General features: G+C 40.5%; 1 protein-coding gene across 2 annotated transcripts; it reads left to right on the top strand.

Annotated features, from left to right (window-relative positions):
- Positions 1-20,890: 20,890 nt before the first annotated feature.
- Positions 20,891-52,813, top strand: sema3e (sema domain, immunoglobulin domain (Ig), short basic domain, secreted, (semaphorin) 3E). Of its 2 annotated transcripts, none has more exons than XM_054777545.1 (17): positions 20,891-21,629; positions 39,287-39,447; positions 39,567-39,626; positions 39,931-40,050; positions 44,136-44,229; positions 44,422-44,538; positions 45,517-45,659; positions 45,758-45,872; positions 47,059-47,128; positions 47,210-47,354; positions 47,549-47,774; positions 47,990-48,081; positions 48,985-49,026; positions 49,175-49,341; positions 49,531-49,598; positions 49,757-49,890; positions 51,460-52,813. In XM_054777545.1, exons 1-17 carry the CDS (start codon positions 21,518-21,520, stop codon positions 51,949-51,951), a joined length of 2,358 nt encoding a protein of 785 aa, XP_054633520.1. In that variant the 5' UTR covers positions 20,891-21,517; the 3' UTR covers positions 51,952-52,813. The 2 variants fall into 2 exon arrangements, with proteins under 2 accessions (XP_054633520.1, XP_054633519.1); XM_054777544.1 differs by having other exon boundaries at positions 49,528-49,598.
- Positions 52,814-53,599: the final 786 nt, after the last annotated feature.

Below are 53,599 nucleotides of genomic sequence, written 5' to 3'. Positions count from 1 at the left end.
GTAACTGTAAAACTATGAAAACTGTTTTGTGTCAATGTTTTTCGTGTCCGTAATGGATTAGTTAGATTTTTCTTTTCTTTTATTTCTTATGGCAAAAATGTATTCGGTTAACGTATGTTTTGGTTTGCGTTGGATCTTCTGGAACAGATTAATGGTGCTAACCGAGGTTCCACTGTACAGAGTTACAGTATATATCTAAAAAGTGAATAATGTGCACAGTAGCACTTCTTGGAGTCACACTCTTTCAAATGCCAAATGCACTTTTAAAACTGTCTAAATTCCAGCATCAAGGCTATATTTTGGCCAACATACTTTCAATACGCTATTGAGGGTCCTCTGAGACTAATTCAAAGTTGATGAAAAATGTAAATATGATATGAATGATGAATTAATAGGATATGGAACTGTCTGCTAAAGACGAAGCACGACACCCCCAAATTGTGCAATACCGGCTCCCTCTAGTGTTTGTAATAGTGAAGTGACCATTGTGCGTAGGTTAACAAACACATATTAACAATTACATTTGATTAATTTTGAGGGGAATGGACAAAATTAAGAATGCAAAAGGGCTGTTTTCGTCCATGAAGCCAAATCCCTCATATCCTACCACAGTCTATAATCTACATTAGCAACCTCAGCATGCTTGTTCTCCTGTATAGAGCAAGACTTCCCTCTGGTGGCTGAAAGGACGATGCAACACTTCCACTTGATGGAAAATTGCAGTTCCCAGCCCACTAGGGAGTGAGCACGCCGCTCTGACTCTCACACAAAGGGCCAATACACCTCAGTGGAAAAAAATGACACGTGACTCACATACTGCAAATAGAGAGATTAGGGAGAGTATTCGTCTGTGTAGGCTCTCAGTCGTACAGGAGTTGTCCATCGAGGAAAAGGCTTCTTGAGACGTCATCTGTACTTCTGTGTAGAAGGTGTCGGACGTTTCGCTCCTCATCCGAAGAGCTTCGTCAGCAAACTAATAAGTGCTGGTAGCTTAGGCCTTAAATACAGTAAATACTTACCTTACCTTGGTTCGCATATATACCTTACCTTAAATACAGTAAGAGTGGGCGGAATTGGAGGAGGGTGTTGGCACACCAATTCCGCCCACTCTTACTGTATTTAAGGCCTAAGCTACCAGCACTTATTAGTTTGCTGACGAAGCTCTTCGGATGAGGAGCGAAACGTCCGACACCTTCTACACAGAAGTACAGATGACGTCTCAAGAAGCCTTTTCCTCGATAGGGAGAGTATTACTAATCGTTTTATTTATGTTTTATTGCTCTGAAACTCTTGTGGTAGAGTGTTTGTGTCAGAGTACTGGGTAACATCATAATAAAGGATTAAATAAATAAGCAACTTTATTAGACAGTATCATGTGTACTGTGCTAATGGAAAATATGAATAGTGACACAAAGAGAGAAAACGTAACGTGATTTTAGCAAACTGAAGACATGTACACGCATGCATTTTACTGGTGTGTTCCCGTCTGTCCGTTCCAGATCAACACACTGGCTTATCCTGCCAGGGGAAAAGATAAAGAACTGCTCAAGTTTTCCTAAGGTCAATCAAATACTTTTCTGACTGTATTATCGGCACTGACCGATTTACATTCATACAAATGGTATTTATTTTCCCCATGGTTTCAACCCAAAAGGATTAAAAAAAACATGTTTTCCATTATTCATAACCTCACAGACCATTTAGCGTGGTGCGGCTGAGAGGCATAGAGAGAGTAGCTCGGAGCCCGAGAACAGCCAAACACCTCCTAGACAGACAAAACATTTCTGACATTTGCTCTTAAAAACGACCCGTGACACCTCCAGTCCATTAGCTAGGTGAGAAATAACATGCATGAGCACAAGCCCCTCTCTCTGTGTTGAAGTAGATGGCGGTACCTCATAGTTCTCTGCTACCCCTGAAGCTCCAACTGGCACTCACTAAAATGTAATAGTTTTCTGCCAGGTTCCAGCATGGCTCCATTATGGAGGGTGTGTGGGTTCTTAAGGTAGGAATTTCAGAAACTTTTAACATTTAGTAATCCGGGTGTGAGGTTGTGTCATTGGGCCAAGCTTTAACGATCAGTCAGATTTGTACTTGTTTGTGCGTGCTGACCATCAGGCTCTGGCGGCTGTGTTATAGATTAGCTTGCACGCAGGAGCACATCCTTCGCCTGAGGCAAAAGTGAGCACATTTGTACAGCTGTGGCAGAATGGCAGCGGTCTTGCACCAGTCAGTCACAGAGGCTGAAACGCAGAGGCAGCCAATCGCATAAGCAGGAAATTTTGAGTCTTAAAACAACCAAACATATATGTTTTTGTGTTGGGGAAAGTCAAAAATGCCCTGAGTGAAGCACTCAAGCACAGGAAGCGAGCTTTACACAGAAAGGCCAGATCAGAGATAAAAACTGATCACTGTGCGGCAACAGCGCAGGGACTCTTCTCCTCAATAAAAGCTCATTTATGGATCATGAATAACCATATTGAATATGACACATTCTCCAAACCTGCTCATTTTTTGCAGTGTTCAATCACCACCAAATCACCACCAAAAAACATGTACAAATATAACTGTATGTTAAAGTTAATGAAAATTGGTGTTAAATGAAATCTTCCACGCACCAATACAATTGTGATGATTTGAACACCACAGGATTTTTAGATATCAGTACATAATTAACCAAAAAAAGCTTTTGTTTGGTGTGGCATTTGGCAGGGTGTGGTGAGTTTTCGCGGCTCGCGATGTAATCATCGATTCGGTGGCGGCAAATTAGCCAAAACGCGAGACACGCGCCCGTGTGTGCATGGCATTAGGTGGTCTAAGGCAAATAGCCCGAAAAGTGGTTGGATTTGTCGGACTGGATGGCCGGCCGACTGCCTGGGGTCCTGCTGAAGAACCATCAAGCTGCTCTTGCATCCAAAGTCTCCTTGAAGAAGGCACTTGAGCCAGTGATTTTGAAAAAGTAAGTAAGTAAGATGTGTTTTTATCAAAATTTGATGGTTCCCCTTTCATATCATGTAGCCCAGGGGTCACCAATGTGGTGCGCGTGGGCACCAGGTAGCCCCCCACGACCACATGAGGTGCCTGCAAGCGTGCTTTTCATTCAGGTTTTCGGTTAAGAATGTGAGAACACTAGAAAAAAATGCATTCTGAAATACAAAATGTGAGTTGTAGATACCAGCATTTTATTAATGGTCTGGTAAAACATGCATATTCGCTTTGTTTGGGTTGAAATAAGCTATGAAAATAAATGCTACAAAAATGAGCAGCTTAGCCGTTTTCATTTTGTAAAAGATGGTCTCACAAGAAAAAATGTTGGTGACCTTTAATATAGCCAATAGCACATTTACAAATGTACACTTAATCTATGTGATCGGTATCGGTATCGGGCGATTTCACTCGTGGATGATCGGTATCAGTATCGGCATCATAAAAACCTGATCGGAGCATCCCTTTTACAGAGAAATGAGCTGGAAGGTGCTTCTTGTCACTGAAGTCCTGCCACAGAGGAAAAGCCAGCCTATTTTTTTTTTCTTCTGCTAATCAAATGCAGTCAATATATTTTCATGCTCTGCTAAATGAATGAGTGAATTATATACCCAAACTCGACAGGAGTGTTATCAGACATTTACAACAAAGTATCAGAGCTTTTCCTGGAAATGAAAGACTGGATGTGCTTCATATACAAACAAAAGGCTTTTCAGTTAAAAAAAAAAAGGGTCTAAGAAATATCTGAAAAGATTTTGCAAACATTTTTAAACCAAAGCAAAATATTCTCCTCTTTTTTTGGTGAGCCTCTTAATGAGCAACATAAATTAACATAAAAATTAAAAAAAAACCTCCAAAGGAGTCAGTCCCTCACCAGCCATGAACCTCGCCGAACGTCACTGAAGGCAAGTATGTGCAAAATTCCACGTACAAGTGGTATTAGGGCTGAACTTGCTACATCAGTTGTGATGCAATTGTCATACCCAACTACTTGTTAATTTCGCAAGCAGTCATGACGTGCCATCACAACAATTCTGACATTTAGCAAGTCTAAACATAATTTCTGAGGATGGATTGCATTATCTAAGACGATTTTTAGAACACTGCAAGATCTTACAGACATGGTTAATTTGAAGGTATGTATTATATTAATTATGATCCCTGAAGGGATTTTTAATTGAATGTTGTTTTACATTTATTGTTGCACACCAGACCACACACATGCAGAAAGGCAAGAAGAGATGTCAGTGATGGGTTGCGCAAAAGGTCTAGCGAAGTAGACTAGCATCTCTCCGACAGCTAGTTAAAATACATTTTTGTCCATAGCAGGGCTGAAAGTGTGAGCCCGAGTCCTTATTTACTGAGCTACCGCAGCCCCAATCAAAAAACAACCCTTTGTGAAAACAACACATACAGTATGACTCATTGTGGTTGTACCCGTACACACAAACTGACCATTTTTTGTGTCACATCCCTTTGTTTACTTAGTGGCCAAGACATCCCAGGCCAGCAAACCAGGGCGTTTGCAGAGTCCTGTGAATAGATGGGTAATATCATGGGTTTCTTTAGAAAAACATGCCGCGACCAGTTCTTGATTCACACGTGAGGGCAACATGTAACAAATAATTTTAAAAGACAGTTGAAGACAAGACAATAGCCCATTACTGTATGTTTCATGTCAAATAATCTTGCCTGAGGCTGCTTCTTGAAAACAAAAACTCCTACAAGAAGAATTATGATGAGTTGATGAGGCAGTGAATAGGTCGAAGGTCACTGAAGCAAAGAAATGTGTCTCTGAAGCCTACTGTGAATTGGACACAAGCTGGGCTGTTTCAAGTTGGAGTTTCTGCTCAAGTGAGGTTTGGCTCGAGCTTCTGGAACATATCATCCAGTGAAAGGCTGAGCTCACTCTGGGTGGAAACTGGGCCCTGTGCAACTATATTAGCAGAACAAAAGGTCACAGGCTGATTCAAAACCAAAAAGTATAGATTTTTTATAATTATTATTATTATTTTTTTTATAGCGGACAGTTTTAGCTCATGGACCGACAACAACATGCAGAGTATCTCCATTTGTCACCAGAATTGTCACTCAAACAGTACTTAAAATTGTTTTGTAATAAAGTCACAACACTTTGAAGATTAAGCACCATTATTTTATTGTTATCAAGCAACTGCTTTTTGGTCTCTTTCGGTCTTAAAAGCTTCAGTTGGCTATGAAATGTCGATATAACCTAGCTCAGAAAGACAAGATTTGAATGGCTTCAAAGTACACAAATATACAGTAGGTGGAGCTTCGGAACTAAACATTTTATATGGTGTCTTTGCAGGTTGTAGTGTCGTCAGAAATCTAAAACTTTAAAAACAAGAATGTGAAGTTTAAGCATTTGTTTTGAATAAAAGCAAAGTTTTTAAGACCTTCCAAAATCATATGGAATTTTGAGACATTTTGAGATTTTAAGAGGTTAAGGCCTTAAATTCCACATTATTGGATGTGAGACTTTTAAAGCCTTTTTAAGACCCCAATGATTCTCGGTTATAATTTCTCGCACAGTGAGCACCCCTCAGAAAATGCCTATATTATGATTGGGGCTTCCCCTACTTGCAAAAAATTGCATTTTTTTTTTAGGATATTTTGTGTCATTTTCTGCTCACCCCACACTCTGCTTACCCTCACAACTAAAGATTAGGGTTGTCACGAGATCTCAAGATTCAAGAGTTTTATTGTCATATGCACAGTAAAACTGGTGGTTCTGCTATGCAATGAAATTCTTGTTCTGTTCATTCTCCCAAAAAAGAAAGAAAGAAAACACAGGAAAATGAATAATAACAGAAGAAACATTAATACCAATAAATTAAGTAACAACACAACAACAACATAAGACACATTAATACAAATAAATAAATAAATTAAGTGTTATGAGTGTGTGCGTGTGTTGCGTGCGGCGTGTATGAGTGCTTCGCCTGATGGCCTGTGGGTAAAAGCTGTTTGACAGCCTTGTGGTCCTGGACTTCAAACTCCTGTAGCGTCTGCCTGACGGTAGGAGTGTGAATAATGAGTGTTGTGGATGTGTGCTGTCCTTGATGAGGTTGTTCGTTCTGCGTAGGACTCTAGATTTATAAAAGTCTTGCAGTGAGGGGAGGGCTGCCCCAACAATGTTCTGTGAGGTCTTGATCAGCCGCTGGAGTGCCTTCCTATCACGTGTTGTACAGTTACCGCACCAAACAGTGATGGAGGCGGTAAGGACACTTTCGATAGTGCATCTGTAGAAGCAACTCAGGATTTTGGTGGACATGCCAAATTTCCTCAGTCTTCTCAGGAAGTACAGTCTCCTTTGGGACTTCTTGATGATTTGCTGGGTGTTGTGAGACCAGGTGAGGTCCTCGCTGATGTGTGTGCCAAGGAACTTGAAGGTTTTTCACCCTCTCCACCTCAGTCTCATCAATAAACAGGGGTTTATGCGGCTCCTTTTCCCTTGTTCTTGGGTCGATGATCACCTCTTTGGGCTTCTCTGTATTGAGAAGGAGATTGTTATCACGACACCAAGATATGAGGTCCGCCACCTCTCTTCTGTATGATGTTTCAACACCACCAGTGATCAGGCCGATGACTGTAGTGTCATCCGCAAATTTAATGATGCTGGTGTTGTTCCGGGAGGCCACGCAATCGTAGGTGAAGAGCGTGTAGAGGAGCGGACTCAGTACACACCCCTGTGGGGTCCCAGTGCTCACAATTCTTGAGCTGGATGTGCTCGTGTCACAACATCTTGCGAGATTAAAACATGACGAGATTTCTTATTTGGAGAAAAGCTGTCTTGTGAGAACAGAACAGCCAGAAGCCAATCAGACTGTGAGCTAAGGCATTGCTACTATTAATGATAATAAAGCAATATGGAAGGGGCAGTGTGCGAGGCATTGTTGGAACTGCACATTAAGTGCTCTACGCACACCTTGAAATCCAACCTACCTCGCTGTTACCAGCTTCAGCAAGTGACATACTGTATGACTGTTTCCTCAATCGGAGTTGAAAAGCCACATCCATGTTAATGTCCAAGTAGAAGCTGTAGTCATTCTACATTTGCTCAAACTTCTTTAAGATGTATTAGATCAAAACACACAGACGTTCGGACTTGTCTGCACACTAAATGTTTCTATTGGCTTTGGCTGAGTGGCAACTTAATAAGACACCATATACGTAGAAGAGATCTGTGTTGACAATTTAGCGACATGGTCGCTATTTTTAGAGAGTAGGAGTGTGCATTAAAAGTGAAAGCATTAAAGGTGAAGCATCTGCTGTGCAGGCGAGCTGAAGTGGAGCGCCACTTTTGGACTGTCGTGCAATGCGGGTGTGAAAGCTGCATAAACCCCTCCACATTGCAACCCAACCCCTAACCGGTGACAGGGCCAAGAAAGCAGAGCTTGGACACACTCCTCCATTGCCTGGCAACACCTCGCCTTGCTGGCGAAACATGCATTGGTGTCCAAAGTGGGGCGAAGGGGCCATCTGTGGAACATGGCTCATTGCAGAAATAAAATAAAAACAAAAACCCAGCAAAAGTGGAAAAATAGAGCAAAACGGCATAATGAAATTAGAAAAAGCTAAAATGTTGATACTAATAACTAATAAAATAATAAAGGCTTGTCTTTAAATATACTCTGTATTTTTTATTATAAATATCAAAGAACAGCTGGACAGACCTGAGGTAAATAGACAGACAAGTAGGTAAGACAAAAACATTGAGCTGGCATTGTTGAACTACAAGCTGAAAGTATTAATGCTGTCAGACCTATTGAAAACACAGCCCGTGAGAAAATACGCCAATTCTGCAACTTTACAGCGTAAAAGATAACACATTAAAAGGAAATATAACATTATTATGCTATATTAATATCCAGTCCAGGCTGTACCCCGCCTCTCGCCCGAAGTCAGCTGGGATAGGCTACAGCATACCCGCGACCCTAGTAAGGATAAGCGGCATAGAAGATGGATGGACGGAAATATTATCACAACAGTGGTTTATTTGGTCTCAAAAAATGTTGACAATAATGTCATTAGTGTCAATTTGTGCGACAATAAACATTTCAAAATGCACCCGCATTGTTTTGTGACATGGTTAAATAAAAAAGTTTTGTTTGTCCAGTCATATTTTTTCATTGTACTTTTCTTAAAATGAATGTTAAAGTCTTGTCTCGTATTATTCTCGTGGGCCCAGTCTTGTGCATCACCTTCTCTCGTGAGTTGGGTGTCTTGTGACACCCCTACTAAAGATAAATTCAATTTGCTTTCAACCTTATCTAAAGTTAGATTAGCTGGTTTGATTTGCTGCTGCACCTCCTCTGAGGAGCCTGCCTAACAATTTGAAAACAACTTTTTGTTTTTTGTACTCCTTATGTCAAACTGAATTTATGAGTGGGTCAAATTGTGGATGTTTCTTTATGGGAAAAGTATTTGTCGAATGAAAAGAGCTGTCAAATGTATTGACTTTCCAAACCTCAAAGATTTTTTTCCCAAAAAGCCACAATTCATCTTGGCATCTGGGGGGAATTGTTTGTCATTTTTCGCAGTCACCATGATGAGACAAAGAAAAGCACCACGAGACTACCAAACACTCAGTCTGCCCCCATTCTAGAATCATAAAGTATTATCGGCTTACCTGCTTTCACCATTTTATCATTGATCTAGACCTCAGCAGATGTCTTCAATTCTACGCATCATAAATCCATGCATTTGTTTAGGAATGGTGGAATATTTCCCATCAATATCCATCACAAGCATTGCGACATCAGCAAACACAGGATTTTCACACAGGTCACATATAACGCTATTTAAAGTGAGTCCGAGTGAGTTATTGAGCTTTAACAAGTGAACTGATTCCTCTGCCAGAAGGAAGACATCTGGAAGAAGCGTTTCACCTTAATTCTCCGCTTTCACCTCGCATTCTTGTTGAAAGTTGACAGTGACAAAGCATGCTTGACATACACACAGCTTTGAGGTGTGTGAGCAATGTGTGGTGGTGCTTGTCTTGCTAGCATGAACGGTTTGAGATAAGAAATGGCTGAGCTCAGACAGGGATTTGGTGTTGGACGTGAATCTCACAGGAGGCAGAAAGAAGTCTATCGTGTGATGTAGGGAAGGAAGGATACACCCATAGTGTTACTCAACACTTGATTCACTGATGTGGGCAACTTCTTGCAAGTTTTGCAATCTTTTAAAACATTTGTTCCCAATGGAACTCTATTTGTCTTTAGTTTGTGGTTTTTCTACAAACAGATGCTTGTTTGTAGAAATTATATGTATTGGGATTGGTTAAAAGAAGAAAATCAGGCTCTCTCGGGAAATGTACACTGTGCGAAGCTGATTTGTAGAAAATATTTTTTTGTAAATTTGCTGCAAATTATAGTTGTTTCGCAGCTAAATACACCATGTCACCATTTTTCACGGTTCGTGGCTGCAGGTGTTGTACATACCTCTCGGACATGAACAGTGATGCTCATATTTCCAAATTACTTCATCTGAACCTAATAGTCACATGAAAAAATTAGGAAACCCAATGGTGCAACTCTTTAACTCCTGAAATAAATACACAACATGGTGGCGCTGTTATTAAACCCTAAAGTTTGACAATTAAGTCGGACTGACTGATTTTGATTCAGGGGCCACATACAGCCTAAATGGATGTCAAGTGGACCGAACCAGTACAATAAAAAACATATTTACTAGGGATGCTTTAATCAATGCTACCGATTCCGATCATCCATGAGTGATATCAGCTGATATCAGCCGATCACATGGATTAACTGTACATTTTAAAATGTATTAATGATGAGTGGTGTTGGCCAGGTGTACTGTATGAGGGTGAAAGTTCCCAAATAGGTAACTATCAAAAAATAAACTTTTCTGACGATTGTCTTTTCTTTTGATTTCATTTTTTTTCATCTTTATTTGCGTGAAACAATTTTTGGAATATTTGACACAAACCTGAATTTAATTTGATGTATGTTTTGGAGTAATACAAATAAATGACAAATAAATTGTTAAATGTATTTCTTTGTTCAAGATAACAAAATGACAGAATAAAATGACAGAATAAAATAACAATATATAACAAAATATATAACAAAATAATAATAATAATAATTTAAAAAAAATCCTGCTTAACTTAAAACAGTACACAAAAAGTGTTTGCGGATTTCTTGTTTTTTTGCATGTTACTCACACTTCAATGTTTTATTAAGGGAGAAAAAAGTCCAAACCTACATAGCCCTGTGTGAAAGAGTGATTGTCTCCCCGTTAAAACACAACTTAACTGAGATTAATTGAGATCTATCCATCTGGAAAAGGTTATAAAGCGATTTCTAAAGCTTTGGGACGCCAGCGAAGCACAATGAGAGCCATTATCCACACATTTAATGCAAACATGAACAGTGGTGAACATTCCCAGAAGTGGCCGGCCAACCAAAATTACCCCAAGAGCGCAGTGACGACTCATCCAAAAGGTCACAAAAGACCCCACAACAACATCCAAAGAACTGCAGGCCTCACTTTCACTTTGAAAAACTGCATTTTGTGTTCAGTTGTGTTGTCATTGACTCATATTTAAATTTGTTTGATGATCTGAAACATTTAAGACTGACAAACATGCAAAAAAATAAGAAATCAGGAAGAGGGCAAACACTTTTTTGAGTTATTTTCCATTTAATTTTGTGCACTCATTCATTGTATCAACTTACACCAACCCTAACTTTGAAAAAAATGTTTTCCAGGTCAAATCCCAATGGCTTGTCTTTTTAGATGGAAAATATTTCACATTCCCCTCAAAGTTAGTCAAATACAACAATACATGTCCTTGAGCTTTGATGTTACAAGAAATGTGTCGTTCATTTTTGTGGGCATCAATCACCGAGCAGCCAGAGTAGAAAATGGGCCATAAGTACATGTTGGAGGCAGATGTTTAGTCTGCACTTGTCACCATATGATACATAATGGCGGAAGATTACAGGAAAAAAAAACTGTATAAATGAGTGCCCATGTTCATGGAGCATGGATTTTCAGTGAATAATTTGACGAACATTATTGTGATATAAATCATATAGACCTGAGAGTATCTTGACCTGATGTGTTGTGCAACACTTTACACCAACAGGCCTTATAAGGCCATGTCTTCTGGTAGCTCTTCAGCGTTCCAGAAAGTTTTACCTCCAGTAGGTGCTGTAGATGGAGTGTTTACAGTACTTACTGTTTCAATCCACATGTATTTCAATCCAACATACACTAAATATGTATGATGGCGTCAAACAAGATAAACGACAAAAACAGCAGGTGAAAGCCAGCTTGTAAGCACTCGGAAATTCTAAAACAGACATACATACACATGCCAACGCCTATAGATCATGTGACCGTTGCCATGATGATGGATGAGGACGCACAGGGGTCCAGATGGTGACTTCCATGTACCTGTCACCCCAGAGGCGTAAGACATTTCTCCTGGCTTCAGCTGGGTATCCTGTTACTGATTGATTCATATATAGGTAGGAAGGATGTCAAAAACTGCCCTGCGATTGGCTAGCGACCAGTCCAGGGTGTAACCGCCTCTCGCCCGAAGTCAGCTGGGGTAGGCTACAGCATACTTAACATGTGTTAAATAATATGGATAATATGGTTTGCTGTGGGACCCAAGATCATCCTCTAATGACACGCCGTGACACAAATTGTGGACATTTTTCTATTCATATCTAATTGTCATATCTTGGCTTTGGCATTGTGGCGGCGACCCCAGCATGCCAGAGATGAGACCCAATTGCAGGTAAACTGTATATTTATTAATAAAGATTGCAGCCGTGCAGCGCAGGATACAAACACAAGCATTCATATGACAATGCGCCGACAAACTGAGAGCACGCACCTGAATTAAATAGATGAGTGACAGAAACTAGTAGCAGGTGCGAAGCAGGAGAACACCGAACAGGGCAAGGCAGCAAGTGAATACAAAATAAGAGTATGCAAACAGGAACTAAGGCGTCACAAGGGAACAGAAACACACGTTCATGCGAGCTAATTCACAGACCGTGATACTGATAAAAACTGTGCAGTTTTAATTAAGGGATTGCAAAATAACATAGCGTTTCAAGTTTAATGAACATTTTAGGAGCAATAGGTTTTTTATTCACAAAAAAGGTCTCTAAAGGTTTTTAATACATGGTATATCTGAGGAGTCCAGTTACTCTGATTCAACTCTTCAGATGAAAAGTGCAATTCAAAAAGATTTAAATACACAAATTATACTTTTCTTCTGATTAGCTCAGTAAGCCATCACAACTACAAGTTTAACCACCACTGATAAGAACATTGACATCGTCACCTCAGGTCTGCCTCCTGCCGTAGCATTTCTGTCCCCCACTATTTTAGCTAAATGGCCGAGTCCGGGATGTCGTTGTTGCAGTCGTTGTCATGCTGCCGCAGGGAAAGTGGCGTGCAGGTTGAGGCTGACGTGGGCCGCCAAAAGATGCCTGGCTTCTTTAGTTCCCTGGCTTTTTCGGGGTTTAAAGTCCACAAAGGGCTAATGCCAATGTCTAAAAGCAACTTCTGACAGTACACGTCGTTTGTTGAATGCAAAACATGTAAACGCATCAGGAGTTAGAGGGGCCGCTGCTTCCAGTCACGTCGCCATCTTACCCCGTCAGAATAAAAGTGCAAGGTTATTTTCGTATTATTGCTTTGGCAAAGACCCACTGAACACAGGTCCCACCAGTGGATAATCACTGGTGCGATGCCCAACCCTAGTCCCGACTTGACACTTTGTAGCTTGTAGCATCATAGTTAGCAAAGTTACAATGTTTATCACACCGCTGCCACGCTACTCATGTGAGATGCGCACCCACAGAGGTTTTCACTTAAGGGATTGAGGCACACAGCATGAGATGTGTTGGGAAAAAATAGAGTGTAAAATAATATACACTGTACAGACGTCCCTCATTACATCATGGTTTGAACATCACTCACTCAATCTATTGCATTTTTTCAAAAATGTATTAATTCATTAATAATTGTTGTTTGACTATGGCCTATTATTAGTAAAAAAAATATTGAAAAACCGATCATGTGTAGTATTCTGGTCACCAGGAGTCAGTAATGTTCTACTGCTATGGCATTACATTACCTTAACACTGCATGCAGTCAGCCATGGCATGTCTGATATGACATACTGCAAAAAAAGTTCTCCTCTCATTCCGTGTGGAAGTGGTAATTTTTTGGATTCTTACTGTGTCTTTCTTCCCCACTCAGTTTGTCATCCTTTCTTAAGTTGAGAATAAATAAATTGGAGGCTAACTATTTAGCTCAGTAGCATACTATGCTTAACGCAGCGGCCATCTCTTATGTCTCTGCAGTGATCCCATAGCCTCTGCATAACAGTTGTGCAATTTGATGTAAACAAAGAATAATAGAGTATAAAGGTGACTATAGGGGTGTTATTTCTTGTCCACTGGTCTCTAATAATGGTAAAAAAAAACTGTATTTAGAAAGTCCTAATCAGATCTAACTACGAAAATATTCAATTTATTAACGTTGAATCCTACTTCACGAATATTCACTTATTGTGGTCGGGTCTGGAACCAATTATCCGTCATAAATGAGGGACGACTGTTCAACGTGCTTGAAGTATGTTGGCTCAGCCTGTCAATGTTCCAGTTTCTCTTCCTCTGCAATATTGCCTTCTCTTCTTGACAGCAACTCCTTCTGTGAAACATGAGCTGTTTGATAGAATCTGTAAGCTGCAGATGCACAGTAAGTAGGTTAAACACTTGTACGTCTGCTTATGTTGCCTACAGCTGTTTATATGCTCAAATAAAAGGCAAGAACAGAATTAAAACAAAAGGAATATTTCTGGTGTGGTTACAGTCACTATCTTTTGCACCCAACCAAAGCTAGTGCTCGGGTATCATAAGCAGTGTCAAGGCTGGGACACCACTGTCAACCACAAAAATAGAGCAGAGAAAAAGAGAGATTTTCTTCTCCACATTACAAGTCAATGTATGATCAATATGATTGTAAAAAAATGTTTTAATGTAGCCTCATGTCACTTTGAAACCTGAATGTGTTTTAGACAGTGCAACAATAATAGACCTGTCACGATAATCAATTCATCAATAATCACACCGTAAATAAAAACAAACTTGATAATTTTTGCGGGCCTCGATACATTGACATGTGCATGCGTGTTTGTTTTCGTCCTCTCTCTCTACCAAACAGGCTGGATGACAAGAAGGTTCACTCTGTACCTCTGTCTCAACACCTGGGCGTGTTGGTTGGTTGGTTGTATAGCGGAATGAACAGAGTGAGTAAACCCCCTTTGTCCCAGTGAGTGGAGGCGGGGCTGCTAGTGACTGCAAATGCAAATATGAATGAAGGAACGAAAGCAATGGTTTCTCAGCCGAACGCCACAGTCCCAGGGTGTGAACATTTCAGTTTTAAATTAAATTAACAATATGGGCCCATGAACACCAATGAGCCGATATGTCGCGTTTGTTGAAAAGTAATGGCAACGAAGAAGGGGAATAGGACCGACTTGCATGCGCATCTCAAACACAACCATCCTATTCGGTTATCTCAACTCGAGGTGCAGTGGAGCCTTTGTCCCGACAGTCAATGCCTACTGACACATTTGGTCGGCAAAGTAAATATAAACAAAACAGCGCTAAATGGTGCTTGCCTACAGATAGTGTCGATCACTGCGTGTTAAGCCTTCCTATTATTTACTGAAGTGCAACTTGATTCTCCATTTTACTTATTCATTTTTATTGTTGTGTGTGTTTTTTATTGGAGTCCCTTTTTTTCTTAACAAAGACAGGGTATGTTTTTTTTGTTGTTTTTGGTTATTTATTTAATTTTATTTAAGTGCACTTTTTGCTAAAAGTGACAGAGTCCAATTTATTTTTATTTTTAATTTTTTTGTCTTTTTGTGTTTTTTAATGTATTATCTTGTTTGTTTAATTTATTTTCCAATTACAAAGTTAAATACTCTTGAGACATGAAAATGTATTGCTTTTGATACGGTGTACTCGCATTATTATGCCATGTATTATCATTACATTAATGAAAAAATGGTCTCAAAATAATGTTGAATAATAATAATAATAATAATATTGTTTATCGGCTTATCGGATGTACTGTAGGGACGCAAACCTCCTCTGCCTTGCCCTTGCGACCTAGCTGCGTGCAAGGTTTTCCTGCGTGCACACAGAAAATAATTAGCATCCCAATTTTCTGCCTAGGCTTTGTGTGCTGTCTGCGGGTTTGAAAATCCTTGCGGGCCACGTGTCTGTCTCTTGTGATTTTTCCCATTTTTGCACGTAGCCAGCACATAGGAGCACGTACGTCTGGATGTGAGGCACACTTAAAGCTCACAATCCATATGATGGCCACCTGTGTAAACGCTTGGAGAGTCTACTACAGTATATCTGAAGTGAATGTTGCCTTTGCCATTGCCTCCACCAGAGACATTATTCGTTTTTAGCATAAGTCCTACAGGCTGTAAGTACATGTACACACACTCCATCTAGCTTTTTGTTCTTCTCCCCTTTGCATGGTTTCATCGAGGCGTGTAGCCCCATAAACATCACTTGCATTGACGGGGAGAGGTCCACATGTCTGTGTGTGTGTCAAGCAGGAAGACAGGAAGGCTTCTGTGGGGCAGGGTGGATATTGACACAGCATTAACGTGACGGAGAATATTTTTCTGTGTTCCGAGAGCATGAAAGGAATACCGCCTGGCATTTGAACATGACCTTTCCAAACAAACACCAGACTTCAGCACTTAATCAACTGCCTTTTCACACTCATTAAAGCTTCTTAAAACCCAAGGGTAACAGGCTCGAACTGTGATAACTGCCAGTCATACATGTTAACATGATGACGTGTTACTTGTGGAGCAAACACCCCTGAAGGTTCCAGTGAATGCATTGAAATAATCTCAGGGATGTTGTGTATGCAAAAGGAAATAATTTAAAGTGAATAATCTGCTCTATAGCTGCAGTGGGAGATCTGCGTGGGAGTGCTACATGGGAGTTCTGATGGTATAAGCGACTGCTAATGGAGGCACCAAGCACTGGAAGACCAACACAAATCAAGACGGGAGAGAAGTGGAAACAAGGCAAGGGAGGATTAAAAAGCAAAAGGTGGGAGACCTGCCTGTTGGAGTCTGTGGTCTGCAGCAGAATGCAGACTGATTAGATCTATTAGGGGCTCATTCAGAGGGGCCGACAAGAGTAAGTGGATACTGCACCCACTGGCCATGTGCATTAGCCTGCTTAAATACCTATTAATCTGAGGTAGTGGCTTAGGAGATCGGAAAAGAAAATCTTGTGGAGCACCTTTTATCAGGATGTAAGGCTAATGCATGCGCTCACACAAATACTTGGCTCCAGGCGAGGATATCGTGTGTCACAGTCAGTCAAAATTGTGTCTGCTCCGAGCAGGCTGACATTGAACAGCTGTCTTGCCCGTAACAACAGACGAGAATCTATAACTGCAACAAGGCAATGGAATAAGGGAGATTGCGTATGTCGCAAACCCACAAAGTCCTTCTGTTCTCTTGGGAACAGGTGCAACGTGGGAGTTAAAGCCGTCAGATCCCCACATTGGTGTGAGGGGCTGGGCGGGTGACGCTACAGCTGTTACAGCTAATGCGATCATTGCCAATTTCATGATCCTGTCTGTATCTTAATTTATACATTGCCATTTGATGCTGGGTGACACTTCACATGTTTTCCTTTCTTTGCCATTCAAACTAATGGTTAACTAATGACAGTGGAGCCCCACACATTTGGGATTCACCATCCACGGCCCTGCAAATTTGCGTATCAATCCTTTTTATTTATTTTTTTAATCCAAAAACGGACTTTTTCCACAGAAAACATCTCATTCACCCCAAGTCGGTAATAGTTTCTAAATACGTGATGACACATTGTACACAATGCACAAAATGTACAGTATATATGAACCATTGTTAAACAATTCCACAATTTTTACATTTGTCTTTATGCTTCACTGATTTTTCGACAAGCATCGTCCTTGAACGCACCACAGTTGCTGTGAGACACAAAAGTGAAACTTAAACATAATTAACTTCTACGGGGTAACTCCCATTCCACCATTCCATCCAACAATCATCTTACAATGTCATTTAGTGGTGAGCACCTGTACATTTTACACTTTAAAACAGTGGTCCCCAACACCCGGGCCGCGGCCCGGTACCGGGCCGTGGGTCATTTGGTACCGGGCCGCACAGAAAGAAAAAATAATTTCCATTATTTCATTTTTTTGTTTGTTTTATTTTGAAAAGTGGCCGGATTCTTTCTGTTACATCCGTCTCACTTGACGCATGTCCATTGAGCGTGTGCTAACTTTATCTCATGCCGCACAGATAGACTACTACTGTATTTTTACCATTTTTCTTTCACCTCATATTTGGTGTCAAATACTGATACTATGTGGGAATGCATAAAGGTAAGTTTTGATGACTTGTTGAGTGCTAATGTGCACATTTGTCTCAAGTTAATTCATGCTAGCACACTGCCTTTTACCACACACGTCAAACAGCGATGTAATAATCTCTCTGGAAAAACTTGGCTGGAACTTGAACTGGTGGATGGTGGGTCGGCATTCATTTTGTACTTTTAATTTGATGTTATTCATGTCTTAGTTTTACACAATACATAATAAATAAGATAAATTAGATCGCTATAGTGTACGACCCCTCCCCCAACAACCCAACAATTTATTAAAATGTGTTTAATAAATGTGTGAAGCATACTGAAGAATGACGGGGAGGGTTCTGGAGCTGAATCTACTCTAATCAATCACTTTTATTGCGAATGTTGATCTGAAATCGGAATGTGACTTTTTTTTTTTTACCACAATGACAAGCAATGAGGTTAGTTGAGAGCTTGTTTTTGTCCCATGAGAAAGCTTATCAGGTACGTGACAATTTATTTTTTTTAAGTGTTGTTTAACAACTAACTCTCGTTATCACCATAATAATTATCGGTATGTCTTGTCTTCAAAAGACTAGTTGTTTAAGTTTAAGTTGTTTCACATAAACACATAGTGTATCCATCTTTAAGATACTGACACTATCACAAGCGGCTCCAACAGGTAGCTTGTGAACGAGCAGTAGCTTGCCAGCTGATGTGGAGCACCTCACCACACAATATTTGGTTCAATTCTTAGAATTTTGGCATGGTGCCTGTATTTAATGACAAATGACCACAAAATAGCATAAAGGCAATGATCATACTGTTTGAGTGGTGATCTGCTTTGTAAACAAAGTGCAATTTAAGTGTTGCCAGTCACATAAAACACAAATAGCTCAACTCTCCTCTTTTGTCAAAGTAGTTGTAATAGTGCTGGAAGTTGGATCATAAACCTGGGCACTGAATTTATACTGGTGTATACTGTCCTATTTAAGAAGGACAGATTTCTCCAAGAAATATTAAAATTATCATTATATTTTGTTAATTGTGTTATTTTTAACTAAAACATATATTAGTGTTCCCTCGCTACATCGCGCTTCACCTTTTGTTGACTCGCTGTTTTGTGGAATTTTTTTTTTGTGCTTTTTTTTTTGTGTGTATGAACGTGCATTGTGTTCTGTGTCCTGATTGGCTAAGTGAGAACCCACGCCTTGTGTCTCCGTCCTGATTGGCTAATGGACTTTAGACCATTGTCAATAAATCTCTTTGTGCCTAAATGGCTGATCACTAGCAGTGTGACTCTGAAACGATGGAGGATTAGGGCTGCATGGAAAATAAAAAATCTGAGATTACGAGAATAAAGTCATAAATTTACGAGAATAAAGTCGTAAATTTACGAGAAAAAAAAAGACGTAATATTACCTTTGACAATGGCCGATAAGGCCCCCCTTTTCATAGCTGTCTCAGACAATGCCTGTAACATAAAGTTAGTTGTAAGGAGTGAAATATGCATGAGTCACTTAATAATTTCTTTCTTATAATTCAAGCGAAATGTGAACTTTGAGAGTGTTTAAACAGGAGAGAAATGGGAGAAAATGTGAATGCCTGTCTGAGAAAAGTCTACAAAGACTTTGGTGAGGAGTTTTACAGCCTTAAAACATATATAACAATTACAAAAAAAAAATTGTTACTTCGCGAATTTCACTTATTGCAGGCTATTTTGAGAACCTATCCCCCAATTTCCATGGTTTTCTTGATAATAACCAAAATCAAGTTCTTACATGAATAGCTGTAGCATTGTACTGCCAAAAAATATAACTCTTATGAGCTATTTTTGTTGTCATTGTTAAATTTGTCCAAACAAAGGTAACTTTAGTTGTATCAGGCATTAAAATGTACAAAAAACGGACCAAACAAAGGTGTTCTAATATTTTTTTTCATGACTTTAGATTTATTTATTGTTTGTTAAAAATACATAAAAAGAGGTCCTTGAAAAAATAATCACATATTAAATCGCAATATTGAGGGAAAAAAAACATAATAATTACATTATTTTCCAAAATTGCTCTGCCTTACTGTATAGCCTTTTTTCATGCTTGATTTGGTTCAGCATCAGACTGGAAATGCTCTGACAGACAAACCACAAAACTACACTGCAACATTATCCAGAAAGACTTGAGGGCCTTAATTGCTTTTCTTCTGAAGAAGAAATACTTTCATATCAGTAATTGATATATGATGTTGCTGTCACCACAAAGCTATAAGACATAACATGACCCACTTTACTGACTGCCTGGATTTTTGATTAACAGACAAAATATCACCCTTATTCTTGTTTTCTGTGTGTATGTGTATGTCTGTGTGTGTTCAATTATGTTATTAAGACCAAGATTGCATGTCAAGTGTGAGACAAACTGTCTTGTGTGCGTGTGGGTCCGTGTGCATGTGTGTGTGCGCACTGTACAAAAAATAAATTAAAATTGAAATAAAAAATAAAAAAACTGTTAGTGAACCCATAACTCAGATTTACTTGAAATTTCTCACACAGCTCAACGTGCTCTCCAAAACACCCACTATAACTTTAGGGTGTTTAGCTGAATAACAACCAAATGTGGGACACACCTAGGGGACTGACAAGCAGACGTATGTCAAATGTGGGCCACATTGGTTGAAACACATGGCTTCCATCACAAAACACACCTTTGCAGGGGCACAGGCAGGAGTTAAGTTAGTGTTAATTACATCTGTGCTATTTCAAGACACACCAACTTTGAATACAAGTCTGTTTTTTTCTAATTACAGTGCATTATTTTTGTGCTAAATCCTACCACTGCTCATTACAAAAAAAGCAGCCGAAGTAAACGAAAATGAAAAAACCTGACAGAGAGACGACAAACAGAAGGAGGATATATACAATTCCCATGAGACCACCTTCCACATGAAATTCCATGGCAACTGTGCTAATGACTTGTCTTTATGGCAGCAAACACAAAGAGGAAAACAAGGGCAAATGTGCAAAGTGACACAGTTGGCTCAAGCCTGTGTTGATGCAGCCAAAGCAGGAGTGTAAAGGAGGTGGTGAAAGAGGAGGGACAGCGGAGAGAAGAAACCGGGGGTGGTCTTCGCAGGAAGACTTGCGAGGCGGTGTTTCTCAAGAGGACAGACCCTGGTAGGGACACACGACATGCTTAGAAAAATCTTCCCTGGAGCAACAGAGGTCATCAAACAGTTCCCAGGGGGTAGCAAGCAGTTTATAAGCCTTTTAAAGTGCTGCAACCATGACGACCAACCACATGCACACATGCACCATGGCATGTGGCCTCTGCCCAGATCAGTAGCAGTGCTAGAAATCATCGTAACTGACTCACTTCAGAGGTGAGGTTTGGGATCCTCCCTTCCTGTGTGAGCGGGCAGTTCCAGCTTCACTTTCTTGCCTTCTACGCAGCAAGCGCACGCCAGGCACGAGGCTCCCTACTCCTCCCCTCTCCTACTCAAGCTTTTTGCTGGGCTCCCATCCAAAGATTGACTGACTCCAGAGGAGTAGACGCACTATAGCAGCTCTGACTCTGCTTGCCTGCCCTCCTGCCTGCTGGGACAGACAAACGCAATGAGATTTTATTGATCACCTGTGTGGGATTCCTTTTTCCCCCCTTCCTTTGAGATCAGAAAGAGTGCATCCGACTCAACAGACAGACAAACAGAAGGACTAACATATGGAGAGCAGTGGGCACTGCGGCGTGAAGGTAGCAACTGGACCTCTCTTCTCCCTAGTTACTAAGAGCAAGCAAGAATAATAGTCAGTGCGTTATCCTGTCTACCAAGCTTGTGGGTGGATGCTGCTTCCAACAGACTGCTATAAGGGAGAGCAGAGACTGCATGGAAGCAGCACAAGCTGTGATGATGATCCAAAAATGGACCTTCAAGTAGACTAATTTCGGAGGGTTTTCATTTAGAGCAACCCTCATTCATACTTTTATTCTGGGATAGAACGAAAAAAGTGAAACCAGTCTTTTTGTTGCTGCTCAGGCTTTCTTTGTTAATGAGTGCAGAGTGTTCTGAAAAGGATGGAAGACTACTTGAGGATTCGCTTTTTGGCACTGATGATGATGTATTTGGTTGAGAGCACAGTTAACACGGCAACCAGCGTTTATCCAAGAATACGGCTCTCACATAAAGGTAAGAAATGCATGGTGTGGTGTTTAATGTGTGTTCTTATTGTTTTATTATGACTTCCATAAGGAAGAATAGTTGCAGATAATATTCCTGAAAAAAGTCATTGCACTGCATGCGTTTAAACAAGCTTTGCATTGTATTTTTTACATTATATTCACATTCTGACAAAATAAAAACATGTAAATGTAAAAAAGTGATCTCTGTTTGCAGATTGCACAGTATACCAATTTTGAAACCATGCTTTTGTAATATAGGCACATTCTGAGGTTCCCACTGGGCTGTGAATTAACATTTCATACATCCTAAATTTAATGATTTGCTAAAATTTTGAAGAATTTTACTTTGCTGTGGGAGCAAGAACACAACAGAAGTTTTCTAGACGCGAGGTGCATAAACAAGGTTGGAAACCACTGTTGTTTTTGGGGATACATATTCAAAACAATAGAAATGTCTTAATTTGGACCAGTTTTCTACTCATCAAGTGCCCGTTAATATTTCTTATTAAATCAATGAAAAAAATGATTGATTAATGTTCTTGCTACAAGTTGAACACTTAGGGATTTGGGCCCGCATTGCACCTCTCCCAGTCCATCAGCCATTCCTCTAGTAATATTTCACTGCTGACAGACAAGCAAACAAGTAGGAAATGGTAACCGCCCGTCCTGGCCGTGGTGAGTCATGAGTCATAAGTAGAGAGGCGGCATCCTCTGTCATTGCGTAAAAGAAACTCTGCGTGGTCATCATGAAACATCTGTTGAAGATTTACGTCTAAGCCAACATGCAGACGTGAAGTATACCGATTTGTAGTTTTTCTCTCCAACCTGCGAGGAGCCAGCTCCTTGTTTGTTTTGGTTGTGCAGCCATGGTGGCTGAGAATCAACAATGTGGACAGCAATGGGGAGACAAGACAAGTGTATGAGTTTGTTATATGATCGGGACATATATTCTCTGGTTTCCATTGATGACAATGATAAGGATTTTATCTTTGCAGAGTAAACACTGTCATTTTCTCACACATTTCTTTGATCTCTATAGCAACAGAGTGGTGATTCCACATAAGCCTGTTAGTCACGGTTGGATATAGGTGAGGAATTTGAATGGTCAATAACTTAGAAACACACAGCGCTGTCAGAGTTTTTATGAGATTTTGTGGTTCATCAGATACATCTGTGAAGCAGGTTGGTGTTTATTGATTGATACCGCATGGCTTGCCTTTCCTTTTGCATACCTGTGCAGGTCAAATATTTTTAATAGAGCTGTAAAGTAAGGAACATATTTTAAATTTTATCCACAGTCTACACATTAAATGTACAGTACACTGTGTTCAAACCTCTTTGGTGAGCTACCGTGCACACAAAAATGTCTAAATACACTAAATGTGTTCCCGTAAAATGTCAAAAAGGGAAGCAGTTACGCCGATAATACTAGATTGCTGACCAGTACATGATTTTGATATACCACCCATCAAAAGCCTGTCGGCAAATTTGCAGCAGTGATTGACACACTAACTATTTCACTTTGGTCATGCATGTTCTGGCTAGCACAGACAGAGGTTGGTTGTCATCATTAAGGAATGAGAAACCTCCTAAGTCTTCACATACAAACACTTACATACATTTACTGGCCAAAATATTAGGTTCAGTACAGCTGCACAATCTAATGAGATCCAAGTGCTATTTTTTTTTTTTTGTCTTCACACTAGGGCTGCAAAGAACGATTACCGTAATTTCCGGACTATAGAGCCGCACCCACTAAATCTACAGAGAAAAATAGATTTGTACATATATAGGCCACACCTGTCAATAAGCTGCAGGTGTCTGTCATAACATGAGATGTTTAGTACCCAGAATGATTTTTTACTTTTTATTAAATAAAAGCATCACAATTGTCTCATAATTCTTTCATCACACACTTTGTCAGTCTATCTCTCTCTTTCGTTGTTGTGTCATCAGACAGTAGTCCAGCCTTTAAAAACCTGTTGGTGATAGTGGACGGTTGGCGATCCGAGTAGTCCAAACAGAAGCTGTAGTAATCCTACACTTGATCAAACTTACCTAAGACGTGTCAGAGTACGCTGCGTAAGACTTCAAAACGTGATATTAGCTTCCACTTCACTCATCCATATCACAACTTCCTGTAGCTGCACTCTAACGGGAAATGTAGTTTTTAGCCATAAATTAGCTGCATCACTGTACAAGCCGCGGGGTTCAAAGCATGAGAATAAAGTACTGGCTTATACACCAGAGATTGCGGTATTTTCTTAGTCGATTAAGCTGAACCTTGTTGTTTTGATTCATCGAGTAATCGGTTAGGCCCCCGACGGACAAAATCAATACAAACCAAACACAAACAGTGAGTGGTTTGGTTCGCAACATCCATCCATCCATCCATTTTGTATACCGCTTCCCCTCTTTAGGGTCGCGGGGGCATGCTGGGGCCTATCCCAGCTGACTTCGGGCGACAGGCGGGGTACACCCTGGACTGGTCGCCAGCCAATCGCAGTGGTCCGCAACAAGAAGTAAAAATGACGATCATTGTTTTCCAAAGTTAAAGCTGATTTGTGTGAAGATCCTGTTTTAACTAAAACACAAAAATAATAGGTCTGCTTTTACGGATGATTAAGGAAATTACAAAATATTCACATTTGAAATGCTGAAACCAGAGGATCTTGACATTTTTAAATAAAGAAACAACCCAATCGAAAACCAAAATAGTTGTTGATTAATTGGGAAATCAATTTGATTCATTGATTAATTGTTGCAGTTGTACTTCACACTGACTGCTGCTGTTCTGTGTGAACGGCACCAAAATTTACAATACAATTTTCCGGATTTAGCAGTAGTATCAGAGCTGTAACAGAAGTGGGGCTGCACCTGTGTGAAAGGGAATAGTGGAAAGCTGGGACATGGGTGTGAAGTTTAACACCCAACACTCGCTTGTTCTGTCCTTTTGTGATGAAAGCAATTGTCATTGTGTGAAATATTTTATGTCACACTAGACACTGGAGCTGACTTTGTCATGCATCTTATTGCAGGATTTCTTGTCGCATATGGTTATGGATATATACTGCTTGGCTCGGTTTTGTATAAAAGGCACAGGCAAATATTTGTGGGATTTCTCTTTAAAAGAGGCTTTAAATTCAAAGTCAATAATGGCTTTATTATTGGAACACAATTCCTTTGCTGCCCAACATTTATGGTGCATACATTTACAGTAGCATACACTATTTGTGGATACATAGTATGATACACTGTGGTTTTTGTAGTTGTGTGGAACTAAACTGCATCATACAGCCTTATGTTTGTAATATTTCATGCAACAGTGTAAATGTTTCACAAGATGGTAGCTTGGATGTAGTTCGGGGGGAGTGTGAGATGCATTTAAATGTCCTCACTTGGCATGGAGAAAAATATTACATCTGTCGAAACAATGTGGGAAAATTCTGGATCCACCTTCAGAGATAATGCTGATCGGGAGAAAATATTTGTAATACTGAAACCTTGTTTGTTTAACCTGCTTGGATCAATAAGACTCATATCAACTTTCTGCTGGTTTCTCCAAACGAATTCCTCGGGCAGGGCATATTTGCATATCTGTCTTGGATGACCTGCTAACCAAGCAAATATCTGCATGCCTGGATGTTCGCATTCACATTTTTGTTCAGGACTAGCAGGCGCTTAATGCACTGTAACCGCAAATGACATACATTCCAACTTTCTACTTAAATCATACGGTGTGGTAAGCAACAACCGTAAATTCCATGCTGTATTTAGAGCAGAAGCTGACCCTAATGTTTGACTATGCAGGTACCACACAAAGCAGATGGCTTTCCTGAACTCTCCTCTCGTTCAGTACTACAAAGAAAAATAGTGTATCAGATTTGAGATTGTGTCCAACCCCTTGAAGGTCGCCTTGGTTAGTGAGCCCAAATTGCACTCCCAAAAAAACTGTCATAAAGTGTGCAGTTAATGGTGTCAGAGCAACGGAAAGCTGCAAGTTAGGTGGTCAGGCTCTGGCTGCACCGCATGCCATCTAGCAGATTACACACTGGCTACAGCATACCTGTCAAGGTACCGTATTTTGCCCTTCTTTCCCGACACGCTCTCATTTTAATAGTTTCACGTATTTTTCACATATTTTATTCATGAAAAAAAAATCCTCTCCGGTACTGCCGGAGCAGCACAGCTTCTGGTCTACTCAGAACACATCCTGAAGTCTGTAATGTCAGGCTTTGAAAATAAAAGCACGCCAGTAAAATAACATGATGACACCACACGGGTCTTTACACCTCCCCCCGTAAACCTAAAGAAAATCTCTAAAACACCACTGCAAAAAATAACCACAATAATAACCTTATTGTTAAATGAATATGTTGCTTCATGTAGAAGTCATACAAAAAGACAAGACTATACTGCATGTAAAATGTGTCAACTCATACAATTGTGCGGAGGTGTGTATTCCTTGGGAGAGGGATGGTAATTGCTAAATGTGAGCACCGTTTATCTTTAGGGTTAAATGTTCAGTGTGCCATGGCATACACAGAGAAACACATCAAACTATACTGACTGAAAATAAGCTCTAGTGATTAGTGATTAGTCAGGCAGCAATTACTGTTGGAAACCCTCCCCACCACTGAGCTGTAATTTCAGACCTTCTTCTGCAGACAAGACAGAAGACACTTCATATATTTTGCACCTTTGAAAATGACAAGGCTTTCACTTGTCTCTGAGAAGGGGAATGCCAGTGGAGCCTGAACTTATGCCTTTCAGCAAATAAATGACAGATAGGAGTTTTTCCCTCCTGCTGCCTTAAGATGCAAAGTAAAGTAAGAAGTTTCATTAACTTGAATGCTACATGTTCAAAGACTACACTGGATGGCCACGGGGAAGTCATAGTTTCTCTATCCTGCTAACACATGGAAGGTTTGACATTGATTCGATAAATCACAGTTTCTAGGCCAGCAAAGAAAAATAGGTACCTTCGCAGCACACCCTATCTCCTCCATTGGACTCCGTTTTTCACCTCTCATTTTGTCTGTGTATATCTCTGAGTAGTTGCCCTCCCACTATGTATATGTGTTCATTAATCAGGTGTCAAGGGGGAAACAGCTGGTGAAGCTCCAAGGGTCTGTCTGACCTTCTCCCCATGAAAGAATGGAGGAGGACATAGGCTTGATTATTTGAGCCTTCACAGATTACATATGCTCTCAGAAAAAAATACCTTTTGGAGTATAATGGCTTGCTACACTGAAATGGTTTTATACACTTGTCATCTACAGTTTGGAAACATACCTGTACTTTTTTCTGGGGAAAAGGCACATTCACCGTGATTGTAACAATTAACTGTAGATTGTTTTTAGAGGGACTGCCTGTTCTAATTTCTATCCGTGTAGCAATGATAACAAGCATTGCCATCTATCCATCTTCTCTCGCTTATCCGAGGTCGGGTCACGGAGGCAGCAGCCTAAGCAGGGAAGCCCAGACTTCCCTCTTCCCAGCTATTTTGCCCAGCTCCTCCTGGCAGAGCCCGAGGTGTTCCCAGGCCATTTGAGAGGCATACAGTTGTCCCTTGCTATATCGCGGTTTGAATATTGCTCCCTCACAATATAAGTTTTTCCAAAAGTAATTAATAAATTGTTGCTGTTTTGTAGTTGACTATGGTCTATTATTAGTCAGACATTATTGAAAGAGATGTTAAATGTAGTATTCTGGTCACTAGGCATCAGTAATGTTATGAGACATGGAGAGCCATCAGAGCCGAGCCGACATGCCATGGCGAAGACAGACTTGCCATGGTTGAGATTGAGTGAAAAAAGGTTTGCTACTTATTCCGTGTGGAAGTGGTAAGTTTTTAGCTTCTTTGTCCTTCTTCCAACTCCGTTTGAAACACTCTCTTAAGTTTAGAATAAATTAATTGGAGAGGCTAACTAGTTAGCTCGATAGCTTGCTATGCTAGCGGCGGCCGTCTGTTATGTCTCTGCAGTGATCCCATGGCTTACGAAATGTGATGCAAACAAAGAATAATAGGAATGTAAAAGTGACTGTTGGGAAGTTATTTCATGTCTACAGGGCTCTAATAATGTTAAAACCCATATTTTGAATGTGATAAACAGGTTTTCTATGCTCTAACTATGAAAATATTCCGTTTTTCAATATTGAATATTACTTGGCAAAAATTCATTTATCACGGTTGGGTCTGAAACCAATTAATCATGTTAAACAAGGGACAACTGTAATCTCTCCAGGGAGGCGTCCAGGAGGCATCCTGACCAGATGCCTGAGCTACCTCCTCTGACTCCTCTCAATGCGGAGGAGCAGCGGTTCTACCCTGAGTTTCTCCCGAATGACAGTGCTTCTCACCTTATCTCTAAGGGAGAGTCCAGCCACCCTACAGAGGAACCTCATTTCGGCCATTTGTACCCGCCATCCTGTCCTTTCAGTCCTTACCTAAAGCTCATAACCATAGGTAAGGGTCGGAACGTAGATTGACCGGTAAATTGACAGCTTTGCGTTTTGGCTCAGATCCCTCTTCACCACAATGGACCGATGCAGCAACCGCATCACTGCAGTTGTGCCTGTCGATCTCGCATTCCATCCTTCCCTCACTTGTAAACAAGACCCCAAAGTACTTAAACTCCTCCATTTGGGACAGGATCTCACCCCCGACATGAAGATGACACTCCACCTTGAAGGTGCTGATTCTCATCCCAGCCCCTTCACACTTGGCTGCCTACCAATCCAGTGATAGCTGAAGATCACTGCTCGATGATGACCACATCATCTGCAAACAACAGAGACCCATTCCTGCAGTCACCAAACTGGATACCCTCAACGACCTCGCTGGGCCTACAAATTCTGTCCATAAAAGTAATGAGCAGAATCCTTGACAAAAGGCAGCCTTGGCGGAGTCCAACCCTCACTGTAAACAAGTCCGACTTATTGCCGGCAATGAGGACCAAACTCTGGTCACACTGCCTGAATTAGATGTTCCGGCACCCCTGTATTCTCGGAGTACTCCCCTTAGGATTCCTCGAGGAACACTGTCGAATGCATTCTCCAAGCCCACAAAACACCTGTAGACTGGCTGGGAAAATTCCCGTGCAACCTCAAAGCATTGCATTGTCCAATGTTTCCGAACTGTTAACTTCATGTGGAAGAACAGAACAGTCGTACAAAACATGCATAACAGTCAAAATGGTCTTATTGTAAACCATGCGCTGCCAACTTTCAATAATAAAACAATGATTTCAGGAGATTGGCAATAAAAAGCTATGTTTCATGACCCATGTCCAACTGATGTATGGAAGTAAAAAACAGGTTACTAAATTACCTATTGTAAATTATGCATTTTGCATAATGCCAGTGTCACAGCGAAGCATGACAGTACTCCCCCCTTCCATCATTGGACGCCACCTGGCGGACCTCCAAGCTTATTAGGGAACCTGCAATAAAATTCGGATGTAAGTGTCTTATCAATAATAAGTGACTGGGAAATCCGAGAACGGCCCTGGGGGCCGTAGCCCTCCCAGTCAATCAGAAACTGCACACCCCTGCCCTGCCTCCTGGCGTCCAAGATGGTCCTTACGGGGAATGCTCTTTGCCCTTTTTTCTGACATTGTGCTTCTTGGGGCGGCGCTATAAGACGTGCCACAGCTGCTCCTCATTGGAATCATCGTCTTAGGCACCACATGTGGTGAGTGGATGGTACTCGGCTATTCCACGTGCTGGAGACGGCAAGCCTTGTTTCTATTCTACCCCCACAAGTTATGCTAGTTTGCTGTTGGCTTCCAGAGTGCCATCCATTTCCGCTAGTTATAGCTCGCGCTGCACGTCAAGTAGCTTTGTTAGGCTGTTCGAATTAGTCCTCCTTTCGCCCATTTTTCCACGGTGCCGTTTAGTTCGCTCAGCTTGCACCATTGTTTTTTGTTCATGACATTTTGTACCTCTTTCCTCTGCATACTGGGATCCACAAGCCCGGTGTTCCACACCTGGTCGTCAATAGCAAGCTTATGTTTTTGTGGCATCATGAGCTTGGTGGAAGCATCATGTCTTGTGACCTAAACTATCTGATGCTAAAGCTGTCTGAAAAAACAGAAATGTGGCATACATGTTGCCAATAGACAGCAACGATATGGGGAATCCTATTGTGCTGTACTAGCTCTCTCACCCTTCGAATACACTCCATGTGGCATTAATTTTACATTTATCACCCCACCACCACACATCTAAACACAAGGGGGTTCTTGAGTGCAGGGTCGTCTGTCAATAATGGCAACACACCCCAGACCTCAATCTGCTAAACTGCCACCCCAGCACCACCCACACCGTTACGCTCAGGACTCAATGAGAGCTGACTCCCTCCACTTTATGTCATCTCTTTGTTTGTCCTATAGCTGACATCCACTATCCATTAAGCATAACCTCGCCTCATGTCTGTGCAAACACAAGTTTTAATTCTGGCATGAAATGTGAGCTTCCCAGTGGATTCAATTATGAGCAAAAGTTTGGGCTTCAGAGAAGAAGAGAAGTTTTTGTGATCTTCTGGTTTCTGTGACTTGAATCCCTGCGCCCTGGCTGCTTAAGAGATGAGCAAATGCAAAACTAGGTTGCTCATTGGCAAACACATTGTTGTCTCAGTGTTTCCGTGCACGGTAGAGATGTGAGTGTTTATTTGGATTGCAGCACTCCAAATCATCTTGGGTATCTTCTTTTACAGCGGATTAGATGAAAGTGTCTGCCTTGAGGGAATATTTTTGCGATGTGTTTTCCATTTGATGTGGGACAACATTGGGGCCGTGCGTCGCGGCCAACAGAGGAACACCCTCCTCCACCTCCTCTCACGTCTCTAGCTGATGGCAAAGAAAGTTTTGGCTGGCTTTGGAAGACAGGAAAGAAACTTTGAGAAGAGTGTGGAATGAGCTGCAGAAATCCCCCTTGTTGCCTTTTTATCAGTTCACGTCGTGGCTACAGCTGCACATAATAACAGAGGAGATGCTCGCAGCACACACCTGTTGTGTTTTATATCAACTGTGCAATCATGTTTAATCATAATCTTTAAGTAAACACATCATAAAACACTTCATTTTTTACTAAGCATTTTTATCCCTTATTTCCTTTAGCCCTTCCTTACTGTAGTCTCATTTCCTTCTTTTCTCTCTGTTTTCCATTCCTCATTTCCATCTTCCCTTATTCATTCACTACTTGGTTCCTTCCTTAACTTGCTTTCCAAGTTTTTGGCTTCATTTTTTTTTTTCATTCTTACTTTCTGTGCAGCTTTTTGTCCCTTTCGTCTTGTTTTTCTAGTTCAGTTTTTTATTCTTGTTGTTTTGTTCATTTCTTTCTTTATTGCTTCATTGTCTTGCTTGCCTTTGGTCTTATCTTCTTCATTTTCATTAGATTCCTTCTATATTTTTGTTCCTTTATACAGTGGATTCCTACACATTTGTCATTTATGTGCTGAATTTTACATGATTTTTCATGACTGGAATTAGAACAGGTAAACAGTGTGGATTATGTATACACGGCTTGGAGAAACGCGAGGCAGAACGACCCAGCAGCCTGCGGAGCAGCGGAGGCACGTACCATCACTATAGCCGCTTGAGAGGGAGATTGAGGCAGCCCGCGTTGTTGTAGCACTAGTCTGATGACCAGACTGAAGTCTAGACTGCGACTCTGATTTATCTTTAATTATCATTCGAGTTGCAAGTACCTGTACGTCTCATCATTTAAAATATGTTTAATAAGTGTGTGAAGCATATTTAGGGCTTTAACCTGGATTGTGTTTTTATGCACATACTCAGTTTGGTACCCGTAAATAGTCACACCCACACAGTGTTGCCAACTTGGCGACTTTGGCACCAAATCTGGCGACATTCCAAACACTCTTGGGGACATATTTTGTCAAAAGCAACTCGCAACAAATCTAGCGATTCTTTCTGGTTTTCTGTTATTTGGGGACTTAAAAGTGAAAGTACGTATTGTTCTGCAGTTTCTGTTCTCACTGAGCAGCAGCGGGTGCTGCTGAGAGGTCCGCCCTGCACCAAAGCAGTCACAAGCCATCAGTTCACAGTGAGCTTCCTCGGCACAATGAGAGCATAGTGGAGCTCTACGCATCCATGAATCACGCATGTGTGAGGTGCAATGCCACCGGGGTGTGCCCTGTTTTACAGAGTGGGATCTAAAAATGTAAATGTTTCTTAATCTTCATTGAATTACTACTCATTACACTCAAACCTCGTTCTGACTCGGCCAGACAGACTCATTCAGACACCTGTCAGTGTGTAAGAACATGTGATGGGAGAACATTGTGTGTTAAATTAAACACGTAGTCCTAACTACCAGATAAAAGGTGGAGGCTGGAAGTGAGTCCGGATGTAATTATTATGCTGTCTAGACTTTGAGAGCCGCTGGACGAGATAAAAGTATTTTATTTTGATGAAGTGATGGCCACTTTTAAATTAACAAAACCAAGAGTCAAGTTTATTTGTAGTTCTAATTAATGTTATTACTCACTTTTTGGCTCTCCAACGAGGCTTGTGCTTTTTTCCGACATCATATGCACGTCCTCTGACGACATCTAGGACAGCCAATAGCTACTTTTCTTACTGAGGAGTTGGCAACGGTGCGTCCACAGGGGAACGGATCACTAGATGGAAATGATGTAATACATAAGGCACACCAACATGTGGCACTATAAACAGACAGGCCCACGTGACACACCAAAACTATATAAGACGAAAGAACGCATGTGCATAAGGTCTGTCGTCTCTTGCTTGTCAGGCTTGTCTAGACTGAAGACGAAGTACAATTACTTCTGTCAGTCACTTTGGAGTATAAGAACAAAAAAATATCAGCAGGATGTCGACTGTGGGCAATGCCAGTCGAAATAATCAGATATTTAGGCTTTTCGGCAGCAGTACAACCGGTCAGTTCTGGTGACAGGGCGGCGACGTCATCGTTCTCAGGAAGTAGTTTTTGCTTATCCCTGTGACAAGGTGCCATTGTCAAATTTTCCCACTCTGCAAGTCGTTTCAAATACCGTTTCAGGGCACCCAGAGCGATGTTGCCATGTGGATGACAGGGTGAAACGATAAAATACTTTGCCGTTTCAACCTGAAAACGTTCCCCTGTGAACAATCCCTGAGAACAGTGATTCCCAACCGGGGGTACGTGTACACCTAATGGTATGTGAGCAGGGGATACGTGGAAGCATTTAATTTCCAAGATAATAAGTCAGTATTTCATATAAAGCCAGACAATAAAATGGAACATGTGTTCTACAACTAGTTTCTGCAGGGAGACAATAACCTGTGGCACAGCTGCACCAAAATCATTACAGTTGCGTTACATTCTACTTTTGAAGAATTATCAACACGTATGAGTGAGGGGGTACTGGTACATGGTATGGAAAAAAGGCTCTGGGCATACACAAGACAAAAAAGGTTGGGAAACACTGCCTTGGAACAATGACATTCGAAGAGAGACAGGGAGGGTTCTGGAGCTGAATCTAATCTAATAATTACACCAGTCACTTGCATAGCAAATGTTGATCAAAATTGGAGGAGAACGTCGACGTCACGCTCGTAGGAAGGTTTGGGAGGAAGGTTTTTTTCCATCAATGTCCTTCCTGTCTTTCATTTTTTCAGACTTTCTTTCTCTTCTCTGACATTCTCCGCATGCCGTCCGGTTTTGTTGCCTTCTTTCTTCACTTCTGCTTTTTTGTCCTTCCCTGTTTTTTTCTTCATGTTCTCATTTACTTCCAGGTTTTCCTTTTTCTATTATCATCACATTCTTTTATCCTTGCTTCCTGTGCGTGTCCAACCAGAGCAATCACATCTCAGCGTTATTGAAAGAGACAAGTGAGAAGCAGACGAGAAAAGGGTTTTTGCATTTACGAGATCACTTTAAATAGCCATCGACGTCTGTCATCTAAATAAGTGCTAGCAGATTTGACTCCACACAAAGAAAGGAGTTCCGTGTTTTGCAAGCCAGCCTGACACACAAACGTTGGAATGGAATGTTAGAACACTCCTTGATCCAAGTTCAGCCTAACTGAGAGGCAGCTATGAGGGGATAGACACTGCGTGTGTGTGGATTAGATAATTACAGGAAGCATGTCCGAGCCCTGGCAGAGCACCACTTGCCACACCTCTTCAGTCTCTAGTACCTAGCAGTTGCAGACCCAGTGCTACTCAAACAAACAGTTGCGTTTTTTGTACATTTATACCTTAATGGCAACAAAGTACTATATGCACTCACCCACTCTTCTGCGGATACCTAATCCTATTTTAAACAAAACCCTTCCATCGGTGTGCAGTTTCACTGTGAGTAACATGAAAATGGGATAAACGCTCCCTCCATCTACGTGAGTGATCAAGTTGCACTAAAAATATACAGGCGACAGGAAAACAAATCTGACAATTACCCCCTGTAACCTCAGCATCTAACGGGACTTCAAAACAAGGCTTTCCATTATTGTGGCTCACATGAGTCATAGATGAAGTCAAAGACTTGCCCTGAATAGAGGCCACCATTTTCAAATGATACTTTTAAAAACTCACACGTCATGATTTTCTGTCATATCCTGCAGCTGACTGGGGTAGCTTTGAATCTGTACATGTTGCATGTTGTCACACACATGCATGCTTGTCAAATTAAAGGGCAGTGAAACATTTTTATGATATTTTAAATCGATTTCAAACTAATCGTGGTCAATTTGTGTGTACTGTAAATAACGAGCTATATATGTATCTATATAGCATATATATCCATTCATACAAAATATGACTTAAAATTGTTCTCAAGGTTAAAAAGAAGGCGTGGTGGCTTTTATTTTGTAGTGGATCACCACCACGATCAATTACATGTAGCTATTCATTGCACAATGGTGTAAGGATTGGGCATTGCCAGTGCCTCAATCAAACCCTTTCTTAAATGTGGAAGCCTCTGAAAGGTTAACACACACCAGGTCACCCTTTTTCCTTTCACAAGGACACCTGGTTCAAGCCTTTGGTGCACAATGAACGCTTTTTTCTCAGTTCCAGCACTGTTGAGACTCACAGGAAACACACTAGACTCAGCACTTCATTTAAATCCTTCACCCTCAAGGTTGAGGGCGGAGGTGTTTCTGCTGATTTGCACCCTGCGCTCAAGGAGCACATAGAGAGTAGGTTTAGCGGAACAGCCTGTCAGGTTCAATCAGGCTGTTGCATGTTTGCGTGCGTCCACTTGTGTACATATTGAACTCATGAGCACTACTTGATGCAGTTTGAGTGTTCTAAACCAAGCAAACCAAGAAAAATGAACTTTTAGTGAAATCATCCCTCCCTTAGAAAACAAATAATTTTTTCTGTCTAATAAAACCGTGTCATAAAACTTTCATAAAACATCCATAAAAGTGTTGAAACGGCTCGTATTATTGGTGATAGCGATGCATGATATGACATACTTAGAGCAAGCCAAGGCAGAGTCACCACATGGGACGACACCATGATATTAAAAGATAACCTAGCTTGTTGGTCTTAGTCATTCTTTGGGGATATGGTGAATTTGAAACACGTACCGCAATATCTTTTGATATGACACAGACAACTGAATCAGTCATTCATATCAGAAGTAAAAAGTGGAACATTTTTCCACTAGCGAATAATATCCCACTGATGTGATATAGCTTTGTGGTTTTCCCAAACTGGTAACATGAATTTATAACTATAAATATAACATTTGGATATGATAAGATTGTGTGCCAGAGTGGAACTGCACGTGTTAGAGCATCATATAGTACATTATGAATACAAGACTGAGACATGGTGCGCATTTTAAACCTTACTGCCTTAATACTAATACTGATATTAAGAAATTAGATTACCCTCACTATTTCACGTTTGGAAATGTCAGACGACACTACTGCCTTTTGTTCTGGAGAAAGTACACAAGAGCTAATAAAAAAAAAGTCACAGATGAAATGACTATAATAAAAAGATGGTTTCATAAAAACAGACTAAGTAAAACTAAGATAATGCTCTTTGGTAATAGCAGAAAGGATGCTTATGCACAAATACTGATTGATGGAGTGGACATTATTAAATTAAATATTGGGGGGCCATAATAGGTGAAAAGATGAGCTGGAAATTTCACAATAAAAATATACAACAAAGTGGTGAGAAATACATCAATATTGAATACAGCAAAATTTGTCCTGGATCAAAAATCACTCCGTACTCTCTATTGCTCTCTGGTATTACCATATCTAACTTATTGTGCTGAGATATGGGGAAATAACTATAAAAGTACATTTCACTCGCTAAAGGTACTGCAAAAAAGATCAATCACAATAATCCATAATGCCGTGTATAAAGAACATACAAATCCCCTATTTCCTAGTTCATTTAAATGAAACAGCTAAAAGTATGAATAAAGCAAACAATAATCTGCTACCCAAAAATGTCATACAGTCCTTTCTCAACAAGAGAGGAGAAATATGACCTCAGAGAAAAATTATACATACGACACTTATACACAGGAGCAATGCTAAAAACCTTCAGCATTTCAGTATGTGGAATAAAATTATGGAACAGATTGAGCAAGGAACTAACAGGAGCAATTTCAAGAACAATACAAACAGTTGATGTTTGCAAAGTACAAGGATGAAGAGTCCTGAACCACTGTGCACAACAAACTCTTCATTCTTGTGAGCTCATTGTCTGTACGCACCCATTGTCCATTATCATATTACTGTGTTTTGTTTCAATTGTCAATGCTTCAGTATGTCTAATCACGACTACACTTATTACTAACTCTTCATTCTTGTGAGTTAATTGTCAGTGCTCACCCAGTATCCAACTATGCTTTGTTATGTCTATTTCATAAATCTTATTTATTATGATTGTCATATGAAGTAGGTACAGTAACAATAATTTTGACTACTATTTTACCACATTATTACATGACCTTATCATTTTCCTATGTATTTAACCAGCAAAGAGTGCATTTGGAACACAGGAAGTGGACACATGTATTGTAATTCATGTAAAACGGATGGGGGTTGGATTAAATAAGCTTTGCTTCCTACTCCTTTTGGACATGTGACACTATGAATATGAAAAAAATATGTAATGTATTCCAATGTAAACCATTTCCATAATAAATCCCCCAACAACATCATTAGAATAGCATTACAATTATAAAAAACATCTACAAGATGTAGTCATGTAATGTGCCACAATAAATGTAATTAAAGTGGAATAGAAACAACAACGAGGATAGATAAAGTGGTGTGAATAACTGTTTGCCCACTTCCTGATTTTTTTTTTTTTTTTGTTGCATGTTTGTCACATTTAAATGTTTCAGATCATCAAACTAATTTAAATATTAGTCAGTGACAACACAACTGGCCGCACGGTGGTCTAGTGGTTAGCATGTTGCCCACATGTTGACCTGGGTTCGAATCTTTGTTGGGCATTTCTGTGTGGAGTTTGGGGAAATATCCAAACCTACATGGCCAGGTGTGAAAAAGTGATTGCCCCTTCCCTTTTCCCCCCCAGAAAGAAAGTAATTTCCATTTGTAAAGATTTGGGACTCCAGCGAACCACAGTGAGAGCAATTATCCACAATTGAAAACGAAAACATGGAACAGCGGTGAACCTTCCCAGGAGTGGCCAGCCAACCAAAATTACCCCACGAGCGCAGCGACGACTCATCCAAGAGGTCACAAAGGACCCCACAACAACGTTAAAAGAACTGCAGGCCTCACTTGCCTCAGTGTTCATGACACTACCATAAGAAAGACACTGGGCAAAAACGGCCTGCATGGCAGAGTTCCAAGACCAAAACCACTGCTGAGCCAAAACAACATTAATCCTCGTCTCAATTTTGCCAGAAAACATCTTGATGATCCACAAGATGTTTGGGAATATGCTCTGTGGTCTGATGAGACAAAAGTTGAACTTTTTGGAAGGTCTGTGTCCCATTACATCTGACGTAAAACTAACATCATACCAACAGTAAAATATGGTGGTGGTAGTGTGTTGGTCTGGGGCTGTTTTGCTGCTTGAGGACCTGGAAGACCTGTAATAAATGGCGCCATGAATTCTGCTGTCTACCAAAAAATCCTGAAGGAGAATGTCTGGTCATCTGTTTGCCGAAACAAACTTGGGTTCTGCAGAAGGACACTGATCCAAAACACATCAGCAAGTCCACCTCTGAATGGCTAAAGAAAAACAAAATAAAGACTTTGGAGTGGCCTAGTCAAAGTCCGGACCTGAACCGGCTCAAGTTGCGGCACTAGCATTTTGTGACTGTGTTCCTTATTATTGTGCACATAAAAAAATTGTCCATAAAATGTGTAGTCAATTGACGACAGCTTGTCACATGCGAAGCCTATTTATGGCAGCGTGCGTGATTGCTCACGTCTAATTTGACTTTCTGGCATCTTTTACCCGTTTGCACTACCTCTCTGGCGGTAGCTAGCTAGATCACAGGCGAGCTAGAAGTGGCTATCACATCCATGCTAACTTACTTTTTAAAGTGTCACTTCACAATCTTGCTCTCTTGTTATCATTAGAAAACTTATGGCTTGTCTTCAAAACACTAAATGTGTGTCTGAGTTGTTCAACAAACACGTAGTGTGTCCAGCTTTAGACAGTCATGCTGTCACACTCCAACAGGTACTGTAGCTCATATGCTAGCGGTAGCTCACCAGCTGATGGAGAGTAGCTCACCGAAGAACTACTTTGCTTCACGTCTTAGTAGTTTTGTATATATAATATATTATTGAACAATTCATTTCCCTTGTTTTACTCTAAAACAGGCATCACATTAAATTTAGGTTCGTGTCAAATAGTACAAAATTTTATACTTTTGTACTAATAGTCACGTAGTACTATTGACTAAATAGGTCATGTGACAAGAGGCTCAGCATTTTAAACTCCCACTTAAGTGCTCTCAGCAACTTTGCCATTACATTAACAATGTTCTCGGTTCATGTTCTGTTGGTTGTTGAAAACGCCATAGAAAGACGTGTACAGGGAATGATGTCTGGTGAATGATGTGGACAGAGAATTGGGCCATCCCCTGCCAATCAACAACTCTGGAAATATTTCATTTAGGAACCCGATGTGAATAAAAACTTTAACCACCATTGAGTACATACAGCAAATTAGAATAATTTATCTCTGAGCAATTGCTTTTGGAATATGTTTTTGTTATTGGAAAGAGACACCCCTGGAGATGTGCTATGACTATCCAATCAAATGGCATTAAAATGACGTTCCTGCATACGTTCTAATTGACCTGTCAACTCAAAATTTGCTTGTTAAATAATCTGTTGAAGTCAAGATGAACTGTGTTTGGTTGAAATGGCTAAAAAATACTGGAAGATATGTAAGTAGTATTCATGAAAAGTAAAAAAAAGAAAAGAAAACTCAATATAATGTTGAAATAATAATAACGATTTCTGAAAGCCCAGCAATAATTATTATACAATATATGAATAAATAATATATCATGATTACAAATTCCAGGCTACATGGCTGTTGAGAGGATAGAGAAATGAACTTTTGCACTATTTGACGCACTGAGCAGCAATCTAAACAGCTGCAATGCTGTTGTTACAATCCTTTTGTTCATTTTCTATGTCTTATGTCGATGTTATCTCTGCTGCAGAGCTTTGGCAGCTGAACAGGACCTGGGTGTTTCAGGGCCAGGGAGTGCCTCTTCAACCCCAGACCATGCTGCTGGATGAGGGCCATGAGAGGCTTTATGTTGGGGCCAAGAATACTTTGTTCTCCCTCAGGCTGGACCAGGTTAACACACACTACAAAGAGGTAAGAATGCAGACTTATGAACTCATTGTGAATCAATTAGTTCAATAAAGACTGACCAACTTGTGGTATACAATCAATTCATTGTTTCTTCTCTTTTTAAATGAATCGTTGTCTTGCAGATCCACTGGGCCAGTACTGAACCTCAAATAGAAGAATGCTTGATGAAGGGAAGGGAAAAAGTAAGTATTTGACTGGGTGACTTGTTATTTATAAATGTATTTCATTTTTAGAATATGCAGAGGGCCAATCAAAAGTAAGGGCCACACTTTGGACACTCCTGGCATAGAGTAAATGAAAACACATGTCATGTATTTTGGCCATTTCAGGTTCCACGTGTCTTACAGTGCTGACTGACCTTTCTTTAACCTGACCTATTGACATTATTGACAATGCAGTAAAAGTCTGGCATTTTTCCATTGCGCGTTTCCCTCCCCACATGCGATGTCATCAACCAGTGATTCATTTGTTTAACTCTTCCAACAGATGGAATGCGCAAACTACATCAAGGTCTTGCAGCAGTACAACCAGACCCATCTATTGGTCTGTGGAACAGGGGCTTTTAACCCCGTCTGTGCGTTGGTACAAGTGGGAAACACAGGGAAGGTAAGGAGTTTTCAGGTAATATTTCTTGTACGATGGTTCCTAGGCATGCCATACCGACTGCCGGGACACATTGGTCAAGTAAATAGCTAATAGTGGCAACATAAACACAAATGTTGCTGTGTCTTAGCTCTGGATACTGCTGTATCACACTCCACAGTCCCCACTTTGATGCGGGGCCCCCCAGTCTCCTCTTGGATGAAATTGTTCTCCTTACCGCAGAAGCCACATGCACAGAAGTAAACTCTAAAATCCAATAGTAGAAGTAGAACAAACAAAAACAAGTTCATCTCACTTGAGTGTACCAAGTGAAACGTAAACATCTACTGTGGTCAACTATAACTATTAAATTCCATTAACTTGTTTTTTTCAAGGAAATCGGTTTGCATGTTTTTTTAACTAATGGATTTTACAGATAGGAAAGTCTCGCTGACCTCCATTGCAGTTGTCCGTATGTGTGTCTCGTTCTGACTCATGTGTCCAGGCAGCCTCTGACTTGAAGTTATTATAAAACTTTGATGGTATCTGTATTACATGGATGGGTAGCATGCAATGTTCCACAAACGACCTGAGCATCACCCACTGTGAGCGCCATCAGACGTGCACACTTGTAGCATCACACCTGTCCAAAACCTGAGAACTTGAGGTAATCTCTGTTTTGCAGCAGCCTGTTCCGTCACCATTTCATTCTGGAAATGCACTTGAAAGTGATGCCACATTTGCTGAATGTGTTTACTTTTGTCTACGTAAAAAATGAAAATTAAAAAAAATCTCAACTGAAAAAAAGCAACCACATTCCGGTCCCTTCGGCATCACTTGCGCAAGCTCTGCGTAACACTTACTGTATTCGGTAAGCCCGGCCACCAAAATAAAAGCAGCCCCACTATCGCATGCACGGTGAAGCCACTCATTTAGTCCACACTTTACACTCAGCCAGAAAACTGGCTCAGGGCAGCCCTTTCTCATTTGAAAAAAAAATTAAAAAATATTCATCTCTTTCTATTCTTCTGTTCCCACATACTCTGACAGACAGTCCACCTTAAAAGACCTCTTTTTTCACTTTAGCTTGGTGAATGGATGTGGTACTTCCCATTTGTGTTGCCATAATTCGCGGTTAGCTCCCCTGAACCTGTAGCTATGCGCTAACCTGCAAAACAACGGTATGTGCGACGTAACATGCAGTTAATGAATTCATTGGCATCTTAAGTAAATATTTACCAACAGGATCTCTCATTGGCTGGACAGTGTTCGTCATTGTGTTGTTACCGCTTGTCGCCTGTCACTCGCAGAGTCACATTGCAAAATGGTACAGAATCAATTGCTATGTGTTTATTTTATTTACAGTTCAGGTTGGATTATATTTTGTTAAGCTGCAATGATTTGCTGTGCGGTGAGAACACAAGATCAGTGTGCGGACGTGCGCAGCTTAGAGGGAACGTTGGTAGCATGCGCGTTTTATAATCATTCAACAAACGGTCAATAACATATGGGCAATTAGACTAAGTACAACATGTTTTGCTTGATAACAGCCATGTTTTCTTGCACAAATTTTACAGACATGCTTGTCAGTCCCCAACAGTGGTGTGAACCAAATCTGCTGATTCAGCTAAACAACCTAAAATATTGCAGTGGGTGTTGTATAGAGCACATTGAGTTGTGTGAGAGATTTCAAGTCAATCAGACTTACGAGGTCAAACTTTGACATGTACCATAAGATGTATATATCAGATAAATAATAGCACAGGGAATACAGTACAAAAGCCTGTTTTGCTAATGTTTTACCCTATTGTGTGCAATGGCTCAGGAGTAGAAGAGTTATACAAAAAATACATTGAGTCATGTGACACCCCTTAGGCTATTTAGTAAGGGTGCAACAATGCATGTATCTGTATAAAATCGTTTGATACAGTGGTCTTGATTCGATACCACTAGGAATCGAGCAATACTGAAACCCAAGTCAGAAACGTCACATGACACCAGCTGACACCAAGGTCCCCGTAAAATCCCAGCAGAGGCAAGCAATTGGCTGCTCCTGTTGTGGCTGGCAGCCGGCATCTCGAGCAGCATTTAAAACTGCATTTTTCATCTGTGTTATCCAAATTCCGGATAAATAACTCAGCGGTAAGATGCATATACATATACACATATACATATACAATAAAAGTCCTCATTGCATGTGTAGTGTTTAGTTCCACGCAAAGCCTTAAAAAAAAGTAATTGTGTTTTTTACACTTACTTGTTATTGTTGCTATTATTTTGTGATGAATTGAACAATTATGAAGATTTGTATAAGTTTTGTATATACTGTACATCTATATAAGTTGTATATGTTTTGTGTAAGTTTTATATGTACGTTTTTCATGCTTTGCCTTGACTTCAACTGCATTGTTATTTTGATAATTATTTTCAACCTGTTTCTATACTAATCTGTGGAAATATTGAATGCTATCTGAATCTGAATCTGTGGGCGTACCTATTGCTGAATTATGTGTAATTATCTTTATTGCCTTCTTGAATTGAATCTTTAATTATATATTTTATTACTATTTTTACAGGATGCTGTTTTTTGGTAGCCCTAACTACTAACTATGTATGCACAGCAGAAAATAAGGCAGGTATAGCTGCACCAGATACTGTCGTCCCTCGTTTATCGCGGTTAGTTGGTTCCAGCCCCGACCGCAATTTCAGTTCAATATTAATAAATGGAGTGTTTTCATAGTTAGAGCATAGAAAACCTGTTAATGACTTTTTTTTACAGCCATGTTAACATTATATAACACTTCTGTAGTGACCTTTATACTGGTATTACCTAATATAGTAGACATGATAAGCAATAATAAGACATAATAACTCACTGTCAGCACTGGGAATGTTCCTTGTTGTTGTAGTATCTCGAACTTAATGTGGGTCGATCGCATGGCATTAAAAAACTCCCTCACTGTGACGTTTGATTGATTGATACACAGGACTGCCAGTCTAACATTAATCTGCCATACATTAGACAATACTGCTAGCTTTGTTTACACCACATTGTGCACCTCTTTTGGGCAGGCTACAGGATCTCTGAAGTGACACAAAAGACGGCTTTAACAATAGCGAGTTAACGAGTTAGCCTCCAATTTATTTATCCTAAATTAAGAATAAAATCGAACCGAAACGTGAATTTTCTGAATTGTTGTACCCCTAGTATTTAGGTGTAGGTAATAACATTTCAATTGTATCTTTGCGATAATTTATAGTCTTATAACACCAGTAGTTTGACTCATACGCAAAGCCACCATTTAAGCGTGATACAGTGTAGCGCATACAGTAGTTGCATAATGTCACCGAATGGTGCATGAGTGTCTGTAAGCTGCATTCTTTCAGGGGTCCAGTGAGTTGAATAGGCCAGTTAGGAAGCACACTCAGCTACAACTCATATCATTTGCACGACCTGAGCAAACCTAAACTGCGAATTGCACATTCATACTATTACCAATTGAATGCAGTTACACAGGTGTTCCATCAAATTGCAATGTGGAGTTATAAGGACTTAGGCCTATCACACGGCTTCTCAGCTTGATTTGGATATACGCATAACATGATAGATGAGTTTGACCTGGAGATGACCTTTGTGACCGTCATCCGAGGGGGTGTATTCACAAAGCAGGGGGGTTCCCAGGGTTTCTTCATAAATCAGTGATAGCCTTTGTGATCTGCTAGTGATGGGTGTAAACACTGTTGAGTTAAAACACATACTGTGACTTCAATGTATACGTCTGTATACATCTTATGTATGTTGGGGGGCCTCCCTCATACATGTTCCACCTGCTGCCTAAAGAAGTGTGATGAAAAGTGAATACGTATTTAACCTGCTATCACATAAGAGCAAGGTGTAGCTGTACAGACAACAGTTGGACATTTGGGGTCATCCATCACGTACCTCTGTCTGCCTACCTCCCTCTCATTCATCACTTCCTAATCACTCCCTTCTATAATTCACTCTTGCATGTTCTTTTGTTTTGTTTTTAACATTTGGATGCTTGTTGTTTGGTTGGATGCATTTTGATGTATGTTAATGTGCAGCTTACTGGGTGAAATGTTCACAGGATAAGCTGTTTGTGCTTGAAGAGGAGAGTGTTGCAAGTGGCCGAGGACGATGTCCTTTCAATCCCCACAGTCCCTGCACATCCACACTCACAGGTAAAAGCTAAAATTACAGCTTCAATATTCAATATTCGATCTTTAGGTTCAAATTCATCCACTAATCAGATTTAAAATGTAGTTGGTGACTTCAAATGACCAAATACTGCCATCTAGCGGTGATGTTTCATTATGTAATACAATGTACACCCTGTTCTAAACTGCATTGCTGCTTACCTTGTGTGTCCTAAGGTGGAGAGATGTATGTGGGCCTCTATACAGACTATTGGGAGAATGATGCTGCTTTGTGTCGACTTAACAACCGCACCTACACACGTACTGAAAGAGACGACAGGCAACAACTTAATGGTCGGTCAAGTTTTTAATTCTTTTTAAAACATATCTTTCATCACACCAGTTGGCAATTAATATATAATAACAATGATTAAAAAAAAGAAATATTTAATAAAAATCTGTATTTAATTAGAAATATTTTAATTAAATTCTATATTTATATAAGTATATATATATTCCGAGGGAAAGGCTTCTTGAGACGTCATCTGTACTTCTGTGAAGAAGGTGTCGGACGTTTCGCTCCTCATCCGAAGAGCTTCGTCAGCGAACTAATAAGTGCTGGTAGCCTAGGCCTTAAATACAGTACGAGTGGGTGGAATTGGTGTGCCAACACCCTCCTCCTATTGGTTCCTTACACTAAGCCTGGGCGGAGTAGTGGTATAATCCTCTCCTGCTATTAACACCTCCGATAAAAGGGAAGTGTCGCTCCCTGAGTTGGGTATGAACGACTCTGATACTGGCTTGTTAGCATCTATTGTTCTGGCTCGGCCCTGGCTTCACCTCATTTGCAAGACTAAGAGCTGTGGGTTTTGGTCTCAGTAACCTGCTGAACACAGGGTCCAAATTAAACCTCAAACCACCATTCCGATTCAATGATGGGTTCTGTTGTTTGACAAAAATAGCTTCCTTTACTCCTCTTTCAAACCATCTGTATTCTGAGGAGTAAAGGAAGCTATTTTTTACTCCTCTTTCAAACCATCTGTATTCTGAGGAGGTAATCATTACTGCACTGACCTGGATATAAGACAACCCTGAATCTATAATGGCCTCTGTTTATAATTATGTTATTAATATTACTTTTACTTGATCGGTATAGCATCTCACTACTGCAAAACAGCATAAATTACATTTGGCCCAATAACTTGAAAGTGACTTGAACTTCTCACACAAGTCCATGTTGATAGCCCAAGCCCATCACGCCATGGTGCCAACATTTCAAACAATCCCACTTTTACACCAGAAGGCATTTCTTACAAATTCCTCTGCCCACAGAACCCAGATTTGTGGGCTCAGCGGTTATCCCTGACAACGACGACAAAGATGACGACAAAGTTTACTTCTTCTTCACTGAACGCGAGGTGGATGCTGAGGGGGTCAACAAGGCCGTCTACACTCGCGTCGGACGAGTCTGTGCTGTAAGGATTTGACTTACTGATTTGTGGAGGAAATGAATCATAGAGCCAAAGCGCTGAGAGTGCAGTCATCAATCATTTATGTTCTATGACCCCCTCAGAATGATCAAGGAGGACAGAGGATGCTGGTAAATAGATGGAGCTCCTTTCTAAAAACGCGTCTCATCTGCTCTGTGGCTGGACCTGATGGCATTGATACTCACTTTGATTTACTTGGTGAGGACATGTGGTGCACCTCATTTATTTGGAGTTCATTCCCAAATTTGGAAAATTGCAGAAATAATCCTAATCTGCATGGAACATTTATCACCCATGAGCACAATAAAATACAACATGCTTTGATGACATTTCTACAGAGGTGAAAGCTTCTGATGAACATATCAAATGTGATTTCATTTAACTTTTACATTCTTACCAAATGCACAATCTGGATCGGCTCTACTTTAAATATGGTTTGATATTAGGGCTTCTGATCCTGCATACACAGAGCAACCTACTTTGATGACATTTTTTACATGTCAAATGGGATTTTCATGTCAAATAATTTTTTTTGTCAAATGCACGAACTGGATCTGATTCAGATTATACTTTGCTTGGCATTACAGTATAACGCCTGCTTATGTGTACTCTGCAAAGAGCAAATCATATCATATATGACAGCAATATAAGCTTCTCAACATCCTTCCATCCATCAATTTTCTGTACCGCTTCTCCTCATTCGGGTCACGGGGCATGCTGGAGCCTATCCCAGCTGACTTCGGCCAATCGTGCCATTCACACTCACATTCATACCTATGGACAATTTAGAGTCGCCAATTAACCTAACATGCATGTTTTTGGAATGTGGGAGGAAACCGGAGTACGCGGAGAAAACCCACACACGCACGGGGAGAACATGCAAACTCCGCAAAGAAATTCCCAAGGGAGCATCAAAGCCAGGTCTTCCTGATCTCCACACTGTTACTGTGTTGGCCAACATGCTAACCACTAGACCCGCTTGTCAACATGTAGAAACATATAAAAAAAGTTTTAAAAGATTTGTATGTGATTTGCAGTACATGGCTGCAAAGTGAACAATCTGGATCAAATCCAAATTAAACTTGACTGTATATGCATATGCACAGAGAAAACTTTGTTCCATTAAAATAAAATTTGACTTTAATACTTCTCAACATGTAAAAAATGCCCAATATGGAGAAACATGGATCAGATCCAGAATAAACTTGGTTTGGAATAATAATAATCGGTTTAAGCATGAATACACCAAAACTTTGTTCAACTCAGACGCGATTTGACAGATATTAGATTTGCCAAAAGCACAGTATACATTGGATCCAGATCATTCATAACAAAAAACACAAATAAAATGAGTGGAAAGACAAATGTACAAACTGTATTTCAGAGGATGTCTACGTATTGAAGAACAAAGATGGGAAAAACCCAGAAATCTTTGGCCTTTTTAGCACAACAAGGTGAGGAGAAATTCTATTTCATCACATGAACACAATGGTGTTACTGATATTGACAATTAGTAATAAAGCCTTATTCTGCAGTGCGGTGTTTAAAGGCTATGCGGTGTGTGTCTATCACATGGATGACATCAGAGCAGCGTTTAACGGTCCGTTTGCCTTCCGAGAGAGACCAGAGCATCACTGGACACCTTCTGAAGATAGAGTACCCTACCCACGGCCTGGATCTGTAAGTCCATGATGAATTTATGCACTTTGACTGATGGGAAACTGTGAGCAAGTAGAAGACACTGCTGAATGTTCACACTGTTGTTAGATGTTTCTACAGGCCACACATAGACTACATCACGCCAGTATGTTATTTACACAGCCTACAGTCACAAAGTAATCAAATATTGTCTAAATACGTCATCTCCATGACAGTGTGCCAGCAAAGTGAACGGAGGAGGCTTCTCCAGCTCCAAAGAGTTTCCAGATGAAGTTTTGCGGTTCGTGCGCTCTCACCCTGTGATGTATCGTCCCGTTCTACCGCAACATCAGAGGCCGGCCTTCCTGCAGACAGAGCCAAGCAGCAGAAAGTTGACCCAGATTGCAGTTGACAGAGTCCAAGCTCAGGATGGACACTACCATGTTCTTTATATAGGCACAGGTACAAAACTTGCAAAATACTTTTCTACATTATGATGTGCAGAATCCCACTGTGCAAATGTATTGGATGAAAGTGTTTTTGTTTACAGAACTGAGATTACAGTATTTGGATCAAAATTTGGAATATTGTAAAAAAAAAAAAATTATAATTTGTGAAAAGTTGTCTATTATCTATTTTTAGGAGGTTTTGACATTTTTCCCTCATTGTTCCTCTAGATGACTCTATGGTGTTAAAAGTAATCACGATCTACAACAAAGACTCTGACACTATGGAAGAAGTGCTGCTGGAGGAGCTGCAAGTATTTAAGGTACAAATGTGACGTGAACATCTTGTAATCAAACTATGGCCTGGGAAGCACATTGAAAATAGTTTTCAATACTAAGTTTTCACTATTAGTGAAGGGACCACAGGTAGGGCAACATCTCTGCAGGTCGCAGGTGTGTGTGAGTGGTAGGAAGAAAAGCTATCACTTGCTTGAGGAGAATTTGTTGGGCACTAACTGCGGGTTTGAAATGACAGCTCTCTTAGCCGATACGGATTTGGTAATTAATTGTGGTGTCATTACATTTATTTTAAATAATATGAGAAACAATGTGGATGAGAGAAGGGAGAGCAAAGGTCATATTACTTGCCACTGCTTTTCCAATCACAATTTTCTGACTATATTTGAAATAAAATCAGGTAATAAAATGATATAAAATTACATTTTAATAATACATTGAAATTATTTCATAATTGTATAATTTATTATTAGTACTACTGTAACCCCTTTAGTCGAAGGCGTGGTTCATGCGCCTCCGTGACTCTGCGTTGTGTTTTTGATGTTGGGATGTGATGGATGGAGATGACCACGAACCAGGGGGCGAATGTGGTGCTGACACACAACCTCTTTATTTAGACTTCATGTAAAGAAAATGGAACTGAAGGTCAGGCAGCAACAAACAGGAAAGACCCAACAGAAAGTACACCCAAGAGGGACGGGAACAACAGAAAGTGGGGTGCACAAACTCCTGTGACCCCTGCTGGCACAGACAATGAAATTACCTACTGATTTTAGTTGATGTCCTACTGAACATGCACAAGGTAGCTGTGTTGAATATTTCATGTGATAAAATAAACACAATACAAAAGAATTAGACAATACAAGTTTTTCTGTGAACGCCTCATCTACGCTATATCTGCCTAACAAACAAAATGTGTCTTTTTCCAGGTTCCCGCTCCAATAAAAGAGATCATTATATCACCTAAAAGGGTAAGAGAAGACTTATTTGTTTTTGCAATTCTGCTTTTTAGCCACAAGATGATAACACTGCGTCACTTTGCATGATTTCACACTTGCATCATTCCTAGTTGACTTGGTTGAGGGAATGAAAATCCTGTCCATGTTTTTGGGTCCCCAGCAACACTTGTATGTGGGGTCAGACGTGGGTGTGGCCCAGGTCAAACTGCATCAGTGTGACCTCTATGGCTCAGAATGTGCTGATTGTTGTTTGGCTAGAGACCCCTATTGTGCTTGGGACGGCCTCACCTGCTCCAGATACTACCCTGCTGGAGCCTACACCAAGAGGTATACCAAAAATGTCTTGTTTCTCAGCTTGCTGTGTGTGAGTGACATGAGCTTGAAAGACATGACACATAGTCAAGTGTTATATAACCCGCTTTTCCAAAAATGCTCCCTCACTGTTTGCTCTCTGCCTCCTCTGTCAACAATCCTTTCATCGCACATTCCAAATCGCTCCATTTTCTCTCTCAGCAGACGATTCAGGCGGCAGGATGTTCGCCATGGCAACGCCGTCCAGCTGTGCAATGGGCTACAAATCGATGGTTAGTGCAACAGAGCACACGTGTGCATAGCCTCAAGTCGGCTTTTGTCTCAAAGAAATGCTGCTGTGCTTGATAAGCACTTGTGGACATGTAAATATGATCAATTCACATGGTAAAATGATTGCTATCAAGCCATTTAACCTGTGTGTACTCTCCAGATGAACAATGGCACAAAGCTGAGGAGAAAATTGTGTTTGGTGTAGAGGGCAACAGCACTTTGATCAAATGTGTGCCTCGATCGCTTCAGGCCAAGGTGCTGTGGTTCTTACAAAAAGAACAAGGCAAACAAGAGGTGAGTCTTATTCACTCAACAATTTGTTTTGAGCTGAACTCAAAATGTAAAACGCTTTCTATGTAGACAAAATGCCTATCTCTCTCAAATATTGTTCACAAATCTGTCTAAATCTGTTAGTGGGCATTCAGAATTTAGAATGCATTCACCTCACAGGTGTGCATTCTCAATGGGTGACACCTGTACGCAAGTCCTGAAAGCTGAAAACATCCCAGTTCTTGCATGGCCAGCATACTCACTGGACATGTCACCCATTGAGCATGTTTGGGATGCTCTGGATGGCCGTATATGGTATTTGAGGCAAATTGGTGGTGATTTACACTCAGATGGCTGTTTTTTGGACCCCTCTGGACCTCCCAATACAGACAAACTGCACATTTTGGAGTGGTCTTTATTGTGGCCAACCAAAGGCACACCTGTGCAATAATCACGCTGTCTAATCAGCATGTTGACATGTCACACCTGTGAGGTAGATGAATTATGTGTGGATTATGAATTCTCATGAACACAGGTTTAGACAGATTTGTGAACAATATTTAAGAGAGATAGGTATTTTGTGTACATATAGAAAAGCTTTACATCTTTGAGTTCAGCTCATGAAAAATGGGAGCAAAAACAAAAGTGTTGCGTTTATGTTTTTGTTGAGCAGAGATGTATTCAGTAGCTCAAAAAAGTGACAACAGCCTTCACATTGCATCAAGTACCAAGGGACAATACTATAGTGATGAACAGTGGATATCATTTAGATTAGTCAGCGTACAGCTTGTACAGCAGTATATACTGTATTTGCTGTCCTCTGAAAATGAGTCAATACAGATCCGTTATCGTCTAAATAGTGGCAATACAAGTGAGTACACCTCAAAGTGAACGTGTCCAAATTGGGTGCAAAACTGTATTTAGTGTGAGCACCATTGTTATCCATCTTCCTTGATCCTCTGGGACATGGAATTCACCAGAACTGCACAGGGTGTTACTGGAATCCTCTTGCACTCCTCTGTGATGACATCACAGCGCTGGCGGATGCTAGACACTTTGCACTCATTTTCAGTGAATAGTAGATCTATATTGCTATAAAGTATGTCCAAGTTCCACTTCTTTGAGAAGATGTACTGTAATAAAAAGGTTGCAGAAATGTGAGCGGTGTCCTCACTCCTCGTTATTGTGAGATGTTGAAGAAATAAGTAGTGAGTACTTGTGACTATTTTGAGCCAAGTATTTAAAACAGGCAGGAAACTATTATTTAGCTATGGTTTACATTAAAAGGGGTATATAAATATTATTTGCAGTGAAATGTTATGAGAAACTAGCTAATGGTAGGTGTTATTTGAAAAGACTTTACTTTCTGTAAGATATGTGTGTGTTATTTTGAAGTCCGGTTAACAGGAAGTGACCGCTGCACGAGCTGTATTCGAACTTCATTGTATGCAAGCACTTCCCTCCTGCTCTGTACATTTCTATAGCTTTAAGACTAAACAAATGCTCATAAGATAATCATCTGCCAGCTTATTAAGAAAATAAGCTTTGACTGCCTAACAGTTGTGAAGAAGTGTTCTTTTTCCCTCTGGGCAGGTTCATGAAGATGAGCGGGTCATCTCGACCTCGCACGGGCTGCTTCTGTTAAGCGTGAGAAGTTCTGATGCCGGTGTGTATGTGTGCCAGACTGTAGAACACGGATATGTGCACACGTTATTGCGCGTCACTCTTCATGTACTCAGAGGAGAGATGTTGGGGTCAGCGATCCACAGCAGCAATGGTCAAGGAGACAAAGCTGGATCCTCATGCCATTCCCACATCAACCAACCCCCAGCGGGCCCGAGCATCACTCCCAGGACTCTGGTGCCACCCTCCCCCAATTCCAAGCAATGGTACAAAGAGTTCCTTCAGCTGATTGGCTACAGGGATGCCCAGAGAGTGGAAGAGTACTGCGAGAGAGTATGGTGCCCTGATAAGAAACGCAAAAAGACCAAGAAGAAGTTTGTTGCCTCAAGTGGTGAGAAGAGAGGTAAAGGGAAGGGAGAGGAGGGACTCCATCGAGCCCCCAGGCACACTTTTGACACCTGAGCACACTATACAGATCAAAGGTCATTGCTTTGAGTCTGTTCTTGAAAGAATTTAGCGGGATTTTGTACAAAAAGTTGTAAATAGTAGGAGGATACTCAAAAAATTCAAATAAAAAGGCATAAATCATGAAAATGATGAGCAATTTTGTCACAAAGTTAAATGTTTGGAGTGGGAAAACAGTCCAGTTCAAATGACTTTTCGTAGATTTCCTATTAAAATCTAGTGACAAAACTGGTTTTCAATAAGCACTCATTTATTGGTAGCTATTCAATTTTAGACTTTTAGTTTGACAATGCTTTAAAATGAAGCACTTGCCTTTTTGTCCACTGCGTGGTGTCCGAAGCGATGGCGCAAACTGACAAAACGAGGCCCTGCTTGGAGCTGGGCGAGAGATTAGGTGACGACGAGGACATTGATCTGTGGAGACGAAACACACTGTAAATACAAGCTCCTGTGGACCGACCCCATCAAGGCGGCCGTCGATCAGAACGCACTCTGCGATCTCTTCCAACTGTTTTAGTGCTGTGAACGCACCGCATGTGTATCTCACTGTATCTGTCATGACAGAAAAAATATGTGCTATATATTATTAATATTATTATGCCAATGTATGATGATAACTTATTCTCTTGGTTCTGGCTTATGTAATTCTTTCGATGTCATAAACTGGAAAATGTAATGCTGTTGTTTATTTGTTTGTGTTATGAGTGTTTGTTATAATGTTTATGCCATAGCTGTGATGTCCACAGCCCATACAGTAGAATGAAGCCAAACCACTATTATAAATATATCCTACATCAGAAACATGCATTTTTGTATTATATATCATGATCTCAATGAAAATAAAGACAATTTAAGCACTTGTCCAAATTGTTACGGTAAATAAAATCACCATATTAGTCACATGGATGCTATTACAGTATAGGCAATGAGAGTATTTTGTCTTGTATTATTTTGTCTAAAATCAATGGTAATATACGTCCTCTTCCTACCAGTAGAAAACAACATTTACATTTCGTACTGAAAAGAAAGGGCTGCATGGTGGCCTAGTGGTTAGCATGTTGGTCACACTTTGAGGAGATCTGGAAGATTTGGGTTCAAAGCTCTGTTTTCTCCAGGTACTCTGGTTTTCTCCCACTTTCCAAAAACATGCATTCTAAATTGTCCATAGGTATGACGGCGAGTGTGAGTGGTTGTTTGTCTATACGTACCCTGCGATTGACTGGCGACCAGTCCGGGGTGTACCCCGCCCCTTGCCCGAAGTTAGCTGGGATAGGCTCCAGCATACTCACGACCCTAGTGAGGTTAAGGCAGAGAAGATGGATGGACTGAAAAGTAAAAATAAACGTCCCCGATCTCTTTGTAAATGTTGAGTTAAGATAAACAGAATCTCACGTTTTATCACCCATTTTTATTACAGCATATCTTCTCGAGGGACAATACTGAAATGAAACTTCAGAGTAGTTAGGGAATGTAACACACAGCTATAATTGTCTAAATAGGTAACAACCCAAGTGACTACAAGGATAATTGTGTCTTACCTAAAGTCGAGCATGGTGGTGGTAGCGTCATGGTCTGGGGTTGCATGAGTGCTGCCGGCCCAAACCATGAATTCCAAGAGGTACTGTGACACTGTGATGCAGATCCC

The sequence above is a fragment of the Dunckerocampus dactyliophorus genome, chromosome 5, assembly GCF_027744805.1.
Source record: "Dunckerocampus dactyliophorus isolate RoL2022-P2 chromosome 5, RoL_Ddac_1.1, whole genome shotgun sequence".
In the NCBI taxonomy this organism is placed as follows: Eukaryota; Metazoa; Chordata; class Actinopteri; order Syngnathiformes; family Syngnathidae; genus Dunckerocampus; species Dunckerocampus dactyliophorus.
This window is presented reverse-complemented; position numbering and strand designations above follow the sequence as displayed.

Excerpts from the sequence above, each read along its gene's own strand:
- sema3e (XM_054777544.1), top strand. The coding sequence starts at position 21,518 with ATGGAAGACTACTTGAGGATTCGCTTTTTGGCACTGATGATGATGTAT. Across the intron at positions 21,630-39,286 it reads AATACGGCTCTCACATAAAG|AGCTTTGGCAGCTGAACAGG; the intron begins GTAAGAAATGCA and ends TCTCTGCTGCAG. Across the intron at positions 47,129-47,209 it reads GGCCTTTTTAGCACAACAAG|TGCGGTGTTTAAAGGCTATG; the intron begins GTGAGGAGAAAT and ends CTTATTCTGCAG.